Here is a 72,089-nt window from a genome sequence, read left to right as displayed (position 1 = left end):
TTGAACAGAGGAACAGATTTGCTTTACTGTCATCTGACCAGGAAGCTTCGTGGATCACAGCACCTATGAAAGTGGAACCTCCCAGCCACTCAGATCAGCTACTTGGTCACAAACACTAATAATACGTGGCAAAGCCTTATTTGGGGTCAAATGTTGTGTCTATGTAACAGAAAGCACACAAAGATTCTATGTTTTGCTAACGACGTGGTTTCTGATATTTATGAAAAAGTCGAGACCCGCTACTGAGCATTCGATTGTCAGATTGGTTATAATTCATATATTCATTCATTCAGGGGATCAAATTACTACAAAGGCCATGTCTATCCGCACTAACAGATAAGACGAGATTCTGCCTTGACTCCGAAGGATCAACAAGCACACAATGAAGCTCAAGCCCCCCCACACCCTTGCATCCAGAACAGACTGATTTGTCCTCATCGGCCCAACCTACTGGGCCATATCCACTGCTGGATTCAACCAAAACTTTGAAGCCATCTTCACACTGCTGGACTCACCCCTGGACTGTACATCGCCCCCAACGATGACTCAGCTCTAACTGCACAAAATCTATTGTCTAATCTATTGGCTCCCTCCCAGATATCACCTACGAGATGAACAAGCTTGTCCGTATTTTAATTCAACTCGCACCACTTCCGTCTCCCATTTTTTCACCTCTGACTCCTGATCACCATTCGACCACACCCACCCCAAGACTCACCAAACTGCCATCTACCAAACGTTTGACTCCACCAAGACTCAGCAAACAGCCACGTACCTGTCCATCTCCCTCTTTGCTTGTGAAGAGACTTAACTCCAGTCCGGTCTGATATGTTCTGGGTCCAGACTGAATGTATACCCGCTATGTTTGTTTCCAGAATAAATCAGCACCCGATGAAGCTAGCGAAGCCTGTGGTATTCCCGTGATTACCAGTGACAGAAAGTCAGCTAAAGAACTGAGAAGAAATAACCTCATGAGGTCAACCTCTGAAAAAGCGTCTCCCGTTATCACTGCAAGATTAGATCACTGTTCACAAAGCACTATTGTTTAATGACAACATTAAGACCTATGGCCTTGACTTCTTTCTCCTCAACAAAACATGTCTAACAGAAGGTTGTCAAAACACTAGTATGAATGAGGCAACATCATGAAATTTTAATTCTCGGAACAAATTTTACAGTTGCAAAAAACACGGCAGAGTTACTGCCACTTTTAAGCCATTGTTTCAGTGTAAAGACATTTATTTGGGTGATTTTAATTCATTTGAATACAGTGTCTCAGTCTTTTAATAGAAGGTGATCTAAACATTACTATAAACACTAAAACTAAGACCATTTCATGTTGACCTGAAACACCCTGGAGGTGCACTACAAGCGTAATGATTTTGAAATCAAAGTGGAGGAAAGCGGAGCATAAGTGGAGAAAAACGAACTCATTTTGACCAGAACAGACAATGTTTTGTAACTTTAACAAAGAGCTACTAAAAGCGACACAACACTTTTCATTAGTTGAACCTAAACAATACATGCACACTCTTTGCTGTGGTGGACAAACTCATAAATCCCCCAAATCAAATAGTGCCAGAACTCTCAACAGATAAATGCAATACATTTTCCTGCAAATTTAGTGAAAAAGTCCAATGCATCAGGTCAAACATCATCGCAAGCCAGCAAAATTACAAAATGATGCAGCGGATAAAATCACCCAGGAATAATGAAATGACCATGACAGACTTTGATACAGTTGATGAAAAAACTTCAACAGATTTGCTTCACTAGTTGAAACCATCAACTGGCTGTCTTGACTCATTAACATCTGACTTTTTCAAAACTATTGTGAAATCTGTTCTCACTGAGTTAGAGAAAATAATCAATGGCTCATTTTAGACAGGCACGTTTCCTAAACCCTTTAAAGTAGCCGCCATCAAGTCCCTTCTAAAAAAGAGAATGCTTGATGTCTCCTTGTTAGTAATTTATACACCCATCTCAAACCTTCCCTTTTTTATCCAGGTTTGACGATAAAGTGTTTTTTAATCAACTCAGCAAATTCTTTAACTCCAATGGACTTTTGGATAAATTCCAATCAGGATTTCGACCTTATCACAGTATAGAAATAACTCTTATTAAAGTACTAAATGATATAAGGTTGAACACTGACACAGGGATTGTGTAGGTGCTACTCTTACTGGATTTCAATGCAGCATTTGATTCAAGTGATCATAACATATTGTTGCAGGTTGGAAACTTGGGTGAGAATAAAATGAACTGTCATGAAATGGTTTAGGTCTTACTTAGAGAAAATTAGTTACTTTGTGACTATTGGAAGTTTTGAATCAGAAGTGGGATGCCACAAGGGTCAGTCCTTGGACCCCTTCTGTTCTGTATGTGTATGTTATCTTTGTGTCAAATGCTTCAGAAAGTCAATGTTGGCTATCACGGTTATGCAGATGACACACAGCTATATCTAGCATTGTAGATGTGGTGTTTTTGCTCGTGTGAAGCACACTGAGTTGCCTTGTGTATGAAATCAGCTATACAAAAAACTGCCTTGCCTTAACTCTTGGGGAAAATGGAGGAATATAAAAATCAAATAACACCACAATTGGCGCTAAAGACAACCAGCCCTTTAAGACAAATGGCCCGTCCAGCACTGCTCACTTGTATCGCATTTGTATAATATCAATACCAAATGCAGTATTGCACACGACGAACTTCAACAATCTGAATCAAATTGATTGTGTTTAACATACAGTGACGGGGCAATAAAGATGATTCTGTATGAATGAATCAAGGCACTTTTGATGTGACAAAGTGTGAATTTCAAAGATTGTGAAAATATCATTTATTGTTTTCGTAATGTTGCTTTTGTTTTATGATTTCAAAATTGACAATCTTTATGTCTTGTCATTAGTCAAGTTACTGCATTGTTCTATATGTTCATTTATCCTGCTTTTGATTTTCCCCTTTTCATTTCATCTTGTTTTTTTATGCTTATTTCTGTGTTTTAGTCAATCACGGGAAATTTGCCCCACGATCGGTGATTAAAAACAAATAAATTCGCCTCCCTTGCCTGCTGAAGGCTCAGGACGTACTGTGAGAGCCTGCGGGTAGAAGCCGAGTAAGGGCGCGCTCCCGAGGCAAACTTCAACAACCGTGCGCGAGCCCGAGTGGCTGCTCGTTGCTACTATTAGCGCCTGGCGTCTCGGCTCTGCTTCACGAGAATTTGCGAATGTGTGCCCCTGCTGCTAACCAAGGAAAGACGGACTACACCGAGCCACTGTCAAGCTCCTCTCTGCGTATCCGCCGTTTTACCCGCGCTGAAGTCAAGGACATTTCTTTCGAGGTAAGCCGGGCCGTGCCATTAATGGCGAGAGGACGTTTGCAGCGAGTGTGCTGTGGTCAAAACAACAGCGTTAGCTTCCCTTCCATTAGCTCGGGTGGGCTAACATAAGATAGCCGTGTTGCTAACTTGTTTGCGGGTTTCACTAGTTAAAGTACAATTTTAATTGTCGCCTTCAGACGAACTCGTTACTTATAGCAAGTGGACACGTTTTCGTTTGTTGGGTTGGGAGTAGGCTCGCTAAGATAACAATTAATCGATTTCGTGATCGTACATGCTAAGGCTGCTGTTCTCCGTCACGACAAGGCCTGTCCTGTGTGTGTGTGTGACTGTGTGTGTGTGTTTTCCTCGAAAAGCACCTAATTTTCTAGTTGACTCCGTTTGGCTCAACTTAAACCTGTGTTAGTTTTGAGTTTGTTCGATGACCGAGAGAGGAAAAGATGAACAGCGACTTGGTTGTGGTTGCCCGCGAGTGACCTGGCTTCAAGCGGAGGCTTGAATGTCAGCATTGAGCATAAAATGTAATTGAAACGTCTCCGTCCTGGAACATTATCTTGCCTCTTCAATCGGCAACTGTAAGTCGACCTGGTGGTAATGTGTAGTGAACTAGGACGGGCTCGGCATTCTCGGCTGCAGTTTGTCATTAAGCGTCTGTGCTTGTGGGGATTAATGGTCCTGTCTAAGATGAGCTTTATTTCACCGATCAGCGACATTAGGGCAACAAACTGTTTTCCAGGCTGGAGTTGGAACTCACATTCAAGCTAATATGTCGATGAAATGAGCTGAAGTAAACATAATGACATTTGTTATCGCTTTCATTGAATTCGGGAAAGACGATGCGCTCTCACACCGCACCTTTCAGGCTTTCTTCATTGGGCTCACGAATAACAAAGTGATCAGCTGAGTAGCCTGTTGCCATAACAACTCTCACCGAGTCAAGCATCAACAGTGGCGCTCTAACACTGCTTGAAGTGTGGTTTTTGTATGTGTATATACTGATTTGTTGCGGTTGTTATTCTTGTGGTGGCAGTATATGTGCTATACCACATATATATCACCTGCGCAATTTCTTCTTATTGAAAGGCAACCCAGGGTTGTTAATAATGTAGTCACTTTTTGTTGTTGCAGCCTTTTACATTTAAACTGCCAGCCGTTTTCAGACCTTCCTTTTACGCTACCATTTGGGGCAAAAAAAAGGAAATATGTAGCACAGATTCAATTTCTGCATTCTTAAAATACAGAAATATGTCATTGGCAGTGAATGATTTAATCAAAGTTATGGTCAGTTTATAACTGTCAAATGTTTTCGTCTGCTTGTGGAAGTATACATTTGTTTTTGGAGTGTCAAACCCGAATGGATTTTTATAAATAAAGATCTACATCTTTCCAGTGGTTTAGCATATAGGTCTGTTCCTATTGCAACAACAAAACCCAAATTTGATTGTCTTTCAGAATGCACCCCACTCTGCGCAAAAGATGTAGTAAGTCATAATTACATGAAAAAAACACTTTTGGCTGTAAGTATTCTTGTAAACCCTGAAATGTCATAAGGTCAAACAAAAAAGATAGTGTGTTTCCGGTAACATGAAATTTCAGCATAGGGTCGGTAGGTCAGTGTTTTTTTTTTAATCTTTTTTTTTCCATCAAAAATTTAAACAAAATAACCATAAAACGTAAAACAAGAAGACATTGAACCCGCCGCTCCGCAGCCGGCGCCGCCGCCACCTATTTAGTTCTCTCCCCGCTCCGGACTCGGGGGGGCCGGGGTGCGCCGCCGCCTCCACCGACATCCTCCTCCGCCCTCGGTGTTTACTCGGCCCGTAGTGTTCATCAAATAGTTCGCAGATTTTTTTCAATACATCAATGGATGCTATTTTCTTAACATTACGGTGCGAGCATGCGAGCAACTGTAACACAGAAAACGCGGTTTAAACTGTCGTCGCAGATCGCGGCCGCCGCCGTGTTTCAATGTTGTTGACAGATGACAGGGCAAACGATGCACGCGCTCAACTTGAATATCGCAAGAGTTTGCACCGATGTAAACCCTCTACACAAAAATGTAGAGGGTTGTTTGAAAAAAATGCCGACCGTAAAGTTTTTTTTCGACGGGTTACCGGAAACACACTACTTTTTTTTCTACGCCTAACATATTCTTGCACCTGTGCAGCAAGGAGTCTATTGCATAACCTCCATGTTTCAAAAAATGCTATTGTTTGTTTGACAAGTACTGCTTTTGTATTATTAAAGACATCAGTTGGAGTTAACGAGTTGCAACCAAGGAGCAGAATTGGGGATTTTGTCTCTTCTATCTCAACTGTATGCTGCAAACTAAAAGACACAATGACGGTTGTGTAGAATGAAAAGCAACCTGGCCTGCTTAAAAGTCATTGCAGCACACCGCACAACTGCCTTAAAACTTGGGAGGGGGGGGGGGGATAAACCCATCAGGTCATCAGCAAGCTCTGTCGAAGCCTGAAACAATCCTAATCAATTGAATCAGGTGTGTTGGAGTAGGGAGAGGTCTAAAACAGGCAGCATATGGCTCTCGAGGAACCGCAGTTGAATCCACTGCAGATAAATATTTTTGCTATCAAAAGCCCTTTTGTGGCGGTGTTTCTGTTGTTTTGTCGAAGGAAAGTCTTAATTGCTAATAAATGGAAAAAGATAGGAACGAACTTTTGTTCACCTGAAAGAAGAGAGTCTCATCTTTCTTTTGGTAGTCTGCATGTTTATATCGCAAGAGAACACAATAATCCGAGGGCCTTGCAAATCAGTCCAAATCCAGTAAAACGGGCTGGGATCGAAGGGTTTGCTCCCGTGAAAAAGCCTGTGATTGAATGAATTAATTGAATTTTTAAAGTTACGTAACGGCACCATAAATGCCTTAAAAGAAACAGGCATATATTTGCATGTAGTTACCAATTAATATTGCTGATGGATCGATTTGTTTGATTACTAAAATGTACATAAAATTCTCAATGTCTGACTGCTATTGCTGCTTTTTACAAAGCATTTTTTGTCATCATTATGTATAGCAACACTTGCTGCCTTCAGCATGGGCATGTTTGACGTTAATGTGGCAAATGAGGATATCGCACACTGACAGAAAGTTCATCACCTCACCTGCACTCACTCTTGAGGTAGATCGTTGTCAATATTTAGCTACGAATTGCTTTCACTGCTGGTCTTCAAGTTTTGCACAACTGTTGCCATGTTCTGCTTCTTCATATTGCAAACTAGTTGAGACAGAATCTCCAGCCCCTGTGCTCGTTTCACAGCAAACCAATTTTGCCTCAATTGCTGCGACTAATCGCACAATTCTTCGTTTTAACACGCCCAAGAAGTTGTTGTCACGCACAAACTACGAGATCACACAGGTTCAGGTACAGTAAGGAGGCAATTAGGTTGAGGACTTCCAATTCTTAATTCCTGGCAGTTCTGCTCAGAGAATCAGCATCTTTTAAAGTTACAGGAAAAGATTATTACACGCTACTGCTGGGTACAGACGTTCTGACTGAGTCAATGGATTGCATTTATGTTGAAATGCGTCCAGGGCAAATCATCCTATGCATGATGGTATTTCTCTCCGCTTTAGCAAATGACAACATTCTGAAGTGCATGACAGCGACTTCAAGCTTTTGTGGCCAACCTCACTCGAGTTGTCGGTGAGCCATCACATACATAAGTGAGCAAGGGAAACTTGGAGTACATGTGTAGGGAAAACCCTGAGATCATGTTTCACAGCTAGTGGGTGAAACCAAAGATTCTCCGCGAAATGTTTTACGTTCAAAACCGTAACCCAATCGTACACAGCCGTGTAGGAGGACATTGTGGAAATGACGTTCTGTGAATGAAAGATCATGTGCCTGTGTGTACACTCGGTACGCAGATGTCCCAACAGAGCCTATTTAATGACCTTTCTGCCCTATTGATGGCCGGCATTGTTCTCATTCTTCTCTATTCATCCATTTATCTTCTCTCTCTAAATGGGATCAAGCTCATGGCTGAACGTGTCTTGAAACGTGATTGTCGCTGCTTGTCAAACGCTTTGGTTTGATGACGCGTGCATGATTGGTGTCAACTGTGACATATGCTCAATAAGTTTATGCCAAGTAAACGTCACTTCAGCGTAGAAATGGCCAACGCTCTGTGATGCCAGGGTCGGGTCTCGGTTACAACACTGATGCAAAGCCGATGGACATTCAACCACGTTCGTTTTTATGTGCGTTAAAGCAGCGGTCCCTGAACTTTTTTCTACCACAAAACGGTTCAAACAGTAACATGCTTTTCATGGACTGGCAATTTCCTTGGGGGTGGGGGTGGGTGATTAAAAGGTGACTTAATTGATCGCTGCTTTGGTCAGGTAGCTGCACGGCTACTTAGTAGCCGCTAAATGATGCGTCGGCAGCCTGTGCAAACTCCTCTGGCATTATCATGCTTTCCATATCATCAATTGAGTTCTACTTGTTCAAATGATTCGACAGGATTGCTGTGTTGTCTGTTTTTGAGGGCCCACCTCGCACAACAATTTCGTTGACTCCATTTCGCTGAACGCCACACAAGCGAGGATGAGGAATAATCTTGTCGGAATAGTTCATTCTTGGAAGATAAGCCAAGGCATGGCTCCACCTCAGCTGCGTATTCAGTTGTGAGCTGTTCAGTCAAACTCTTTATTCATAAAGGATTATGGTATTTGGAAGGGGGACTAAGCTATTAGGATCATTTGGATGTCACTGTGACCTTTTGGGATGGGCAAGTACCGATACAAGGCATCAGTATCTGGCTTATACTGAGCCTTATTTTAAGAGATCGCTACCTGCAGCGGAAGCCGCGAAATGTGGCTGTTGTACGATATAAGACGTTTATAAATGTATAAACAGTGCACGAAAATATATGTCATGTGATTGTCAAATGATTCGGTATCGGGCGATAAAGATCAACTTGATTCATTTTCTAAACATTTAAAGATCAACAAAATAATCCAAATGTGCAAATTTTTTGCCATGGCATAAAGGCTATTACACAATGTGTGTGTGTGTGTGTGTGTGTGTGTGTGTGTGTGTGTGTGTGTGTGTGTGTGTGTGTGTGTGTGTGTGTGTGTGTGTGTGTGTGTGTGTGTGTGTGTGTGTGTATTTAATTATTATTATTGTTAGCCGGTGTAGTTAGTGATGCTAACAGAGTGGCAGGGATGGACACACACACACACAAGGATCCCCTGCGCTCAGCTCCCTAAGAGGCAGCGGCAGAGCGGTGGGTTTGAATTTGAAGATTGTTTGAAGTGAAAGGCAAACCAAGAGATACTTGTGTTTTGCCTGATCAAAAAGAAGCCTCGCTAGATGGCATCACCAAAGACTCAAGAGAGCAACAGACAGGTTCGTGACAGGTTTGACACTTCCAAACGACTTAACTTGAAACAGAAGTTTAACAAGTGTAAATTATTTGGTGACAAGCAAGCTTGTTCCCTATGGGTTGCATTTAACAAGGTCATAAATAATGTTTTTTTTTTAAATGGGAGAACAACTGTATAGCTGCTTAGACTCTTCATTTTAGCCTCTACAAGCCTGTTAATTTAAAAAAATGATGTAGATGTATTGTTTGAACAAATTAAATGCACTCTCACAGAGGATGTCCCCATTCTATGTTAAAGCTTATATGGGCGATTCCACCAAATCGGTGGTATTTGCGTCCGCAGGCAATTACATGAAAATACATTTTGATAAAGCATCCTCCACATTGATATGTATTAGGTTTAAAGTTAACATTTAATTAGCGCAAACGCCAGGGCTATAGTTCCTGTATTTAATAATATAAATGCTGCAAACGCACAACGATTTTCAGTACAATAACAGTGACATTTTTTGTTGTTTTTGTTTGTTTTGTCACTTTGTGTTTGTTGTTACGTCGTGTGGACCTGATGTGGACTTTTTTCAGCATTTTTTGGCCACGACATTCATCAAGGAGGAGACTCTGTGCTTGGTGGTTGCGCCTTCTCGGCAGCATGAGTATACCAGCACTGTTTTTGACTGGGAGGAATGTCGGCGCCATTTGACTGTCGTTGCTGGACAGTCCCGGGGCGCTTGTGTCTTGCGCCTGTAATGGGCAGCATTTTTCACAGCCCCGCTTTGTTCAGCGGAGAGATCGGTGCTGTTGAACCGTCTGCGGCTGGATGGATGTAAGGCTTGAGGAGCCGACGATGAGAAGAAAGGAGCGTTAGCGCGGAGCGCCGATGCGGATTTGGAACTGGGAGTCGCGGCTTGGAGTTTGAAGCGGATTACGTGGGACAGGAGAAGTGAACTAATCTCTTTTCGTCAATGGATGCTACAGCTTCGTGTTTGCTTTCAAAACTTAGCTTGTAGCAGACGTGTGCACATTTTCAGCATGACGTCTCTGACCCACTGGTGAAAGGACACTTTGATCCTCTCCTCTTTCATCTATAACTGCTTCAGACAACAAAGTGTATGCAGAAAAGTGGTGAAGATTGCACGACTGGCTGTGTCCTATGTGTTGTGTTGTGTTGTGTTGTGTTATTTTGACTTCAAAATGGCGCCGCGAGAGTGGCTGCCTTTCCAGCAGCTCCTATATTTTGTTGTTCTACTTCTTCCTTTCATAACTTTGCTGCTGTGAATTGGGAATTTCTCCATTGCGAGACTAATAAAGGTTTTCTTAAATCTTAATGATGAGCATTGTTCTGAAAGACCACATATGTACTGTCTATTCTAACAGTGGTAAAGCCACGCACAGTCCAGGTTGATTTGAGTCGACCGGTGCATAGAAGAGGGACGGTGCGTAAGCAGAAACAGGCCATGCGGCAGGTGGCGTCCTCATTTCTGTTGAATTCAGCAGTCGCAATGATGAGCTTCTTTGTCAAGCCTTTTCAATTTGAAACGGGGCGTGGTCAATGACATGAGGAAGAAGCCAGCGATGAAAATGTCACGTCGATGTCATGTTTACCTCGGAGGTTGAGGTCTGTGATTCGGTCATGCATGTCTCTGTATGAGTGGATGCATCTGTCTCAAGAGGTGACCATTGTAGACTTACAAATGTCTGTATTCTTGACTGGCATTTACTGTTGCATGTTTCCTCCGTTGCGACTTCGGTGGCCCGTGGGTTGTCCATAGGTGTAGCTACTGAAGACTAAGCATTGTCTACGTACACCTCCTGTCTTTCACGTCTTTTAGGGTTGGGTTTCACTATGGGAGGCCCTGCATTTTGTTTTAACTCTCGTTTACAGCCAGACACATGAGTGAGCTCTCCTCAGCTGAGGGCGATGAAAGGCCTTGAATGCGTCTGGCGTCTGGGCTAAAATGATGAGAGCACAGCTGCGGGTCTTTGGGCAGATGGACTCTTCCAACCGCATCCTCCCACTGTTTTCTTAAAAGGGAAGTCATTAAAAAAAAAAAAAACGTCACATTTTCTATGCAGCCGCACACGGCATTTGAATGAATATTGCCTTTGTGGAATTTCTACTGTGAGACCTGTTTGATGTTCTGGTTAGGGTTCCTTCTAAACGATGGCTACATGTGTTTGTCCAAATATGTCTAACATTCTGACTTTTAAGTATTCAACGAGCAGAAGCTTTAACGTTTCGTATCAGATATAAGCTTTTTTTTTTTAAATGCAATTGCTGTATTTTTCAGAGTGTCACACTGTTTAATAATTTGGTTGGTCCTGTGATTTATACTAGGATGAAACTTATACGTATTAAAATCGAAGCTGGCACTGGCACCCAAAATCCCACTTCACCAACCATGTTGACTTTCTTTTTGCGGTTGGAGAATGCTTTTGTTGCGTCCCCGCTGGTCGCCAGAAGGTGGCGGCAATGCACTAAAAGCGTGCACCAACCCCCCCAAAAAAGTAGAAGAAATGGAAGAAGTTGCATACCTGTCAACTTTTCGGAGCGCCAACCTGTATAAACTACCAAAAAAATCCTTATAAAGAGCAAAAAATCCTTATAACATACCAAAGCATTTTATATGTCAAAATAACGGCAGAAAAAAACCCCACGAAATTTTCAATGATATTTATTGTAGATCTCCATAATACAATGTCTGGTTAATGTCTAATCATCATTCTACTTAGTGGCATTACTGTGTTCAGAGTTGTATTCCTGCGTTACTTTTTTCACCAACTCCAAATGCTGACCCATCGGCTCGAAGTTACAGCATCCATTCATATTTACTTTCGAAATGAAAGCATTCGAGTAGACTATCACCATTCTGGGCAAAAGCAAACGGAACTACCTGTTGGGGGATCGGGGGGGACGGAAATTTTCAGAATCCGTATGATTTGTGCGATACGGCCATATACGTAAGATTCACCACAAAATCCGTATGAACTATGGCTAAACCGTATGAGTTGACAGGTATGAAGTTGTCGTAGTCATGCATTACCACCCGTGGGCATCCTTCTTTGTAGCATGCTAAAGAAGTTAACGGTAATGCACCAAGAGTACTTGCCACCATGAAACGAACAAAGAAATGGAAGCTTCAGAAATAACAGTCGTCATGGTAATGATTGTATGACATACCACTTGTTAAGATTGCAGCTTCCTTATGCTACAAAAAATATTTACAGCACTAGGCGGCGCGATAGCCAACCTTTGTCCACAATGGGACGTAGGAGTTGAGTAAGGTAAGCCATTTTAAACTAAAAAGAAAATGTTTTCCCATTATTTAAATGCGGAAGTTTCATCCATCCTAAACTTGTTTGCTGCTGTCAGTACAGGGTGCGTTTTGGAGAGGCAGAAGTCAAATAGGCAGCTCATGTTTGAATTGTTTACATCTGTACTGCCTGACACACTGGTCATCAGCTTTCCTCTTTTGAGGCACTCTGAAAAACAGACTGGCACATTTGAACAACGCTCTGAGATTCCGAATGGTCGCAGTCAAGCAGTATGCGCTTGAAATATAATTCCCAATCTGCCATGACGAGGGAATGGGTCCCCCTGGGCGAGAGTCCAAACTCCGCTTTTCTCCGCCTTGGCTTTAGCAAAACAAATTTCCCCTCCAAAATGCGACTTATACTCTCTGAGTGTTTTATAGTCCTAAAAATATGCTATACATACATTTGGGCGGGAATTAGTTTGAATGGCCATGCTGTCTTTCAAAGCTGGAGGCCATATGTTCAGGCTGTTTGCAATAAGCAGTACATTGTGAAAAGAAAATGGGGTATGGTGTCAGAGACGGCAGCTCGTGGTAGAGCTTGCAGACAGACAAGTTTGAAATCTGAGCCTTTCCACGTTCAGTTGGGCAGAGGGAGTGGTGGTGGGTGGGGGTGGCAGAGGGAAAGATTCAGTGAGAGAATGTCCACGGTGGCAACAGAATTAACAGTTCTGCCAACACAGCACTGACATGAGTAGGTGCATGAAGAAAAGAGAAGCAAGTGGGGATGCAGTTATTAATTTGGCTAGCGTATACAGTATATGGGGGACGGGCGGGTGGAGAGGTGGTGGTGAGTGAGTCAGTGTGAGCATACTTTGTTGTTAGTGCTGACATTGGACACTGTCCACACCCCAAAGTGACACCTACCGCACTCTAGGAGTGGGAGACTGTGGAAGTCAAACAGTTCGGGAATTTCCCTCCTCATTCTCTTACCAACTACCTTTTTCCCCCAGTGGAACACCATCTGGCCAAAGCTGTGTTTTGCAGCAGCCCTTCTGCACAACGGCAGCGTTTTGCTTTGGGATTGCATTTTTCCATTGAAGGCTGTAGCCCTGAAAGATTACAGCGTAACTGCTGTTATGTTTTTATTTGACCCATGCATGCTTCGAAAAGTGTTGGTGATTTGTCATTATTCATGTGACATTGGTTGGGTTGAACACGCATTGACAGACTTAATATTAAGCTTCAAACTTCATTTGCAGAATGATTTGGAGCAGAAAGCAGTCTGTCCATTATCTGCAGTAGGGTGGTTATTGAAGTGAAAGTGGGGTGGGGGGGGGAGAAATCTATGGCGATATAGATCATTTTATATCAGTGGATGCCAAGTTGAGCAACTCAAAACTGAAGGAACACTCCTTGAATCATATTTTTATGTTTCACTAATGAAGGGTTCAGTGAATGTGCATATGAACTGGTTGGGTTTGGTACCTCCAACAAGGTTAAGAACCACTGTTTTATAACGATCTACCACAATATTTTTTCAATTATTCTCTTTATACAGTATATATATATATATATAATAGAGCTGTCAAACGATTAAAATATTTAATCTAATTAAAAATGCAACTGTCATAATTAACTCAAATTCACTAAAAGTTTATTGTGATTACTCACGCATTTTTGATCATTTCTGAATTTCCTTTGATAATTTTTTGTCCTATTTTTCCCCGTTTTAATGCTCTCATCAACATGGAATCATGAATCAGTTTCCTATGTGCAAAATGCAAATATTTACTGAAATAACAATTTCGATTTTCAATTTTACATTTTTCACTTGGAGCAGTTATTCAGACATAATCTCTCACACAATATTACTGTCCATCAACAACAGTGAAAAAAAATGTTGATTCTGTTGGTCCTTCTTGCGCGGAAGGAAGTCTCTCTACGGTTTTGTGTAGACATAATTTCGGATGACTACACTTGGTTCGATGACAACACTGGAGACGTTTTATTTTCGCTAGGTCGCTACCATTGCAGCGCACAGTCACTGTCAGACGAACACAGAGAAGCTCCACCCGCTCTATTTATATGGACACTGAACACTGTAACCTTCCACACAAAATAGTTCCAAACAAGTAACAATCGCGTCAGTGGCATACATCGTATACCTGTATGATACAGGTAACTTTGGTCTTGTCAGTGGAGCAACCTGGCAACTTTTTAAAAGTAAACTTTCCATTCATAAACTCTTTATGTATCCGTTTTCGGTGTCTCGCGCTGCCGTGGCTGGCAAAACAAAGTGCGTGGACCAATGCAGCGCGCTTGTTGTTTTGTTTCTGGTTTATTTATAGAACAACGTAACATCCGCTGTGACGTGCTCCGCGTTAATCTCGCGAGAAAAAATGTAATCCCGTTAAAATTCATTTAAATTAATGCCAATAAAACCGCGCTAAACTGACAGCTCTAATATATAATATACACACACACAGGTAAGGAATCATATTTGCGTTGTCCAATCTTTCCTGAAAACAGAATTTCTTTATGTGGGAAACGACTAACAACACAAGCACTAAAATGCAAAAATATATGGTCCTAAAACTGTTTATAACACAAAAACTGCAGCCTACACCGCAGGTATATGAACAAAATACAGTATAACAAGACGCGTCACTAAATTAAGACTATTTGCTACAAAATGAGACGAGTAACAGTATTTTTTTTTTCTCCTGATCCGCTTATCCTCACAAGGGTCGCAGCGGGTGCTGGAGCCTATCCCAGATGTCTTCGAGCAGCAGGGGGTGACACCCTGAACCAGTTGCCAGCCAATCGCAGGGCACACATAGACGAACAACCATCCGTACTCGCACTCATACCTAGAGACCATTTAGAGAGTTCGATTAACCTGCCACTTATGTTTTTTAATGTGGGAGGAAACCGCAGTTCCCGGAGAAAACCCACGCAGGCACGGGGGATCGAATACTGCACCGCTGCACTCTGAGGCTGGCGCGCTAACCAGTCGACCACTGGGCCGCCCATATATGAATCTTGTGGATATACTGTAGGTTGTCACACATTTGTCCATTTATTTGTAACCAACAAATTTAGTGTGTTTTGTCAGTCAATGCACCAATTCTTCATGGGTGTTTTTTCTTTCTTTACAGAGCTCCCTACATTTCAAGAGAAGACGAAAGCCTTATTTGCAAATCTTATGGACGAAGGTGAGTTGTTTTAAAGAGCGCATTTGATACACAAGGTAACTCGGATGTGCTTCACATATTCAACATACGATATTTAAAAGTATTGAATTTGTAAACAAAAGGATTCAAGATATTTAAAAGTGGCTTTGACTCTCAACTTGACTCTCCTTTAAAAATGGATGATTTCTAATAGAGAACAACGAAACACAGTTACGAATGGATTGTTGAGTCTCGTTAGCACAGCAAAACAGACCAAACCAGAAAGGCTGATTTATTATTGCAATATTGCATGCTGGTACGGGTTGATTTGTGACATGAGGAAAATCTGTTTTGTACGACAGGAATAGATGGGTGATTTTTATTTTATTTTTTTGTGTAATACGATCAGAAACTTTTGCAGATATCTTTTCAAAGCATGCACAGCGAGAGAATGCCCTGGTTTAGAAAAGTAGCTGAAATCTTAAAAGGAGTTTAAGGACTCGAAGGTAAGTCCGATGGAGCAAAACGCCTCACCTCGGTTCTCCTGTCCCCTCCCGGCTGCACTGCCGCCCAAATGTGTTGCCAGTCACCACTTGAAGTGTCCAAATCCCCATCGGAAAATGTTGCTCTGCCATGTCATGTTTTTCCATGCTCTTTTTCACACTTCTCCCATCCACTCTTAAAACCCATGCAGCACTTCATACACAATGCACCCTTTTAAGACCCATTTTTTCCTCTCCATATAGGGGCATTTATGTTACAGAGCTGAGTACAGAACTTTGGTTCTTTTATGGCATAGACAAAAACGCTTTATGTAGCACCCAGTATCACAATATTGTTTTTGGTGCCAAATTTAGGTATGCAGAGATCAATCGGGTGGTCATGCAGGAAGAAAATATAGTGGGTATGCCCAGAGACAGGGTTCATGACATGTTTCGAACTGTACCAGTAGTTGCTTGTCACCAGGAAAAAAAATGCCACGCAGCACAGACTAAAGCAACATTTGACATGGCTGTTTCATTTGCCTGCATTGCACTGAGCGGCAAGGCCGGAGAACAGAAATTAATGTCTCACTTCCTTGTTTTCGACCAGTCAGTCATCATTCCATCGTGCCACCAGCCACCCCAAAATTCAGAAAAATCATTGTATAAAAATGAAATATAGCTTCACAAACAGTATGTTTCACAAGACTGACATTTTTGGTTTAGTATTAAATAAACAAGCAGTCCTTGCGTCCTTTTTTTTTGCTCCATGTCCAGCACTTTGTATGCAGCGATGGCTGTTTGAAAGTGCTCTATAAATACAGTTGACTTGACTTGACTTTGATTTTTGTTTTTATTTTTAGTTCCTCCCCATATGTGGCACTTCAGTTTGCACACCCCTGATTTAAATGGAGATGCTAACCGCTTATTTTTTTTAACTTTATTGGATTAAATTACTATATCATCGCAGTCCATTTAGTATTTACCATATTGTCTTTGCCTTGTGAAAAAAACGCCCATTTTTGGCATTAAAAAAATAATAAATAAAAAACCGCTTGAAGCGCAGACACCTCATATATATACAATTGGGGAGCAATTTGGTTAACCCATTCAGTCGCGCGCAGTCGACTGAACTGAGGCTTGGTGTTGGTAGAACCACCAAGCTTCTCATACTTGTCATGACACCGTTGCGCTTTTATTTGAAGTCTTTCACTGAGGCGACCCTTCATTTTATTTGGACCAAGTTTAGACAAACGTTTGACCGGCGCCGGGTGTAGCTGCGAGGTGTGTGCACGTTCACTCATTAAGGTAACGCTATAATATACACTTCTCTATTACGTTTTATGAATTGACTCCGATGTTTGTCAGACTACCCACTGATCAGGCAAAGGTTCCCTTTCACAAACATCTAACCAATCAGGCCTTCGAATTTGCTCTTCTTTAGTGTAAATGTGCTGAAATGAATACCCATAATATCCATCCATCCATTTTCCGAACCGCTTGATCCTCACTAGGGTCGCGGGGGGTGCTGGAGCCTATCCCAGCTGTCTTCGGGCAGTAGGCGGGGGACACCCTGAATCGGTCGCCAGCCAATCGCAGGGCACACAGAGACGAACAACCATCCACGCTCACATTCACACCTAGGGACAATTTAGAGCATTCAATCAGCCTGCCATGCATGTTTTTTTTGGAATGTGGGAGGAAACCGGAGTACCCGGAGAAAACCCACGCAGGCCCGGGGAGAACATGCAAACTCCACACAGGGAGGCCGGAGCTGGAATTGAACCCGGTACCTCTGCACTGTGAAGTCGACGTGCTAACCACTGGACTACCGGGCCGCATACCCATAATAATCCTTTTAAATATTTATACCGTATTTGTAATGCATCACCGTCACTCTTCTTCTTTATGCAGTCATAGTGTTGCCCTTAAAACGGATTAGGCAACTGAGTCATTGCCTACATGGACCTGCCTTGCCTGGTTATGTCGTTTGGGCATGACCCTGACCTTGGACTATCTCAGTGTCCTGTGCTAATTTAGTCCCTCTGCTCTGTCTTATGTCACTACTGCTGCTGGTATGCTCGCCAGCTAAAAAGCGCTATTAATAGTCACTAAAGAATCATCCCCATCGCAGCAGATGTGCGAACAAATGGGCAAACATGATGTAGCAGCATTAACCTTGAAAATACAGATGTTGTGACCAACCCAGAAGTAAAAAAAAAAAAAAACAAAGCTACAGAGGAGATAAATTCTGTACAGCTGTGGTCCCATGACACGTTTTTGTGCTGTAAACACACACACACAAATACAAATCACCCTGAAAAAAATTCAATAATGCAACCTATAAACTGTCCAACTTGATTTAAAACAAAAAAGAGAGAGAAATCCTTAAGGGGGCGGAGTATATAACCTGGTCATATTAACACACACACACACGTAAAACTAATAGTCAGTGTGGCACTTTTATCAAAATTCGCCTTTTTTTTGCTCCTCCACTTTTTGGTTATTGTCTTTTTTCACCTTTCTATTTAAAAAAAAAAAAGAAAGGATTGTTATTATTAGCTCGCATGGCAAGTAAATTTATGAGCCCAATACTGGTCAGTTCGATTGCTCTGCTGCTGCTATATGGATCTCCATGTTGTTGAGCCATAATTCTATCCCTTAATACTTTTCGGTGTTCACTTCCCACGCCTTATCGTCAGTTTGATCCTTTGCAGTTGGGATCGGTGTTGTCAGAGTGTGGGCATGTCGATATAAGGCTGAATTATGCAGGGTCGTTGTCGTGACCCATCCCCCCCCTGTAATCGTCTCTTTCGCTAATTGGACATTTTTCACTCCTTTCTGTCCTCTGAAATTCTGTTCATTTAATTCGTCAGTGTTAGTCATAGCACCTTGCACTTCTTTGCTTTCCGAGCAGAGCAGGCTTTTTGGGAGAGCTTGTTTCTGATTTGCAAATGGTCACATTTAATTAATACCACTTTTGCTCTCGAAAAGTAGGGGGGGGAAAACCTACGTTGGTGCACTCATAGGTCACAATATTGTAAGAAATGAAATGAGGTGAGATGACATCATGACATTCTTTATAAATTCAAGGCAAAGACAAAAACAAAACACAAGCCATAGTCTTGCTGTTGTGGTCTTGAGTTTAGACGTTGATGTCATAAACAAAACGCGGCCTGCATTCATGGCCCTTTTTCCCCCCCGTCTGTGTTTGTTTGGTTTTCCTCCCAAATCAGAAATGAGTCGCCAGACTGCCACCGCGCTGCCCACAGGAACATCCAAGTGCCCTGCCTCCCAGCGCGTGCCCACCCTGTCAGGGACCACCGCCTCCAACAGTGACCTGGCCAGCCTGTTTGAGTGCCCGGTGTGCTTCGACTATGTCCTGCCCCCCATTCTTCAGTGCCAGTCGGGCCACCTGGTATGGAATCTCCTGCTTGGACATTTCTTGTTGGACACAGATCACAATGGGTGCCAAAATGCACCTTCCATATCATTTTGCTGTATTGTTTGGGGGCATTCCAGCCCAATTGACCAACTGCCAGATTTGGTTTTTATTCATCACCAAATAGCATGAAAATCACCTCAAATCAAATCGATGCCCTTTGACATCTGCATTATGTATCATATATGACATACGGTATATTGTCGTTCTGTGCGCGTTCAAAGTTTTGGTCTTGACAAGCGCTCAAAATTTCGCAGTCCAAATGACCCTTAAAACGGCACTATTGTGCTCTGGGTTCAAAACTGCTGCGTTATAAACAGCATCTGGGGCGATTGTGATCGAGGCTATTCAAACCAAATGAAAATATTGTCAGAGAAATGGAAAGCTGCTGCTTCAACAGACTGTCACTCTGTGAGGTGTGAGGGCTCACTGAAATGCTGTTTTTAATAGAGAACAAGTGGAAACACAAGAAATAAAATCCAACAATACTTACTTCCCGTTGGCCTGTCAGGCGGCGGGAAAAAAACAATTCACAGTGACTGCCAAGTGAAATGAGCTGTTGCTGGCAAGACGATGAAACATTTTTCTTTTCACGATCCAAGATGTTGCACAAAGCAGAGGAAAGTACCGTTTGATGGCCAGTGTCCGTCAAGACGTGTTCATTATTGGGCTCGCAAATAGTTTTTGGATGGAGCTTCCAAATGGCATGATTGCTATGCGCATAGGACTGTTATTCTCACTCTGGCGGCGATCGACTTTGGTCTAGGTGTTCAAAGTCTTCTCGCCTCCAAAGTCATTTTGTGTCCGTGTGCCCGCCTTTCTCAGGTATGCTCCAATTGTCGGCCCAAGCTCACCTGCTGCCCTACATGTCGAGGGCCGCTGGGCTCCATCAGGAACCTGGCTATGGAGAAGGTGGCCAACTCGGTGCTCTTCCCGTGCAAATACGCCTCGTCGGGCTGCGAAGTCACACTGCCGCACACCGACAAGACGGAGCACGAGGAGCTGTGCGAGTTCCGGCCGTACTCGTGCCCGTGCCCCGGCGCCTCCTGCAAGTGGCAGGGCTCCCTGGATGCCGTCATGCCTCACTTGATGCACCAGCACAAGTCCATCACCACACTGCAGGTCAGCCTTCGCCTCGCCACTGAGCAGATTGTCCACATGGTGGCGCTTTTGTCAAAGTTTTCATGCCATGCTTCCAGCATGATCAAAGTAGAGGCAGCTATTGTTTTGTTTCTTTCATTCAAATATACAAATTCAAAGCACCCCCCCCCCCCCACACACACACACACCAAATATTGCGATTGGGATTTGGAATGTAGTTGACATTTTTTTCCCAGACTTTGTTTTGCATTGGGCTCTGAGTTTTTGTTGTTTTGTGTTTATTTTATTTTATTTTATTTTTTTCCAAATCAGCATTGCTGCTGATGCGCTCTGCTTACACTGACATTGCTTCCACCAGAGAGGAGCACAGTCAGGGTTGCTAATTTGGTCGCTACATCTGCTTACCCTATAGTGACTATTTTTCCCAAAAGTGAGGCATAAGTTTAATTCCCTCTAAGAAACAGACTTTGTGACACAACAACTACGAATGACATTTCCACCTTAAACGGCGCCACCCCCGAGCTCGAGAAAACCCCTTACAAAAACTCACGTTAACACAAATTTTTAAAAAAATGAGGTTATTTTTCCTCCACACGGCATCCCGGTAACTTGGAATAATACAGTACATGGAAATCGAAGCTCTGCATCTTTCCACCAGAAATATACAATGAGCTGTGTCATGCATAGAGGCTGTTTCTGGAACTAGCAGACTTGGACAGCTACTGCACAAAGGGGCATTTTGGGTGGACTGTTCTCTGTCCGTTACAGCTGGAGTCCATTGGTTCCGGATCTTTTAAATCGAGGTTCCTCTGTACGATACTACGCATGTTTTGACTCAAGGGGTGTTTTTACAAGAGGAAGCATTTATTTTCGTGTGTGCGTGTGCGTGCACACAGCCTGAACTGGTTGTCAGCCACTTCCTAACCCTAGATTTAAATCCCAATTTGAAACCCTGACCCTACAGCTTGAAACCTGAACACTTATTTCCATCCGTAGGTCCAGCCATTATCCGAACCGCTTATCCTCACAAAGGTCGCGGGGGTACTGGAGCCTATCCCAGCTGTCTTCGGGCAGTTGGCGGGTCATACCCTGAACCGGTTGCCAGCCAATTACAGGGCACACATAAACGAACAACCATTCGCGCTCTCACTCGCACCTAGGGACAATTTAGAGTGTTCCATTAACCTGCCATGCATGTTTTTTGGAATGTGGGAGGAAACCGCAGTACCCGGAGAAAACCCACGCAGCACGGGGAGAACATGGACACTCCACACTGGAATGCCGGAGTCGGAATCGAACCTTGCACTTCTGCACTGTGAGGCGGATGTGCTAACCACTGTGCTGCTATGTATCTAGCTATCCTGAAAGGGAAATAATGTATAGCGAAAGCCGAGACAATTAATAATGGTCTAAATATGTTCACACAGGTGACAGTCAAGGGTTGTGGCCAATGTAGTAACAGTGGATGCAATTATTTGTTCAACCCATCGAGTAAACTTGGCTGATCTTCAGAGTTGTGCTTGATATAAAGCTTCTTACCGGCTTGTAGCTGAACTGAGCGTCCCCATTGTCTTTTCCAGGGGGAGGACATCGTGTTTTTGGCCACGGACATCAACCTGCCCGGCGCAGTGGACTGGGTGATGATGCAGTCGTGTTTCGGCTTCCACTTCATGCTGGTGCTGGAGAAGCAGGAGAAATACGACGGCCACCAACAGTTCTTTGCCATCGTGCAGCTCATTGGGACTCGCAAGCAAGCGGAGAACTTTGCGTATCGGCTGGAGCTCAACGGCCACCGGCGCCGCCTGACCTGGGAGGCCACGCCACGCTCCATCCACGAGGGCATCGCCACCGCCATCATGAACAGCGACTGTCTGGTTTTCGACACGTCCATCGCGCAGCTCTTTGCCGAGAACGGCAACCTAGGCATCAACGTGACCATCTCCATGTGCTAAGAACTCACTGATGAAGCCAAAGGGGGTGGGGGGAGGGGTCTGGTGACTGGGGTGTCGGTTGGTCAACCACTCGACAGGCATTTGGATAGGGTCGAAACAGCTCGGCTCGGTCTCCGTCGGACTATTTGAAGACACTATGGATGTGGTATCGGACTGTCTTGTCGGGCAGCCGCGAGGAACTGAGGCGGGTGTGGAGGTGGCCGCAGCCTTATAAACACGCAAAACAAACGTACGTGTGAGATTCACACTCGCAGTCTCACCCGGTTACTCGTCTAGGCGTTATCTGTCAGTGTCTTCGCCATTTTTGTTTTAGTGTCCGCTCGTCCAGTCGCTCACCTCCACACACACACACACACACACACACACACACACACACATTACCTGTTCACACGGACCCCACGCTAGGCAGTTGACAAGCCATCTAGCGTCATGTGAACAGGACCCCCCCGATCCCTCAGTGCCCCATCTTCCGACTGACAGCTGTGGTTTTGCAGCTGCCTGTGAATCCCCGGACAAGACAGCCAAATCTGTCGTCAACGGATGTGCCACCAAGTTATGTAGCTCCGGGTTCTGTCGAGGACTCCCAAGCCCCGGAATTTGGGACATCCTACAGTCCCCCCCGCCACCGCCAACACGGATTCCTGACGACTGTGCAACAGACACATGTTTCATCACATGAGTTGATTGTTTTTTTATTGATGTTTCAACAAGCTCCCCTCGCAGCCTTGTGAAGACTCTCAGATGGATTTTTTTCCCCACCCCCAAAAATGACCGTGGATGACCGTGCGCGTGTGCGACCGAGGGGGGAAAAAAAGGTCAGTCTTGTTTGTTTTGAAGAATAGCAGAAGGGGCGGGGGGGTGAATTAACAGCAATTCAGTTCAGTCAAATGTTCTTTGGGGGATTTCTTCAATATATTGAGAGAGGTGAACCAATTGGCCAGCGTATCTGCACCACCTCTCTTCCTCAGTGACCAGGATGCTACTGATATTACATGGAGATCATCCTTATTGTTTGTCGAATTGCTTCCCAAAAACAACAGGTGGTTGTCAAACTTGTGGCAAGGCGGTGTCTTTGTAGATTCAAACAAGTCTTCTCTCCTCCTCCTCCTGGTCGGATTGTTTTTCTTTCTCCTGTCATGTTTGTCCGTATGTCCTCTTGTGGTAAGTCGTCTTTCCTCTTTTTTTTGTTAATAAACGTGAGCATTTTCTTCATGTGGAGTTGCCGTCATCTTGCTGCTCTCCCTCAACTGGACCCCCCTTTACCTTTTCTGTTTTAACATGTCATGAAATAAATTTATCTTTTTCATACCAGGTCTCTGCCTTTTTAAAAAATGTTTTCCTACAAAACCAATGTGGGATCCATCCATTTTTTGGATCCGCTTATCCTCACAAGGCCTTGCTGGAGCCTATCTCGGGCAGTAGGCGGGGGACACCCTGAACCAATTGCCAGCCAATCGCAGGGCACACAGACGAACAACTATCTGCGCTCACACCTCGGGACAATTTACAGTGTTCCATTAACCTGCGATGCATGTTTTTGAAATTTGGGAGGAGACCCACCCAGGCCCGGGGAGAACATGCAAACTCCACACAGGAAAGGCCAGAGCCCAAATCGAACCCTGCACCTCTGCACTGTGACGTCGACCCACTAACCACTCGACTACAGGGCCGACCCCAATGTGGGCTCACAACTGTCAATTTTCATTTATAAATGCAGGAATTATTGTGATCTAGTAGCATGTCCACCTCAAAGTTGTGAAATTCGAGCGTCAATTCTCAGTAGGAGTTTTCATCCATCCATTTTCCGAACCGCTTGATCCTCACTAGGGTCGCGGGGGGTGCTGGAGCCTATCCCAGCTGTCTTCGGGCAGTAGGCGGGGGACACCCTGAATCGGTTGCCAGCCAATCGCAGAGGAGTTTTCATATTCTCTCTAGTCATGTATGCCGCCTTCCTCCTGAATTCCCCAAAACATGCTGGATACTCTAAATTGTCTGTCGTTGTGACTAGGATGTTTTTTGTCCTGCAATTGCAACCAAAGTCAGCTGACCATCACAGCGAGCGCCATGAAAACATCCTTACTGTTGCCCCACAACCCTTAATGATGCTTAAGCTTAGTCGTTGTATCCTACTCGATATCCTTTTCAATGAGTTTTTTCCCCGAATTTCACCCACTTGAGGACAATCTCGGAGTTTATTCTCCGTTTCAGTCTGCTGACAACAAATGTTGAAAAGTGGAGCTTTGTACTTGTTCCAATCCACACAGTGAAGTCATTACTGAATTGTCACAATCCCAACACACTCGTGCTGCTGAGTGAACTCGAGTAAAATAGAAAGCCTTTCTTGATTATATGTTGCAATAAAACGATATTGGGGACAGATGGACAAATTAACTGGGTCGCATGATTCAACGTGTCTATCATGAACAGTAGGGATACATTAATCGATCAAACTCTTTCTATATCGCTTTTCATACAAAGGATACAACTTAAATGTTCTTGATGAGAATGAAATGCAACCACCTCCTGCCTCGCACACATGAGTGCATAGACACAGGTTAAAAAATATCCCATTATTACATGAGGCACTTATTTTTATTATCACAGGCACTTATCCTCACGAGGGTCACAGGCAATGGCATGCAGTAGTGATGGGATTTTCGTCTCTCTTCGGTGATCCGGTTCATTTGGATCGGCTCAGTGAAAAGAGCCGTCTCTTTTTGGCTCTCAAACGGCTCTTTTAACTTTAGCTTTTCTTTTAAATATTTATGACAAATTTAGCATACATTTTGATAAATGACTTGGTGAACAAAATATTGCACTCTATTGACTGCAAATCGCAACAATTATCAAGCAAAGAAATGGCTTTTTACTTATTTTATTGAACATTAAAAAGGCTCCAAACAATAAACAATAGCAACAAAATTAAACTTCAACAACAATCAAACAAAAATAGTGAGTATTAACTGCAACAGCAGCACTGAACAAAACAAATATAAGCTACTCCTTGCTTTATTTTAAATTTGCAGTCAACAAAACGAAATACTTCAACTTGGAATAGTTCAATTTATCCAGTCTTTGAGAACACCCTCTCTGACGGGACAGATGTTGCTACAATGCACAATCTACTCTCCATTACTTTGATCAACGGGGGTAGACGGAAGCTCGGTATTTCCACCAGCTCAGTGGATCAGCTGCTCTTGAAATCTGTGGTTCTTCAAGATATGCCCTAATTTAGTGCTTTGTGTTTTTGCACGCTTGGCTAATACTGTAAATTAGATTCAGAATGCTCGCCAAAAGCCTTTGTGGTTTCCCGGACAGTAGGGGGCGATATGAACTAAAGACATCCAATTCACCAAGAAGAAGAATAAGTACAAGCACAAGAACGTTCCCACATCCGGGTTTTCCGCTGTCCACAAGCCCTGTTCTCAGTGAGTAATTTTAACATTTTAAACTGACTTCGCAGTTTATCCCTGAGTATATAGCTGTAGACAATTGGGGAGAGTTATTACGACACGTTGCTCCTTTAATTTTGTTGTTGTGACTCAACCTTAAAAAAAGGTCAGCAAAAGGGGCAGTGAGCGAGCACGCCGCCGACAAGTAGACTTCAGCTGTCAATCAAAAAGCAATCGCAAACAGCGTTTGACTTGAATACTATTCTGTATGTTTTCCACACCAAAGCTGCTATCAGCAGTGGAAGTGTGATGGCTTCACATCAAGGGTGGGAGGCAGATTTGTTTCAAAACTATTTCCACAAATGCACTCGTGACTTTGTTCATTTGTTTTTCGAAAGGAGGTTGCTCATTGTACTTTAGGTGTGGGGAGGGAGCCGCCAGTGGATCTCTCAAACAGATGCTTTGCGAGTGCGGGCACGTTTGGAAATGGACTAGTTGAAAGTAAAAGTCTGCCACTTTACGAATAATGACTCAAAGAAAAAAGAAACAACTTTTTTGTGGACTACAGTGTGTGACTTTCCACTTTGTTTTTTTTCTTCTGCCTGACCAGATTAGTCAGATGACTGAGCCAAAGGCGCAGCCGCCAGACTCGGAGGACATGCGGAAGGGACACCAACCTTCATTTGGACACGCGTGAGTACTGAGCTCCACATAGACAACCCGAGCATCATCATGCACTTCTGAAATATGGTTTATGACTAATTTGGCCCACTTCAATGTCATTTAAAAACTTGACCAGAAGAGTGATCATGTTGTTGTGGAGTACACGGCAGTTAGTTTTTGTCTCAGTGAGAGAAGTCGGACGTGCTCATGTCCCCCTTGGTGTGTCATGAGATGTCAGTGACACCATGCATGAGCTGGTCAAGCATATGCTCCCATCTCGGGCTTGTCGTCGGTGTTTGTGTGCGTGCAACTTGAACTGGCCCACACATTTGACAATAAAGTTGTATCCAATCCAAAGATTGACTGGTCAAATGCTTTTACACTCTCATGTTCGCTTTTCTGTCCAATAAATTGTTCAAGTTGAATTTGAGTCTTTGCCTTTCATGACCAAATCCATCCTCAACTCACTCGAAGCCTTTTCAAAGACTGAAGTCTTGAGCTCAGACTTGCGCTTCAGTCACATCAGACGGTCTTTTCACTGTTCCCGTTGGTCTCCACATGACTCGAAACTCCAGGAATCGAACTTTTAGGTCATGTGAAAAGACTGCCTGATGTGACCCAAGTGCAAGTCGGAAGTCAAGACTCAGGTGGGACTTTGAAAAAGTGCTGCAATGCCCGCCCCAAACCACACCCAATTTGACATCCACCAATCGCAGTGAGGCCCCTCATTCGCATAATCACAACCCTAATTTGCATAATCCAGCCCACCTTCCAAGTTCTGACCAATCAGAGGTCTAAATTTGCATTACCACGCCCCTAAAGAGCCCACCAATCAGAGAACACATATGTATCCCCCCCCCTTTCCACCAATCACAGCATGTTATCGTCATGCTCCACCCACTTTCACAGCAATCAACGAATCATCAGCCATCATTCCAGCCAGGCAACACCCACTTTACTGGATTTTTCTGCCTGGAAAAAAAAAATCCAGGAAAATTTTTTTCGGAACAAAATGTTTGAAAAAAATTCAGAAAAAAGTTTAGAAAAAAAATGAAAATAATTTTGTTCTTTAATATATATATATATATATATATATATATATATATATATATTTAAAGTTAGATTGTGGTGATGTGTTTAAAAATGAAGTTGAGTTGAAGTGTTCTTTGAAATCAAGCTTTATTTCTTTTGCAGAGTAGACAATCACAAAAGCAGAGGAAAAAGTTGCAAGTTGGATGGCAGTCTGCTTGTTGCTGGGCGGTGAAGTGGTGAAATTTCCTGTAGAGACAAAGATGTGTTGGGCATGAAACTTACCAGGGAGATATAAACTGTTGGGTCATTCGAGAGCAGGAAGCAGATCATGTTTACTGCTGCCTGGGGGAGAAAAAAAAAGTCAAAAAAGTAGTCATGATGGTTCATTGAACGAGTGTAAATGTCTCCTCCTTTCATGCTGGCCCAAAGTTTGACTTCAGCACCTTGCGAATAACAGGAAGAAGAACAAAAAGTGTTGCCTGCAGGTCTGTTCTCGGAGGTGGACTCTTGTGGCACGGAGGACCCAAGAACAATTTTCCTTCAACTCTGAATAATGAAATGAGGCTTGTTGAAATGAGACTTCTTACCAGCTCGGTTCGCCTGATCACCACACAAGGTATTTTACCATTTGGCTATTCTGCTGCGATTTTTTATTTTTTGACGGTTGAAAAAAAGAACATAATTGGTGAGACGGTTGGCGTCTCTCGTGGGCGATGTGACGGCACTCCACCTCACACATAACCCATTGACCACGCCAGTATTTCCGACTGCCTGCCTTCAGAATGCCATCCTGAGATCAGGAGATAGTCTGCAAAGCCAACGTCGTTTCCGATTGAAGACGAGTTGCACAAAGAGATCGTGTCGTTTTGTCATTTTGCTTTCTTGGCCAGGAGTGTCAAACTCATTTCACATTGTGGGCCACATACAGCCTCGGTAGATGTCAAGTGGGCCGGACCATTAAAAATTATACCATACTCTGTTATAAATAACCAAAATAACATGTCTTTCCTTTGTTTTGGTCTAAATAAGCACAAGAACTCAAGGAAAATGTTGAAATTTAATGAACATATCTTTTATTAAACATTTCATGAAGCACCTAAGATTTCCTGGCACAAATGAGCAATTTACTTTTATCATTCACATATATGCATTGCAACTGATCCCACTGACTGTACAAAGGCACAAAACTTAACATGTAATTGGTCTTGAAAAATATAGTAATGCACTTTTAAGATTAAACGAGATTTATAAAGAAAGGAATTTTTAAACCATTTACACAAGCATATAAAATCTAAATGTAATCCCGGCCTACACCTTACAAAAGAGGGAGAGTGCTATAATATGTGTAAAGAATAAAGAATTCACATGTCCTTGATAGCGCCTGCTGTGTTGGGTCTGTCTGAGTGACAGACTGAAGCTGCTGTTGTCTTCTCTGATAAAAACAGTGGATATTCCATGAATTGCACCTTATTAAAAATATTCATTCCATGTCTTGTGCATTTTTTTCACTTTTACATTATCCTGCAGGCCTGATCAAACCTCCTTGCGGGCCGATTCTGGCGGTATGTTATACTGTACACCCCGGATGTAGAGTAAGGCGTTTTCAGCCGAAAATAACGACCATGTATAGAAGGGCGTTTTCGCCGAAAAAAACGACCATGTATATATAGTCAGGCGTTTTTAGCCGAAAAAAACATCTATGGAATTGAAGGCGTTTTTAGCAGAAAAAAAACGACCATGTATCGTAAGGTGTTTTTAGCCGAAAAAAACGACCATGTATAGCGAGGCGTTTTTAGTCGAAAATAACGACCATGTATAGTAAGGCATTTTTAGCCGAAAAAAAGACCATGTATAGTAAATAACGACCATGTATAGTCAGGCATTTTTAGCCGAAAATAACGACCATGTGGAGTAAGGCATTTTTAGCCAAAAAAAGACCATGTATAGTAAGGCGTTATTACCCGAAAAAAAACAACTATGTATATATAGTAAGGCGTTTTAGCTGGAAAAAATGACCATGTATATAGTAAGGCGTTTTTACCTGAAAAAAAACGACCAAATTTAGTAAGGCGTTTTTAGCTGAAAAAAACGACCATGTGGAGTAAGGCGTTTTTAGCCGAAAATAACGACCATGTATTGTAAGGCGTTTTTACCCGAAAAAAACAACCATGTATAGCGAGGCGTTTTTAGTCGAAAATAACGACCATGTAAAGTTAGGCGTTTTTACCCGAAAAAAACGACCATGTATAGTAAGGCATTTTGAGCCGAAAAAAAAGACCATTTATAGTAAATAACGACCATGTATAGTCAGGCGTTTTTAGACGAAAATAACAACCATGTATAGTAAAGCGTTTTTAGCTGAAAAAAATGACCATGTACAGTAAGGCCTTTTTAGCCGAAAAAAACGACCATGTATAGGAAGGCGTTTTAACCCGAAAAAAACGACCATGTATAGTAAGGCGTTTTTACCCGAAAAAAAACGACCATGTATAGTAAGGCGTTTTTAGCGGGAAAAAAACAACCATGTATAGTAAGTCGTTTTTACCCGAAAAAGAACAACCATGTATAGTCAGGCGTTTTTACCCGAAAAAGAACAACCATGTATAGTCAGGCGTTTTAGCGGGGGAAAAAAAACATGTAAAGTAAGGCGTTTTTCGCTGAAAAAAAACAACCATGAAAAAGAAGGGGTTTTAACCCGAAAAAAACGGCCATGTATCGTAAGCCGTTTTTAGCTGGAAAAAAACAACCATGTATATAGTAAGGCGTTTTTAGCTGGAAAAAACGACCATGTGTAGTAAGGCGTTTTTAGCCGAAAAATAACGACCATGAATAAATAGTAAGGCGTTTTTACCCGAAAAAAAAACAACCATGTATATAGTAAGGCGTTTTTAGCCGGAAAAAACGACCATGTATAGTAAGGCGTTTTTAGCCGAAAAAAAGACCATGTATAGTAAATAACGACCATGTATAGTCAAGCGTTTTTAGACGAAAATAACAACCATGTAAATTAAGGCGTTTTTAGCTGGAAAAAATGACGATGAATAGTAAGGCGTTTTTACCCGAAAAAAAGACCATGTAAAGTAAGGCGTTTTTACCCGAAAAAAAACAACAACCATGTATATAGTAAGGCGTTTTTAGCCGAAAAAAAAGACCATGTTTCGGAAGGCGTTTTTAGCTGGAAAAAATGACCATGTATAGTAAATAACGACCATGTATAGTCAGGCGTTTTTAGCCGAAAATAACAACCATGTATAGTAAGGCGTTTTTAGCTGGAAAAAATGACCATGAATAGTAAGGCGTTTTTACGCGAAAAAAACCAACCGTGTATGGTCAGGCGTTTTTAGCGGGAAAAAAACAACCATGTATAGTAAGGCGTTTTTAGCCGAAAATAACGACCATGTATTGTAAGGCATTTTTACCCGAAATAAATGACCATGTATAGCAAGGCGTTTTTAGCCGAAAATAACGACCATGTATAGTCAGGCGGTTTTAGCCGAAAATAACAACCATGTATAGTAAAGCGTTTTTAGCTGGAGAAAATGACCATGTATAGTAAGGCGTTTTTAGCCGAAAATAACGACCATGTATTGTAAGCCATTTTTACCCGAAAATAACGACCATGTATAGTCAAGCGTTTTTAGCTGGAAAAAACGACCATGTATAGTAAGGCGTTTTTACCCGAAAAAAACGACCATGTATAGGAAGTCGTTTTTAGCTGGAAAACATGACCATGTATAGTAAGGCGTTTTTAGCCGATAAAAAGACCATGTACAGTAAGCCGTTTTTCGCTGAAAAAAAATGACCAAGTATATATAGTAAGGCGTTTTTGCCCAAAAAAACGACCATGTACATACTCTGCTCTAAATAACCAAAATAATATGTCTTTCCTTTGTTTTGGTCTGAAGATGCACAAGAACACTCGGAAAATGTTGAAATTTAATGAACATATCTTTTACAAAACATTTCATGAAGCACCGAAGATTTCCTTACATAAATGTGCAATTTACTTTTATGATTCACATACAGTCAAACCTCGGTTTTCGAACGTCTCGGTTCTCGACCAATTCGGTTTTCGACCAAAATTTTGAGTTTTTTATTCCTCGGTTCTCGAACAAACTGAGCGCACTTACACAAGTGACGCTTCCTCGACTAGACGAGGTAGTGACGCTTCCTTGTGTTGCTTTCGATTGTGAGCAGACGTGTTCAGTAGACATTTTTATTTTAAAAAGAGTGTGGTTTCGGTTTTCGAACAATTCGGTTTTCGAACAGCCTTCTGGAACCGATTATGGATGAAAACCGAGGTTTGACTGGTTCTGCATTGCAACTGATTCCACTGACTGTAGAAAGGCACAAAACCTTAACAAGTAATTGGTCTTGAAAAATATAGTCATGCACTTTTAAGATTAAACGTTCAGATTCATAAAGAAAGGAATTTTTAAACCATTTACACGAGCATATAAAATCTAAATGTAATCCCTGCCTACATCTTACAAACTAAGGAGAGTGCTATAATATGTGTAAAGAATAAAGTACTGAACTCACGTGTCCTTGATAGCATCTGCTGTGTTGGGTCTGTCTCAGTGACAGACTGAGGCTGCTGTTGTCTCCTTCTATGATCAAAACAATGTTGTGTTTTCCTCTGATCAAAACAGTGTGTCCCGTAGCGGATATTCCATGGATTGCACCTTATTAAAATATTAATTCCGTGTCTTTTGTGCATTTCTTTCACTTTTAAATTATTCTGCGGGCCTGATCAAACCTCCTTGCAGGCCGGCTCTGGCCCGCGGGCCGTGTGTTTGACACCCCTGTTCTTGGCGATCGTAAATAAACTGCAAATAAAACACCCATTACGCACACTACCAAAACGTGCAAGCCAACTTTATTCATTGTTTCAAGATGCTTTGTTGATCAAGGCAACTCCGCTGGAATAATTGAGACGTAAGTCTCGTCTGGATGCTTGCGGGGTGCTCTCTGCTGGTTCCAACGGGGCCGGGGGCTGAAGAACCTGCAAAACCCAAAGGATCGTGGGAAATCAAACTTTGTCTTAGATTGGGGAGGAAACATCGGATGACTTTCTGAGGGCCTGGATAACTCCCCCTCAAAGTATTCACTGTATATCGATCAACATGTCAGAAACATTTCGGTCTCAAACTCCAGCAGAGGGCCCGACATTGGCAAGGGGAACCAATAAACCCGATTTCGCTTTCCAATGTCAGCTAACAGCAGTAAGAATCATTGTAAAATTTGAACGCAAACTCGCAAGAGGCTCGCACCTGTCGTCGACGGTGTTGACAAGGCCTTTACGAAACGTACTGGTGACCAATAGGAATGACAAACCTTCGACTGAAGTGGCTCTCAATTTTACAAGTACAGTCCCACCGAAAAAATTCAACTCTCTGGGTACCTTTATCAGGTGCTGTTTCACCATGTTGGTCTTTGTCGTTTTGATCCTCTGGACGAGTTGGAACTGGGAAAGTCAATTCCTTAGTCTGTCTGTGGCTGCGCCGACGCGTCGGAGCATGTGCTCAGCGTGCAGTCCCTACCAAGCCCCTCGCCCCTCCCCTTTCTCTTTTGGTCTTCTCTGAGCACGGCAGTTGAGCCACTGCCAAACCGCGCTTCAGACACGTGAAAAAGAGAGAGCGACATAGAGAGAGAGAGAGAGAGAGAGAAGGAAAATGACAGCCGGGTCTCGAGGGAGGGTGCCGGCACTCATCGTTCACTTCAAAGAGCCAGCTCTTTGTACCGGCTCGTTCGCGACCGACACATCACTAGCGTGCAGTATGCCTATTCCAGCAGACTTCAGGCAGCATGTGGGGTACACTCTGAACTGGTTGCCAGCCAATCGCAGGGCACACATAGACAAACGACTATTCACACTCACACTCACAGCCAAGGCACCATTTAGAGCAGGGGTGGGCAATTATTTTCCCCCGGGGGGGGGGGGGGGGGGCAAATGAGAAGCAGAAAATATTGTGGGGGGCCGGGCCAAAAGTTAGAAATAGAAAATAAAGAAGATAGCACAATGTCTTTGTATGCCAGTAATAATGTAACATTCTCCTCCACCATCACACTCAGCACCGGTTCTCCTCAAGGATGTGTACTGAGCCCCCTGTTGTTCACGCTCTACACATTTGACTGCTCTCCGACTCTTATCGGCGGTCCAGTTTGCGGAAAGTTTTTAACATGATAACAATCAAACCATTCTAGGAAATGTTCATTTACTCAAGCCACAAGCAATTCACTCTGAGCATGGAAATTGCCAGAATCGGACTGAGTAAGAATCGCTTCCTTGTTTTTCAAAGTCTCGTAGATTTGAGTCTTTCCGACTCCAGGCGTCTCCTGAATGTTTCGTACTTTGTTACCCGCTTCGTTTAATCAGATACATATCACTTTCCCTTCCATGGTCATTACTTTCTCCCTCTTTCTTCGTCTTGCCCTCCCTCCCTGTGCTCTGCAACTTGAAGTAACTGCGCCACCTGGTGTTGAAATACCTGTCATTACAAGTCCAAACGAAATGAATGCAATCAAACCTTAATTGTGCACCAATCTTCGGCAGGCCGGATTAAAAAGACCAACGGGCCGGATCCGACCCGTAGTTTGCCCACCCCTGATTTAGAGTGTTACATGTTTTTGGAATGTGGGAGGAAATCGGAGTACCTGGAGAAAATCCACACAGATGCCAGCGGGTAGAAGTTTGCTGGGTGTTGGATATTCGGCTAACATTTCATTAAGGCACAAACCAAAGTGCAGATTACAACAATAATGGAAACATATCGGTCGCGTTACCACCTCCTTCATGTCACTTTGTTTCATGACACATGATATGTAAATGCTGACTGCACTTCTCACTCAGCTTGTTATATAAACGGATAAATAAACATTTATAAAGCTTATTGATCTCCAGTTAGTAACGTCACACACGCTAACGGGTAGGAAAGGCCAGATAATGCCTGCTTCTGACCTAGCATCTTTCTAACAGGCATTACAACTCTTTGGCATCTCATTGATGAAATGTGGAGTAACATATTTTCGTCAATCTATGGGCTCATTCATGCAACATACGGGAGAATTTATCCTCTTAATATCTGACCGCTGGACAACTTTCCAAGGATCGCCTTTTAATTTGTCACGGCTCAAGTTGCTGCACACTGTCTCCGTGTGTGTGCTCAACATGAGAGACACGTTAATTGAAGGCAACCCTTTTCTTGTACATGGGCGAATTACAGAAAATGAATTACAATACCAAATACAGCCATCGGACATGACTTCCCCACACATGCTGTTTATTATTATTATTATTATTTTGTGGCATTTTTTAAAATAGTTTCATACAATAATAACATGCTGAGCTGTCGCATGTACGGATGTCCAAATTTGAGTGAAAAGGGGTCTTGTCAATTTCAAGAGAAAACAGTCCATGTCAAAAACATCGGAGGAGCCAGTGGCTGCAAGCTATGATACACAGATTGAACCAAGGACAGAATGGCATTTGCCGTGCTCATTTTCCTATCTGCTAAGTGATTGTGGCCATTTGGTTTAACTTTACTTCAACATCTTGAAATGTTGAGTAAGTGGTCAAGAACTGTCAAACAAACTGTTTGCTACTAGCGATAACTAGTAACTGGTGCACACAAGCTCCGTGCAATGTAAGCTGTTCATTTGTTAGCATTATGGATTGGGATGTTTACCTTCGCCGTTTTCCCCTTTTTTATCGCTTGCAAAGGGTGAATTTCTTTGCCCAGCTTAAGTGATGATTTTACGGTCGGAAAAACTCACCCACCTTGAGAGGTCGTGATGTACAATTCAGAAACATTTGCGCGCGGACACATTTTCAGGAATAGGCAGATGACAAAAAATTTAATTGGTTCTTTAATTACAAAGTACATGCGGGCGATCCCGAGCCCCAACTACATGTGAGCAAGACCTTTAAAAAGCCAATTTTCCATAATATGCCCCCTTCAAAGAGGAGGGGAGAACTGTTGTGATAAGCCCAAATCGATCAAATAATACACTCTTTCTGTCACTGACAACAATGACTGCACGTTAGCGCTGAGCTACAATGCTAATATTGCATTTTATTGTTGTTATCAGATCTAGAAGACGAGTTGAAGAGTGAAGTTGAAGAATGTCCACTCGCCTGACTTGCGTGCAGGCAGCGAGGGTTCAGTTCCCACTCAGTGACGCTGAGAACGTGAGTCTGTCTCTATTTGTGCCTTGTGATTGATTGGCAACCAGTTCAGGAGCAAGTCAGCCCTTCTTCACCCTAAACAAGATAAAGGAGTATAGAAAATGGATGGACGGTTGACACGTGCATGTGGCACAAGATTGACAGGATGCGTGCTGGAGGTCCAAACCTGTCCAGTGTGCTGCGTTACAGCTTGCTGCTGAGCTGAGGGCGTTCATGCATCCTGCCTGTCCCGGGAAAGCCTCCGTCGAAAGCGGCGTTCAGCACCTGGTCCAGGTTGGCGGCGGCAACAAAGTCCAGGTCGTCTCGCACGTTCGCCGGCAGCTCCTCCAGGTCCTTCTCGTTACGTTTGGGCACAATGACTCGCTTGACGCCCGCCCTGTGGGCTGCCAGCACCTTGTCTTTAATACCGCCCACCTGAGGAGGACCACAAACATCTGATTGAATATTTGGGTCATTCCAAACATCAACATTAAAAAGGGTCAGATTTGTCATCCTGTATTTGAATTTCAGGCTCGGATTTAAAAGAATGGTAGGTTGTCAGCAGAATGAAAATGTGATGATTTTGCTATTTTTTTGTCTCCCACTCGACAAAAAAAAAAATATATATACTGTATATACAGTATATATATATATATATATATATATATATGTCAAGTCAACTGTATTTATAGAGCACTTTCAAACAGCCATCGCTGCATACAAAGTGCTGTACATGGAGCAATTTAACATGCACAATAAACAGTAAGACAAATCGGTAATAAAGGCGGTAGAAAGCACCAAACAGTAAAACCAAGAACAAATCTAAGTCATGCTGAGTCGAATGCCAAAGAATACAAGTGAGTTTTGAGGAGGGTTTTGAAGATGGGCAGCGAGGAGGCTTGCCGAATGTTCAGTGGGAGGTCATTCCAGAGAGAGGGACCAGCAACAGAAAAGGCTCGATCCCCTCTGAGCCTCAGTTTAGTTCTTGGTACTTCTAATAATGTCTGGTCCACAGACCTGAGGTGCCAGTGAAGGGATGCCAGAGTAGGAGTTATGTGCTCCCTCTTACGAGTACCAGTCAAGAGGCGAGCAGCGGCATTCTGGACCAGCTGAAGGCGCTTAATGGAGGACTGGCTGACTCCAAAGTAAAGGGCATTGCAGTAATCGAGCCGGGATGTGACAAAGGCATGAATTACTGTCTCAAAGTGTTCATGTGAGAGGAGAGGTTTTATTTTGGCCAGCTGTCTAAGGTGAAAGAAGCTGGATTTAACAACGGCACCAATTTGCCGATCGAGTTTGAAATCACTGTCCAGTTTAAGGCCCAAGTTTGAGACTGTTGACTTAAGATAAGGAGACAGGGGGCCCAAGTCTACAGGATGGAATGTACAAGGGCCACTGGGACCAAACAATATCACCTCTGTCTTCTTTTCATTGAATCTCAAGAAATTTTGTGCCATCCAGGTTTTGATTTCTTCCAGACAGGATAGGAGTGGCCTTAATGAGAAGGCGTCTTTCTTGCTCAGTGGGACATAGATCTGGCAGTCATCTGCATAGCAGTGGAAGGGAATACCATGTTTCCTTAAGATGGAACCCAATGGGAGCAGATACAGCGAGAACAGCAGAGGCCCCAGAATTGAGCCCTGTGGAACACCACATGACAGAGGAGCAGTGCGTGACTCAGAGCAGCCAAGGCTGACACAAAAGGTTCTGTCAGCTAAATAGGACCTAAACCACTCAAGAGCACTGCCGCCAATGCCCACCAAGTGCTGCAAACGAGTCAGCAGAATACTGTGATCCACTGTATCAAATGCTGCAGTTAAATCCAATAAAACTAGACACACGTGGTCTCCAGCATCATTTGGCAGGAGGATGTCATTAGAAACCCGTAACAGGGCTGACTCCGTGCTATGCATCGTCTTGAAACCTGACTGGAAGACCTCCAAGATGTTATGTTCATCCAAGAAAAATTTCAACTGCATGTGCACCACTTTTTCCAGAATTTTGGAAATGAAAGGCAGTTTGGAAATGGGCCTGAAACTTGACAGCACATCTGGATCAAGACCAGGTTTCTTGATCAAGGGTTGGACCACAGCATATACTGTATATATATATATACACACACACTGTATATATAAATTAGGCATTGATTAAAAATACCAAATCAAAAACTATTGTATATAGTATGATTTTAACATTTATACTGTATATTGGTCGTGTTTACATGAGCGAGTTCAGTAACAAGCATTAACAAAGACACGTTAGTTTGTAGTGAAAGTAATTGTCACGTCATCGACCTCAAGAGTCACGCGTTTTTATCTCTTTACGATAAAAAATAAATAAATAAAAATAGCCACATTTGTCTGTCTGACCGCATTGTTTTCAAATGATTCAGGTCCATATGGAACACCACTTGTGGACTCGTGACTTGGGGCAAATCACTTCAATGACACCATTATTTTACATTCGTCTGTCAACCATTATGCTATGACACGTGTTGAACTCTGAGTCTCTGACTCGGACTGACCGTGATGGCTAACAAGTATCTTTACTCAAGCATTTTACCAGGTCTTGACATTTAGAAATGTGGGTGAACTCCAGTGAGCCACTTCGGCGGGTTCAACGGATCCTCTTTGATCCGTATGGATAACTCAGGACGCATGCGCAAGTGGTTGATGGATTGGTGAAATAAAGTTGTGAATGTTCACGTGAAGGCTGCATGTTAATCCAGGACCGGATATCACTGCCATGCCCTCTCAAATTAAATCCGCGCAAACTTCCTTAATTCGAAAGCGGAGGCAAGAAGCATGCTCTGTGCAGGCTGTCTGTGATCTACCGTTTGCAGCAAGACAGAAAATAGGTCACAAAGTTATGGATTGTTGATGGAAATCTGTTAACCATTATTATCATTTGTGTCCCTTAAAAGGGGAAGTCAACTCAAAAATGTCTGATGAAGACTGCGTTTGCAGACTACGAATTAAGACAGGGAGACCAGATTTTCAAAATTAAAAACCAGGACACTATAATTTCGCTGAAAATCAAATATTCTGATCAGGAAGTATTATACATATACAGTATATATACATATACAGTATATATATATATACAGTATATATATATTTTAAAAATCCCCATATCTCCCTGTTTCTAATGGAAAATACATATTGATTGTTTATCAGTGCGAATAGTGGGTGGGGGTCAACCATACTGTATAAATAGTTTCTTCCTGTACTTCATTATACTTTTCAAATATTGGTATATAACCTGAGTATTTATTTTTCTGCCAAAGTCAGATTTTTACTCCCAACATTTGAAAGCAGATACCTGGACTTTCTACTCGTTACTTTGTCACAACAGGCTCTCAACCTTTTTCAATCTCAGAAGATGGTAACATGACCTGAAAAAAATAATCACTGACATTGAGATTTTAAATTGAGATCTCGGGGTCCTGTAAAGGTAGAAAATAGAGGCGCAAGACGAACCAGGAAGCTTTCATGATGACTGCAATAGATTTGCCGAAGCAAGATATTCCACATCCGTCCTTCTTTAGGAGATGTGTTTGGGATTGATTTCATAGAGTGAATGTGTCCGTGTCTTGTGCAAGCCTCAAAACCACCAGCTTTTGGCTTTCAAAAATTCTGTATAATCTGAAAATTTGTGCAATTTGTTGTGTGTGCCAAGTTATGAATCGGGGTGGCACGGCTCAGTGGTGGAGTTTTTTTTTCTTCTACATTGACCAGTGTTTTAAAAAAATTTTTTTTTAAGAGTCTTTAGTCTGTGTTCGTCTTTGTGAAGTAAAGTGTGAATGCGTTTTTATGTGCATGATCCAACCATTTTCGATGCCGCTCAAGGTCACTATCATGGCGGGTGATCTGGTGTCAGTCCGAGATTAGAGATATCAAGGATAATAATAAAATGGCATGAAACTTCAAATGACTTACCGGTAGTCATTTTTATGATTCTGTGCTCATTTGTGACGCAGATAAACTTATCTTGTGGCAATGAATGACCTATCGGGTGATCAGGACATAACGAGACAATTGCTACACTTTTTTGCCAGAGGAAATTCTCTGGTCAGGCAATTTATATGATGCTCTTATGTAATGCTTCAATAATTTAAGGCTTGTCGCACATAACTCTATTCTTCACAATTCTAGTCATGTTTTAATCCTTGTGCCCTCTTCAAATGCATTCAACTTTGAAGGCCTTTGTGGCCAAAAATGTACACGCACAAAAATCTGGCCTAAAATCCTCACAAATCACTATGATTCAGCTTTGTGACTTGCACAAAACAACCAAATGTTAAATAATGGTTGTGAGTGAAGTACTGATTGCGTGGGGTTGACATACCGGAAGAACCAGGCCTCTCAGCGTGATCTCTCCGGTCATGGCGACGTCTGATCGAACCAGTCTTCCACTGAACAGCGAGGCCAGGCAAGTTACTATGGTAACGCCAGCAGAGGGGCCATCCTTGGTCACAGCTCCGGCAGGGAAATGAAGATGTATATCTGTCCCTTCTAAAGGATCCGGACCTCCCACCACTGTTTCCAAAACAATTTCACATGGTACAAGTCCTATACGGAGTAGGTACGATTTGATACGTGTCGATGGACATACTGTTTGTTAGCCGGTAGCGTTTAGCGTTAGCTCTAAGCCAGCTGATGGACAGATGTGCCGATTCCTTCATGACATCACCCAGCTGGCCCGTAAGAGTCAGCTGACCTTCGCCCTCTGTTTGACTGGCCTCCACGAACATGATCTCGCCACCCAGAGGGGTCCAGGCCAGCCCCAGGGCAACGCCGGGTAGGGTAAGCCGCTCTGACACCTCGACACACATCCACGCACCGCAACACTGATAAGACACACTGGATTTGGCGGAGTAAAATTTGACAGAGGAAAAGTCGTCGTCTCAAAATGAAGTAATGGATTTCACGTGGACGATGAGTTGACAGAGGGTGCAGAGGAAATGAGCATGTGATTGACAGCAGATGTAGAGGCTGAAAGACCCACGGAAACAACTACTTATGAGAGACAACAACATTTGGAGGCCAGTTGAGGACTGGTTTTCGATCATGCACAACACGCCGAGAGCATCAGCGCTATTGTAATGATCCGCATGTGCTCTTCCTCCTGCTTACCTCCATGTCGAAGGGCGGAGTGCCGAGAATGTCTTTTAGGGCCCCGTGGTCGATCACGATTGGCATCGCTGGGGGGGCTGCCCTCTCTGCTAAGTACAAAACAGTTGACCACAAAAATAACCGTCAAGTCTCTGATATGGGACAATATGGAATTCAACCAAATTTGTCAAATATGTCATCATATAATTTCAGGGAGTAAGAAAGGATTAAGTCAACTGCATTTTATTTTTCTTTGACTTTGCTGAGGGCTTTTGGGTCCACACATTAACTCCACCCACCTCAAATTTATGACCGAGAAGCCATCAGAAAAAAAAAGAAAATTCTTTCCAGATAATGAGTAAAGAGCAAGCTGAGAGAACCCGCAAATTGGGACCTTGGAGAGAGAACTAAATGATTTGATCTTGCTGAGTGTGTACAGAGTACAGTGGTGTCTACTTAAAAAATTAATTAGTTCTAGAAGAAATTTCTTAACGAGAAGATTTTGTAAGTGGAAAAGCGTTTTCCATGTAAATGCCTTAATCTGTTCCAAGCCCCCCAAAATTCAGACATAAATCTTTTCTAAAGCATAAAAATGCTTCAAAATATGTAACTAATTACAATTAGATTATTGCAAAATAAACGAGAGTTGTGCATAATGTAAAAAACAAAGAATAAAGAATATAAATGATGGTCATTTAACTTTTAACTCCGTCCTCATCTTTTTTTGCCCTGTTTAGTCCATGTTCTCTCTCAGAAGTGGTTTTAGCCTGGTGTTTGGTAAAGAACTGATCCAAGGACATTTGCTTTTTTTCAGCTTTTAACAGTCCTTTGAAAATGTCCAAGGCAAACACAACAGCATCGTGAGCGATCGCCGGACTGGTGAACATTTTTTCTAGGTGATTCACATTTACGTAAAACTATCCGAACACCTCAAGGGTTGAATGATGAGGACGCTGCATAGACACATACCTATCAATCTTCACACATAGACACATACGGTAGAGGTCCCTCTTAGCCAATGGGATGTCAGGAAGATGCTAGGTAATAGCCAATGGCAAAGCAGCTGTAAGTATGTTGCGTTCAGGAAACTCAGAGCTGCGAGTAGCAGACCATACTGTATTTTTGCCCTTCGTATCTTGAAATTTCTTTCGCAACAAAAGGCAATATTTTCCTGTTTAGGCATTTCGTAACTTGAAAATTTCGTATGAAGAGACGTTCGTAAGTAGAGGCACCACTGTATACAAATATTGAAAATTGGGTCGCGTTTAAGGGGGGGGGGGGTTGTTGAATTCGGGTATGTGTGCATTCCGCTTTAGATGACAGGATTTTGTTTTCTCTTGTAGGTTATCAATCTAAAAACAAATTATGCTCTCAATTCTTTCTCCAGAAGAAAGGAACAGCATGGAGTTGACCAGTGTCCTCTATGCCAGGTCAAGTTTTAAGGGCGGCATTGAATCAGAAAACGAAAACAACCTCAACATTGGGATTTGCTGATTTGAAAAGCACTTTTTCTGGTCAGACAGGATTGCACTTCCAAGCGACATTACGAGCAACACGTCCTGCAGATGTGCCTTTGGACTAAGATGTGGCGCATATGAAGGCCAAGTCGACACACTGAACTCATTCGTGTGCTCCTCAATCATCCAGGCCATTATGTGCCTCCATCCTTTGATTGCTCTGTCAGCTGTCAGGACGAAATATTTACTTTCCCTTCCAAGTTCAAATAAACTTCAGGAGGCCCTTTATTGGCCTGACCACCAGTAAGGCATAGATTGAGAGCACATCTGCCTCTTTGCCAACCTGTAAATGTCAATGAGCAGCCAGTTTTAGCTGTCAATTCGTCAAAATAATTAGCATCATGATCGCCTCAAAGGATTTCAGCGCAGATAGAAGTCAAGTTCGGAAATCTATAATGTGAACTCAATCAGCCAGACAAATGCTGTCACATGCACATTTAGGAGACGACTTAAACGATTTGGCATTGGGCAGGAATCAAAACAGTCCTTAAAAAGAACCCAATTTAAAAACAACAGATGTTTCAAAGAGGCACACTGTGCTTGAAGCCGGCTCCACCACTCATGTGTCAACAGTTCACATGATCATGACTTTCGCAACCCAAAAGAGTTGGCTTTGAATATTTCCAAGTTAATGCTGACAATGTATTTACAGCATTCTCAGAGCTCACGTGAGAATCATTTGTTGGCCCATGTGAGGGTCAATGCAAATCGACCAAAGTCAACAATGCCTCTCCTTACAATAAAGCGTTGTCATCTTAATGTTGACAGTCTCCTCTAGTTTTCTCCACTTTTGATCAGATCTCCCAAAGGCAAATGCAATGAACTGGTAGGAGCAGTGGTCCAGTAACATTCTGTTTAGTCGTAACACATAAGGGTGTCTGCAAAGCAGAGAACAAAAGTCCATCTTTCAAGCCGGCGCACACAAACAAAAACTTGGGAAAATGTCCAAAGGAAAACACATGCAACACTTGAATCCAATTTAAACAGATTTGGAGCATGCACGGCTTGGGGAATCATGAACAAGAATACTCAACAAAATGTGTTAACGTGATGAATTAAAAAGGGGCTTCATAAAACTATGATGAACCTGTTAGAAGAAAAGATGCTGCCAACTGATTCATTTTGAATCTATGGACAAATGAAGCAATCCCGTTTCCATGACATCCTGTTCATGGTTACTGATGAACTAGAGCCAAGCCCAAACGACATTGACCGAGAGGCCCGGTGCATCCTGGACTGCATTACAATCAAACAGTCAAGAATTACAGACAACCAACACACCCGAATAAATATGGCTGGAAACGGCAATGGTTGGAATGAGACAACGCTGACAAACAACAACTAGTTATTTGTCAGCATGAATTTTGGCTCATATTGCAAACAAAAAAAATAAACACATCCTGGGAGTAAAAAAGAAAAATAATGTTTTGGCCCCTGCAAAAGGAGCCTCCTGCATAAAAATTCCCATTCAAAGATGGCAGAAAAGCGCTGAACGGCAAACTACTGTGGGAACACGGCAGGAAAGTCACAGATATCAAAATTTTCCTCTCGATGTGGGGGTGGCCAGAGAGTGGGCAGGGGTAGCCCCAGCCTGGCCTGTCTCTCTGGGTTTTGTAATGAAGTTCGGCATCGTCGCTATTTTGTTTTCATTCTGAGTTGCAAACCATCTTCGGAGATGCTCCCATCGTTGTTGGTGTATAGGGAATCACTTCATATCAGCAAGTGTGCAAGACGAATGACACAATAAAGCTTCTTTTTTGTTGTCTTTTTTCCTTTCTTCCTTGACATTTACTTTCCATCTTTTCTTCTTTCATTCCTTCTTCTGGCAAACTGGGATACAGTTCATGACTCGACATTGCAGATTTAAAACTATAAACAAGATGACTTGTCAAGTAATCCAATTCAAGTCAAAGTCTTTGTTTTTGCCGAGCAAGTCACAAGTAATAAAAATGGCAACTTGAGTCTGACTCGAGCCCCAAGTCATATGACTTAAGTCCCGCGCATCTCGAACAAGCACTGCCAGTCCCAAGGCTGGACAAAATAAGGTGAGTGTCGTGTCAGAAAGGGCTGAGGCGATATCTGATGGGACAAGCTCAAAGTCACAACAAGTAGTAGTAACAGCCGCGATTGCCAATTGAAAAGAACCAGTACAGAGTGTTGAGTGACATACAGTCTTATGTACAGAGGAACAGCAGTATTTGACAAAAGAATCGTTTGGGAGATCAGCAGATGCTAAAGTCCTAAGCTGCTTTGCCTTCTTTTGTTTTCGATTGGACAGCAAATGAGGTTTCCGAATCCTCAAAATCATATTTCCCTTGACATTTTCACTCCAAGTTGTTCTTTTAAACTGTTCAAGTTTCAAAGGTCAGCAGTATTGAAGCAAAACATGAAACAGTTTCATTTTCCCTGTCACAGAATATTAGAGGGTTGGAACTGTATTTTGTACAAATTATACAAGTACATTTCAAACCTCACTTTATAAGCGGCAGGAGTGTTTCAAAGAACAGTCAAACTCATGTCAACACGCTAGCACGAATGCGCGCGCACGCATGCACACACACACACACACACACACACACACACACACACACACACACACACACACACACACACACACATTCTTGATTATACATTACTCAACATGACATTTGGCAGTCTTTTGGGCTCAATACTCTTTTTGTGTAGAGATTAAAAATGCACGCTAACATGCTAAAGAACAACATCTGCTCTTCCACTTAATATTCTCCCTCAGGCTAAAAGGCCGAGCATTCTTGCTGTGTCCCACATTTACCAAGTTTAAAAACTCAGAATAGAAAATGATTTGTTGCAGTATGTGGGCTAATTGAAACGCTTATTATTCGCATATGGTGTTCTGACTTTTCTTAGAGTTGTGTCCTTTTTCTGTAAAAGCGACATTTGCGTGTGTCATCATCAGCATCTTACCTCCCTGCTGCGTGTGACCCTCAGCAGTCACCTCTTTAGTCTTTGAATCGGTTCGGACTTCGGCGATTTTCACAGCAACAGCTCGACAGATGGCTCCAATCTTCCTCTCCAGCGAGCGCACACCAGCCTCACGCGTGTACCTGTCGCAATAAAAGCAATGGCAACAATAACGCTTTGACTTTTGTCAAGGAATAAAAATAAAAAAAAGTAACCTGGAAATAAAATATGGCTTCAAAATGGGATGTTAAAACTTCATCTGGGAGAACAATTACCATATTTTCTGCACAAAAAGGGACTTCGGCGTATAAGGCGCACCTTCAACGAATGGTCTATTTTAAAACTGTTTTCATATGTAGTTTCCTTATCGTATACTTGAATAAACTACTTTTTTGCTCAGGGTAATGTGACTATATTAGGGGTGTTCACACGGCACATTTGCTCCGGCGCTGAACCGATGTATTTTGTTGCGATATATTTTGCACCGCAACAAATTGTGTGGAGCGTTCACACGTACAAAGCCGCTGAGCGTGTCTGCGTCGGTGCAGCCCCACTTGCGTTCACACGGCAGTTTCTGCAGCGGAGCAAAACGACAGAAAACAAATGAGCTGTCGTGTTGGTTCTTTTTAAAACGTATACACAACTCAAGCGACCACTGGACAGGCACGTCCTTCTCCTTCTCGGTCTCCGTGCCTTCTGCGCGAAAGCAACGCATTCTCGCCGTACGTAAAGTCTTTACAAGCATTTGCTCTGGAGCAAATTTAACCCAGTTGCGTTCACACGTGCAAATTTACATCGGTGCTGCTTCGCTAACAAGCATTTAAGATAAGAAAACCTTTATTAGTCTCGCAACGGAGAAATTCCCAATTCACAGCAGCAAAGTTATGAAAGGAAGAAGTAGAACAACAAAATATAGGAGCTGCTGGAAAGGCAGCCACTCTCGCGGCGCCATTTTGAAGTCAAAATAACAAAAATAACACAACACATAGGACACAGACAGTCGTGCAATCTTCACCAATTTTCTGCATACACTTTGTTGTCTGAAGCAGTTATAGATGAAAGAGGAGAGGATGAAAGTGTCCTTTCTCCAGTGGATCAGAGACGTCATGCTGAAAATGTGCACACGTCTGCTACAAGCTAAGTTTTGAAAGCAAACACGAAGCTGTAGCGTCCATTGACGAAAAGAGATTAGTTCCGGAGCAAATTTTTAAACCACCTCCCTGAGGTGGATCAAATTTGGTCCGGTGTAAGCTGTTTTCCGGGGCTACGCCGGAGCTAATTTGCACGTGTGAACGCTCTACTGGGGCAGCCCCGGCGTAGCACCGGACCAAATCTTGCCGTGTGAACACCCCTATTATATCTTGGTAAAATAAATAAAAGTCACTCAGGGACCAAACATTTTGTCGCCATTCTCCTCAGGGAAGGGTGCACAAATTATTTAGCTGATTAACTGGAAGAATTCTATTGCTTACGTGGAGTACATTTTTGAAGCGTCAATGTACCAAAGTTCTTTTAATTCTGGAATTTATTCAGGAGACAAACGTAGGAAAAAAACAATTAGACACAAAAGGATGTGAATATTAGCTAAGGACTGACACCTTCTGTTGAGGTGTATTTACTGTGAGTGTCTCATTGAGCGGTGAGTGCATCAAGAATGTGCACAAATCCTAACACTTTGGCCTGTCACAAGTTGTCTGGTTTGGCAGCTTACTGTTCCAACTACAGCACCTGATTCATAATGATGATGAACGACTGTCTGATGGTGTGTGTGGAGACACAGGTATGGGCTATGCGTTTGCGAAGTTCCAAATCTACTCTTTCTTGCAAGAAATAAACTCCCAGTGACAGAATTTAGACAGTGGCAAAATTTCAGAAAAGTAGAAAATATTCCCACAAGAATTAGCTTTAGAGTCAGCACAATTTTATTTAGAGTTGGGCTTTTCAGCCTTATTCGGCCTAAAACAAGTCTCTTAAATTAATACGGGCCTCTAAAATTGCTCGTTGGTGTGAATAGTTCTCTGTTTCTATGTTTGACTGACTGGTGGGCTCACCAGATGCACCCACTGTACAAGTTGAGGCTAATACATCATGAATGGTTACAGACTATATGATGACAATTAGTGATTCTTAGGAGGCTGTTCTGGAGTGCAAGAAGCAAAGTGCACATTATGTCATTAGAATCTATCCACACCTTCTAATCGGTCTGCTTTCTACCACAATGTGTACCGAATGCGGTATTTTGAAGGATGTTCTCTGTCATCAAAAGGTTGCAGTGCTGCTGCAAACCACTCAAGCACTTGACAACTTAATGACAGCTTCCTATAACAAGTAGTGGAATTCAGAGTTTGCCACAGATGAGTGTGCAACAGGGGGCTCCGTTCGTCTGCCCACTGATGCACTTTCAAGCATAACGTCATTTGTACAGGTTGTTGGTTCTTCTGTGCACCTGTTTATGATATCCTTAGTGGTGTCTGGCGGTATATGCAGCTGTTTAGGTGATAGTCCATGCTGCTCCATTTGGTTTGGGATCAAGTGCCGGAGACTTATCTCCACCTTCTCCTCCTGCGTGTAGCCTGAAACACTCATTGGGTGACGTAGTCAGTTTTTTGGATGAATGTCAATAATATGTCTTCCAAACTACTGCATTCATGATACTGCATACTGTCAAATGCACATCCACACCAAGAAAAATGCGGACAATATACAGGACTATTTTATGAAGACAATGTTTATTTATGGGTAACTAATGGTTGAGATGTTCACATGCAGGCAGTGTGGGTGTAATTTAAACTCAGTGACAATGTGGGTGTGCCTCTGAAAGTTTGTGTCTCGATATGTTTCCCCTTGGATGGAGATACGATGGGCAGTCAAAAAGTAATGAGCCCGATTTAATTTAACCGACTGCACGGTAAATTTCATCCTGTATATTTTACTCTCATCGGGTTAAAAATATTTAATCATCATTCCTATCAACAGGAAGTTGTCCTGAGTAAGATTTTATGACTTAACAATTTTGACTTGCTTGAACAAATAATGACTTGACTTGCTTTTTGGGTGACGTGATTTGACTCCAACAGCAACTTCATTGAGATTTGCTTGAAACTTGAAGGCTGCGACTTCAGATTTACTTGTGACTTGCACATATGTGACGTGCTCCAATTACTGGCGGGGTATGCGAGTATTGTCCCTTTTGCCGTCTAATGGAAGACCATTTAATTTTTCTGCCTATCACTCAAGGCAGCTGTCATAAATAGACAAACAAAGATATATTTCTGATTAATACAAATTAGTCATTAATAACACAATAGCAACAACAATAATGATTAATAATAAGTGAGTGAAAAGACTTCATGTGTTCATTCTTTCACTTTTTCACAAGACATAATTGATTTTCCCAGAGGCTCCAAGTGTACCGAACCGAAAACTGTGACCACAAAATTGAGATATGAACCAAATGGGGGATGTGGTGAACCATTCCACCACTGATAAATTTGTATCATTAGCCATTAAATATCAGATCGAAATGAAAGAACACCCTGTTCCCTACCCCTAAGTACCGGTAAGCGTATATACAATATGACAAATTTTGCCGCAAACTATGTATAACAAATTTGGATGTTTTCTTTTCTTTTTTATTTTGTGTGTGAGCAAAAAAAAAATGTCAATTGTGAGTTAGTAGGTTAAATTAAATCGGGCTTGTTACTTTTTGACTGCCACTCACATTTTTTTTATTTAAACAGCAGCCGCCTGTTGATGAAGCTTTCAGTGATTGAGCAGCATTTAACGAGAAATGCTACATTGGTGGGAATTGTTGTACCTCAAAAATCACCACTCTTCAGGAGACCGTATTCAACCATGAACATTACATTGTCAAATAAAGGCAAACAATTTTCAACACTTTTAGTTGGTCAAAAAATGTGTAAAAATAACACCCACACATGAGGAGTGACCAATAGCATAGATTTGTGAAAAAATATGAAATTGGAAGGAGCCTAAATTCAAACCCTGGACCTCTGTACTATGAGGGGGACATGTTAACTTACTCAGCCACCGTGACACCATCAGCAACAATATATAGCCAAGCCTTTCTTCACACACTGATTTCAAACATTCCTGACTAAAAACAAATGCATTAAATGCCTGAACTTTGACCTCCATATGTTTTCTATATGAAGCAGAGAGCTATATAAAATGGTTTTAAGATGCTTGGTTTTCGAGAGAAGGATCAAATTACTACAATATAATTTTAAAGTTGTAGGGTCACTCAATGCTCTGCAGTGCTGTAGCATGTGTAGCATGTATGAGTTGTATAATTGATGCATCTAATTCTGATTGGGCACACAGTTGGACGTATGTTCATCTTATGTGTCGTGTGGACTCACATTTGTACAATGCACTCTGCTTGATATTAGTTATGAGCCCAATACCAAGACAGCCATCAACATTTAATGTGAAGTGTTCAAAGGGTTCCCAAGAGAAACTAAACTCACCAGGCACCTGCAGCACCTCCATTCGGTCCAGCAGGGCCGGAGGGATAGTCGCAGTGGTGTTGGCCGTGGCGATGAAGAGCACTTGAGAGAGATCAAAAGCCACGTTGAGATAGTGGTCTGTGAAGCTGTGGTTTTGCTCTGGATCGAGCACCTAAGGGAGCAAACATCAAGAGTCAGCTGATGTTTGCAAAAAGGAACCCATGGAAGGCTGATTAAGCCTTTCTCGGGAAGATGTATCATTGTGTTAGATCGTATACAAAGATGGACAATTTACAACATTTTGCCAGTCCATCATCATCATTCTTTCCAAGCCGAACCAAACTGGAATTGTCAGTCAGTCAGTCTGTCATGTTATATTACCCATGCTTCCTTCAGCAAATATCTCTGGTCCACCAGAAGGTCAAAAAATCGAAACAACAACAACAAAAAAAACCCCCCACACACGATAGTCCAACAGATGAAAAATCCAATTTGATTAAATGGTAAATGGAGTACACTATCAGTGTACCTACTGCACATCATACGGTGGCTGCCCATAAGGCTTTACACGCGTACCCCCATGTACATTTCACACAGACTTATTTGTCAATCTATCTGAGCCGTTAAGTAGTCAAGTCAAGTCAACAGTATTTATAGAGCACTTTCAAACAGCCATCGCTGCATACAAAGTGCTGTACATGGAGCAATTTAACATGCACAATAAACAGTAAGACAAATCGGTAATAAAGGCGGTAGAAAGCACCAAACAGTAAAACCAAGAACAAATCTAAGTCATGCTGAGTCGAATGCCAAAGAATACAAGTGCGTTTTGAGGAGGGTTTTGAAGATGGGCAGCGAGGAGGCTTGCCGAATGTTCAGTGGGAGGTCATTCCAGAGAGAGGGACCAGCAACAGAAAAGGCTCGATCCCCTCTGAGCCTCAGTTTAGTTCTTGGTACTTCTAATAAAGTCTGGTCCACAGACCTGAGGCGCCAGGCAGGTGTGTTGGGGCGGATGAGCTCAGAGAGGTAAGGTGGCGCGAGATTATTCAGAGATTTGAAAACAAATAAGAGGATCTTGAAAATAACTCTAAAATGAATGGGGAGCCAGTGAAGGGATGCCAGAGTAGGAGTTATGTGCTCCCTCTTACGAGTACCAGTCAAGAGGTGAGCAGCGGCATTCTGGACCAGCTGAAGGCGCTTAATGGAGGACTGGCTGACTCCAAAGTAAAGGGCATTGCAGTAATCGAGCCGGGATGTGACAAAGGCATGAATTACTGTCTCAAAGTGTTCATGTGAGAGGAGAGGTTTTATTTTGGCCAGCTGTCTAAGGTGAAAGAAGCTGGATTTAACAATGGCACCAATTTGCCGATCGAGTTTGAAATCACTGTCCAGTTTAAGGCCCAAGTTTGAGACTGTTGACTTAAGATAAGGAGACAGGGGGCCCAAGTCTACAGGATGGAATGTACAAGGGCCACTGGGACCAAACAATATCACCTCTGTCTTCTTTTCATTGAATCTCAAGAAATTTTGTGCCATCCAGGTTTTGATTTCTTCCAGACAGGATAGGAGTGGCCTTAATGAGAAGGCGTCTTTCTTGCTCAGTGGGACATAGATCTGGCAGTCATCTGCATAGCAGTGGAAGGGAATACCATGTTTCCTTAAGATGGAACCCAATGGGAACAGATACAGCGAGAACAGCAGAGGCCCCAGAATTGAGCCCTGTGGAACACCACATGACAGGGGAGCAGTGCGTGACTCAGAGCAGCCAAGGCTGACACAGAAGGTTCTGTCAGCTAAATAGGACCTAAACCACTCAAGAGCACTGCCGCCAATGCCCACCAAGTGCTTCAAACGAGACAGCAGAATACTGTGATCCACTGTATCAAATGCTGCAGTTAAGTCCAATAAAACTAGACACACGTGGTCTCCAGAGTCATTTGCCAGGAGGATGTCATTAGAAACGCGTAACAGGGCTGACTCCGTGCTATGCATCGTCTTGAAACCTGACTGGAAGACCTCCAAGATGTTATGTTCATCCAAGAAAAAATTCAACTGCATGTGCACCACTTTTTCCAGAATTTTGGAAATGAAAGGCAGTTTGGAAATGGGCCTGAAACTTGACAGCACATCTGGATCAAGGCCAGGTTTCTTGATCAAGGGTTGGACCACAGCATGTTTAAATTGTTGGGGAACTACACCAGAAGAGAGGCTGCTGTTGATGATATCCAAGACTGATGCGCCAACACTCGGTACAGCGAGAGCATGCTGCAGCTGTTTTAACTCCTAAAATAACAACAAGCTTTCAGTTAAAGTTTGACAGGGGAAAAGTCATTCTCCATATGATGATTGCCACATGATGAAAAGGGCAAACCTCAAGCAATGCAGCTGCAGGGTCTCCTTGCAGGCTCTTCCCTAGTTTGTCCACTTCATCCAGGAGGAAAACTGGATTGTTGACGCCCACTGTCTTCAAACCGTTGATGATGCGGCCCGGCATGCTGCCTACATAAGTACGTCTAGAGTCAGATGTAAACATAAAGGCAAGGGTTTAAGTGTCATCCATTTAAATTGCTTCTTTATTTCAAGATCAATTATACTGGTCAACATTCATTTTGGTACCAAGAAAGTTTGAACAGTTTTAGTGTGTTTGGATGTTGCCGAATATGAAAATGATATTGGGTTTTTTTTTCTTCAGAATTAGAGCTAGTTTTTGAGATAGTCCAGGTTATTGCCTTAAAAGAGTGCGAAAATAGTCACTTCAAACGGTCTGCACAGCCTATAAAACCACTATATCATGTAAGGAAATTATTAGTCTTACAGTCTAATTTTTGACTGATTACAATCTCTTTGCAAAGCAGTTAAAGCGAGAACAGCTCTGAACACCACAGCAAGTCCTCTGGTTACAGCTACAGCAAGGGTGTCAAACTAATTTTGGTCGCGGGCCACTTTGGCGTTAACATCAACAATGAAACCGAATTAATTTTAATCATCACATCGTATTATTTATTCATTCATTCATCTTCTGAACCGCTTCATCCTCACTAGGGTCGCGGGGGTGCTGGAGCCTATCCCAGCTGTCTTCGGGCAGTAGGCGGGGGACACCCCGAATTGGTAGCCAGCCAATCGCAGGGCACACAGAGACGAACAACCATGCACGCCCTCACTCACACCTAGGGACAATTTAGAGTGACCAATCAGCCTGCCATGCATGTTTTTGGAATGTGGGAGGAAACCGGAGTACCCATACGGAAAAAAAAACGATGGATGACTATTTTTGAAATTAGTCAACTATATTTGTTTATTAAATGCTTGTTCAAGTGAATGTAAACAGGGGAACAAAATTATTGCAAAATCTCAGAGTTGGTTACACATGCCAATTTGACATTTTGGTACAGATTTTAGCAAGGATCATGGAAGTTGACACACATGATTTGCTTTCATAGGCGACATAAAATGATGTGGCGGGCCGAATCTGGCCCCCAGGCATTGAGTGTGACACCACTGAGTTACAATTACTTCATTTGAGGGCTGTTGCTATTGGATATTACTACAGACCATTGAATGCTGCTATAATGTACCTTGACCAAAGATGTAAAATGCTTGACTAAATCTTATTGGAATTAAGATGTATTCCCCTGGCAGGGTCACCCATGGCAAACAAGTCATAGGTGAGGGACCAAACCAAAGACGGTTCAGAGACCCCTGGCGTGAGGTCAAAAGCAAAGGGTGTAGCTCAGTTCCAACAGTCATTCTTCCCGGCTTGTCACATACTGTATGCTGGCGTGAGGATGCGTATTGCCCAATCGATTGCGAAGCCACGCTCGTACAAAGGTACCCCAATGAGGGACCCGGAGGCCACGAAGAGCATTCAAAGTGGAATCAACGTGCCCTTGAATTAACATGCTGACATGCTGAATAAAACGATATTCTAAGCAGAACAGTTCATTGTTTTGTACCGACACAAGACCACAACAATATAATTATAGGCAATTTTATCACTGTGAATATTGTGACATCCCTAATTAGCATTTTTTCCCATTAACATTATCTGATATAATCACCAGTTATAATTTGCGGCGGGCCAGTTTTGGACCTCAGGTCACACACATTGATGACCAGTGATTAAAAATATTAATATTGTCAATTGTTACGACTTTGAGGAGATTGTAGTCATGGTTTGCAGTCAAGCTCAGTCCCTAGCTCTTGCGAATAGCTCGGGCCCACTGTACCTGTGTCCTCGGATGTCCGACTGGTCACAAACACCCCCAAGAGCGATGCGATGGAATTCTCTGCCCAGGGTCTTGCCGATAGAGCGCCCCACACTGGTCTTGCCGACTCCTGGAGGTCCGACAAAGCACAGGATCGGGCCCTGATGGCAAGTCCAAAGTCGTGTCAATTTATTGTCTAAACAAACGGTATCATGTATCGAGTCATCCACAAGAGGAACCTTCAATGAAGCTTTTAGCTGTCTAACAGCCAGGTACTCCAGCACTCGTCTCTTTAGCTTGTCCATTGCATAGTGGTCATTATCCAACAATGTCCGGGCAGCTTGGATATCCAAGCAGTCTGTGGAAATGTTTAGAAGGAAGCCACAAAAAGTTAGTGATAAAGTCGGGATTTTTTTCACATAAAGATCAAGAGAGTTTTACACATTTAAATCAACAATAATGTTCTAGTAATACAGCCAAGTAGCACACCTTTGTCCCATTTACTTCAAGACAGGATTAATCACCATTCAGTTCCACACAAGTGACCAAATGTTTGTGTCAGAGCATTTGCAGAATTATGTGAAACAATTGAAAAATGTTTTTTCTCCGGGTACTCCAGTTCTCTCCCACGTTCCAAAAACATGTATGGCAGGTTAATGGAACACTCTAAATTGTCCCTAAGTGTGAGTGTGTGCGCGATTTGTTGTTTTTCTATGTGTACCCTGTGATTGGCTGGCAACCAGTTCAGGGTGTACCCCACCTACTGCCCGAAGACAGAAAATGAATGGATAAAATAACTGATTGTATGACTAGCAATCCCTTACTGGGCAGTCGAATTTATTCTTGATGGCATATTTTTGTTGGACACCGCTCAGAGAAGCAGACTACACACATGGGCATGCAAGGAAGAAGTCGGTGTGATGAAGCACGCAAAAAGGTGCTGCAAAAGTGGCTAAGTGCACTTTCAAAAAATTTTGTCCTTGACAGAGATATATGCTCCATTAAGTGTAATTGTAGTTAGCAATGGGTGTCCCTCAAGCATAACTGTTGAATGATAGGGGGCGAAGATCAGAGATTTGGGGAACACCGTAGGTCACAGGCTCTTATTGCAAAGAATGTCATTAATGTCGGATTAAACAGTGTCTTGAGCCTTAATGAAACTCCAAATAATTTTGAGGAAACTACAGTAACAGCAGAACTGAAACGGTCAATGACTTTTAACTTGCTTTTTTACATTTCTTGTTTTTGAATGACAGCAATTGCGGTTGTCTCTTGTCAAGCACACAGCATTCTGTTATCAATTCAGGGAATGTGTTATCAGTCAATCAATCAATCAATCAAACTTTATTTATATAGCACTTTTCATACATAAAAATGCAACTCAAAGTGCTGTACAATGCTTAAAAACATCAAACTTACATAAAAAAATACACACACACAAAGATACATACATACATATACTGTACACCTACCACATATATCAAGTCTATAAATGTTATTTAAAAGCCAAGCTAAAAAGATGTGCCTTAAGCCTCCTCTTAAGAACGTCAACAGTCTCTGCAGACTTGATGTTCTCTGGCAGGCTATTCGATAGCTGGGGACCAAAATGGGTGAATGTAGCCTCACCATGTGTTCTTGCCCTCACCCTGGGAATCATTAAAAGGCCAGTGCCAGAGGACCTCAAGATCCACCACGGCTGATATGATAAAAGCAGGTCAGATAAGTAAGATGGCCCAAGACCGTTAAGACATTTAACAACTAATAAAAGCACTTTAAACTCAATCCTAAAACACACAGAGAGCCAATGCAGCGATTTTGACACTGGTGTAATGTGTAATGTTTTCAGTACAAGCCAAGTATACTTAAGCATACTTCTGTGAAGTTTATAAAAGTATAGGACTTAAAAAGCGCACTAAAAGCCTCCAGTTTAGTATAAAAAAAGGTTTACTTCCGGTGTACTTGAATAAGATAATTTTTGCAAAGTGTTTGGAAATCTTTTTCAGTCTACAGTCACTGAAATACACTTCAAAGAAAAGATATTCAATATGCAAAGGGTTTAGCACGAGGCAAAAATAACGCTGAATGGTAAAAAAATGGGTGGAAAGTACAAATAATGGAGAGTTTAGCCAAGCATTTGCAAAGTGGCTCCAACTCACACGTACATCCTTGATCTTTCTAATACAGTACTGCTTGTTTTAAAGTTATTTTCAAACGCAATTTTTTGGGGGGAGAATCAAGCAATAACTGTAATTAAAATGTAATTACCTTTGGTGCTTTTGCTCCATGGAAGCTCTACCATCAAGTCCAAGTAGTTTCGAGTGAGGGCATATTCAGGCATAGACTGCGGCATCTTCTTCAATCTAGATAAAAGATGAAAATTTTGAACTTTTTTTTTTTTTTTTGAACAAGGACTCACTCAACAGTGGCATAACCAGGTTTTGCAGTAAGGAGTTACAAATAAATCGTTTTTAGTCAGTTACAATTTCGGTGACATACCTTGTCTGATTAGTGACTCGATGTTTTTCCCTCTAAACAGGCCCACTCTTAGCACTCTTTTAAATAATCTCTGATTCAAATAAAGTCATCACGATGAGTGAGAGCCCACTCTGCTGCGTGATCCAAATGTACTGTCATAGGCTGGTCTTTCAGTGACCGCTGATTGCCAAAGTAAAGGGGTAAAAAGTTTTCCAAACGACCGGTCCTACCTTTTTAATTATTATACCAATCTGTGACTCTTTGGCGTGGATATAGAAAGTAGGCCTATTAGATTACCAGATTATCAATTGCTTATTAAATTTCATAAATGTCATAGTACAAGTCCTAACGCAGTGAATTTTGTGAAAGTAATACAAAAGCATTACGAGTACCACGTGGTATGTTTATTCAATGACTCATTGAGTTTCATTTTTATTTTTTAATTGCCCAACGGAAGCTTGGAGAACAGCATACCAGTAAGAAAAAGGCAGGGCTAGATTGTCTCGGTGAATGGCTAAGGAGGAAGCTAACTGTATTTGATTGGAGTCAAAAATTACTTAGAGTTGTGTGTCAATCGGTGATCATGTTTTTCTTTGAGTTGAATAGAGAGGAAGGCACACAAAGTTAAGCGAAGCACAGTGATTTGTTCTCAAAGGCCACCAGGCCCCTTGAGGTTAATTGTTGTTTTTCACCCTTTTTACTACCCCCAGTTACTGAAATACAATCATCTTGTTTTATCATTTCATTAAACATCTGAATCAACTCTACTTTAAAAGAAAAACGGAGCGCACCAACTGCCTCTGGCTGGAAGCTGGAAGTTAAAGGCTCAGACGCAATTTTGTTCCCAGGAATATTGCTATCGGGTGTAACATCCACAGTCGAACAGTCTGTTAGGAACTCAGATTTGGTCGACTGCCAACACAAAATTCCTCCCTGATATCAATTTTATTTGGAATATGTACTCCGTTTTCCCACCCAAAGACAGCTGGGATAGGCTCCAGCACGCCTGTGACCTTGGAGGTGAGAATAAGTGTTTCAGAGAATGGACGGATGGATAGTTCCAGAGGCAGGCTGCATGGGCGAGAGGCAGCTACATGCTGGAAATTCGGCCCGAGAAATGTGTTCGACGGCTGAAGGTAGGGCTGGTTTTAGCCACCGGCTGTCACGCACGAGAAGTATTCGTCAACTGGGAGAGGGGGTGGGCTTGATGGACGGCGGCCGTCACGTGACAACACGTAATCGGCTGCGGAAGTGGCAGGAGCGGATGCGAACTGTTTGACGTACGGCTCATCGGCAAGCTCTGAAGGAACCTGATAATGAACCTGCTCATTTGAATCAGATGTGTTGCAGCAGGGAGAGATGGAAAACATGCAGGAATGTGGACCTTGAGGACCGGAGTTTGAGACCCCTCGTGAACAGGATCCCATGTGTAGAGCAAGTGTGTCAAGCTCATTTTTGTCAGGGGCCACATTGTCGTTAAGGTTTGCCTTGGAGGGCTGTTTTGACTGTGAAACCATATTAGTGGTGCGCCAGTATGCAAGTGCACTGAAAACATCTGTGGTGTGGATGAGATTCAACTGTCAGTGCACTTTTACGCATCGTGGAATTTGATGTTTGATTTGCTTTCACGGACCACATAAAATAAATGTCGTGGTCCAGATGTGGCCCCTGGGACTTAGGTTAGACACATGTAGTGTCGAGAATGCATTAGATGAATGGATAAAATGCAATAAATTATGTTAGATTTTTAAGTCCTAGACGTATTTTCAATTGAATTTGTAAAAGAACTAAATTAGTTAATGTCAGGCGGCCCGGTAGTCCAGTGGTTAGCACGTCGGCTTCACAGTGCGGAGGTACCGGGTTCGATTCCAGCTACGGCCTCCCTGTGTGGAGTTTGCATGTTCTCCCCGGGCCTGCGTGGGTTTTCTCCGGGTGCTCCGGTTTCCTCCCACATTCCAAAAACATGCATGGCAGGCTGATTGGACGCTCTAAAATTGTCCCTAGGTGTGAGTGTGGGCGTGGATGGTTGTTCGTCTCTGTGTGCCCTGCGATTGGCTGGCAACTGATTCAGGGTGTCCCCCGCCTACTGCCCGGAGACGGCTGGGATAGGCTCCAGCACCCCCCGCGACCCTAGTGAGGATCAAGCGGTTCGGAAAATGGATGGATGGATAGTTCATGTCAGTAACTGATATGATATGGTGACGCAATGGAGCTAACTTAATAATAAGCAACGATAATATGACACATTCAAGAACAAACTGAATAAAAGTAAGCCTCAGCAGGGATGACTCGAGGAACACAATATTTCAAGAGTTCAAAACCTGTTCACTTGCATTCAATCCAATGAATACGTTTGATCTCATAATGAATGAACACGTTGCTGTGTTGGGGATTATTTGAAGCTTCCAAAAACAACATATTCACCTTTTGAGCTCCTTTAAGCAAACTCGGAGAGCTGCATCTGGCATGTTGGCCGCATGCGCCTTCCTCTCCAGTGAGGCTGTATCATCACTATCGTCCTCATCATCTTCCTCGTTCAGATTGAAGTGTCGCCCCGGAGACACTCCACCTTTGCGCACGGATAGCACCTTAACAAGACAGTAGACCAGCGGTTGATAATAATACTCAGACTCCAGATGCTGATATGCTTTCTACCTTCTTTTCCGGGTCAGGCATCATTCTCCTAGTTTGCTGCAGCAGTTTAAGTCCTTCTATCTGTCTGGTCAGCATGGGCAATGTTTTCCTAAAACGCTCCTCCAAGCTAACGGCATCCAGTACCTTTATGACAAAGTTCAATTGTTCAATCAATTACGTTTTCAACACGGAACCAATAACTGCATCAGAGTACGCTTTAAATGCAAGTGTCGCGCTGCCCGTTCGCTAATTTCTCCGTCAAAGTTTCCCCCGCAAAACCCGTGTCAAAAGACATGGCTACAATACAAAGTGCAAATGTCCGTATGCAAATAATCCCCAAATTTTCGTCGCAGGCAGTTATGGGCATGATTGGTTACAGTAACACAACATTGCTTGCACTAGCACAAAGTATGTCTGTTATAATCAACTTAAACAATACAACTCATTCAACTTCAAACTTTTTACAGCAAGCACCACCAAAAAAATGAATAGTTTTACAAGTACGGGTACCAGCATTGGAGTACAGTAATATAGCGGGCCTAGCTAAGTTTTCATAAAATGAGGTTTTAGACCTAAAATATACCTTTAATCATTATCGTAGGCATTTCAGCATTATGCAAAGTTGAAATAGTAACAGTGTTTGAATATAAAAAAATAAAAATGTAGTCATGATTACATTTAAATGTGTTGAAAAAAAAACGTTGAATGAAAGTCATAAACCAATAAATCTTAAAAACAAACACTTCTTAAACATTAAAGACAGTGTTAAAGATATTTCTCTGCTTTTTGGGTTTTTAAAACTCTTTTAAGATTTTTGGGGCGGGGCTGAACCGCAGGCAAGCAGACAACCAAGGAAAAACGTTCTTATTGATGATTACTTGGCCTGTTTCTCTCACTACATCGTGCAATCGGCCGTCAAGCTAGGCCAACAAACCAGAAGAAAAATCTTCCCTGAGGTTTGAATGTGTTTTGTCTTATTCGGGCAGCAATATCTCTGCCATGTGCACGAATGCACGACACATGTAACAAAACAGCGGCAAAACACCATGTCATGGAGAACTACACTTACGTGTGGCTAGGAGATTTAGATTGTGTTTAGCCACATTTGCTCAGAGGTTTCATGACCCAGCGCTTTTACGTCGTAAAAGTAACTCTCCCAACCCCGTCCACGAGTCACCTCACCTGTAATTTTTCCTTGTTTGAAGTGCGGATCATGGCGGCTACCACATCAGGCAGAGTTTCCTTGGGAAGGCTGTCCAAAAGACGTCTGAATTTGGCCACGACTGGAACAGACATGTCCAGCATCCCTAACAACTACACACACCCACACACATGCACACACACTGACAATTGCAATTATGTATGCATGATTCATCAATAATCCAATCCATCAAAACGTGTTGTTGCAGTCAATACACAGTTGAGGCTTTTCATGTGGTCGAATGACCACATGAATGACAAATGAGCTGATAAATGATCAGATAAGGGGCAAAAATCAAAAATCAAAGGTGACGCAGAAATGTAGCGAGTACTTTTTCTGCTTAAGCGCAATCCAAATCTTTTTATTTATTTTTTTGCTTGCATTTGTGTTGTAGTATGCATCTCTGGAGTGAGACATGCATTTTTTTTTGACTTTTTGAAAGAATTGTTGACAGTAAAATTAACCTGTTTTATAAGCAACATATTCCTTAAGAACAATCAATGGGAAAACTGAACACAGAATTGCACTGAGAGCAGGATTCAGGCTCATACTCAAAGGATATTGGTTAATCTAAATTCTGTGAATTTCCTCAAGACAACTCTTATAAATAGGCTCAGATGTGTGTATGACCTTCAGACTATCCCTTTGCTCCCAGACAATCTGTGGCGCAGCAAGGAATGATGAAAGAATACATAAAAGTCCCAGAGGCGCTCGATTCATTTTGGCATTCGATACGAGCAATTTATTTGTCATCCATGAACTGTTGACACACTCTTGTCACGTGATGCTGAGCAGTTTGACATGATTTAGAGGACTACTGCACCAGCACATGGTTTAGACAATTAGTCATCATGGTCTGTGCTATATGAACCTCATTTCCTTCCACCTGTATTTAAGTGTTATCTTATTTAAATATGCTGACACCTAACCATCTGGAATCTCTCAATTATCATTTCAGGGGGGCTGGGGGGGGGGTTAAGGAATCCTTCTCCCCTTATTCATCAATGCGGAGGCTTCCACTCAGTATGTTCTGCAACATACTTAACATATGGCAAATATTTGATCAAACTCTTTGGAAAGAGAAAAAAAAAAGACAACCGCAGGTTTTTGGAAGGAATATATTGCCACCACCCTGGATAGCGGCAGCAGGTCAAAAGTACCGTATATCCGGAGTTGCATTATCTTGGAACGATGCATGAAAACTCAGAGCTCATCTTTTTTTTAAATGCGGTTCACACGCCTTTTAATAGCACATTAAGTTCAGTGCTCTCTCTATTTATACAAAAGTGGAACCATGAAATTAAGAACATATTGGAGGCCTGTTTCGACAGCTGGCTTGAGGTTTGGCCCAAAGGTGCAAATTTGTAACAAGTGATGCGATTGTGTGATAGAAAATGATCCCTTTGACATTCTAAAATCCATTCATCCATTTTCCGATCCGCTTTATCCTCACAAGGGCCCTCCGGTGGGTGCTGGAGCCTATCCCAGCTGTCTTCGGGCAGTAGGCAGGAGACACCCTCAACCGGTTGCCTGCCAATCGCAGGGCCCACAGAGACGAACAACCATCCGCACTCACACTCACACCAAGGGACAATTTAGAGTGTTCCATTAACCTATGGTGCATGCTTTTGGAATGTGGGAGGAAACCGGAGTACCCGGAGAAAACCCACGCAGGCACGGGGAGAACATGCAAACTCCACAGAGGGAGGCCAGAGCCAGAATCAATCCCTGCACCTCTGCAGAGTGAGGTCGACGCGCTAACCACTGGATCACCGGGCTGCCCGACATTCTATAATGCTGTCTTTTATTAGGGAAGGAATTAAAAACAGTGATCACGGACGGATGAAAACCTAACATAAACCCTGTCAACCCCACGTAGAATAGCGACTCTTTCTGCCTCCCCGACATAACAGTTCTTCCAACGCTGATGTCCTGGAGCCTCATTTGCAAAAACTAAAGGCTTTCATACTAAAACATACATACTTCCAAATGCAGAAAACATTGGACGTTCAAAAAAAAAAAACAATCAAGACGTATGCTCGTCTTCCTCCATTCACCATACAAAATGAACTTTTCAAAATGGTTAGATCTTCTCATGTCCTTTTGGGAGGGGATGATTAATCCCACAGAACAGACTTCAGATCTTTGAATGGATTAACTCAGAGAGCAGGAGAGAGTGCCGAAATGTTCAAAATAAAACTTTTTTAATCTTCACAAATGATTCACCTTTCATGTTAAAATAACATGAACTGCTTATTATGCAATCTGATCCAATTTGCAAAGGAAAATGTGCAAATGTTATTCTTAGTGGCTTTCCAAGTATCCCGGATAACACCCAACAGCAAGATTTCTGAACAGAAACAATGACAACAGAACAAATGCTTTGTTGCCCTTTCGAATAATCCAATTGAAGTGCCCACCCTAAAACACAATCCCCTAACAAAATTTTAATACGCTGATATCATAAAACACTCATGGAGCTACAACTTGCTGATGCACCTCATGTCTCTCATATTTTCTGACACACAAGTAGATACTAATGCTCATAATACATCGCATGAAGAAAAGGAACCATCAAATTTCTTGACAATCGAGACAGATATCACCGATTAAAGAACAACACTGTTACATTACCTTAGCATTGTGGTTAACAAATTAAAAACAGCCATAATTATTTTACAGATAAGGCCCCCGCCCTTTTTTGTTTTTTTTCTACTCGATAAAGGTGGACTTTTTGACAGATGAAATTGCGGACAGCCACATAGCTTTGACCGGAGGACGCATTCAAAGGGGTTGCGTGAACAGTTAAAGTGATGTCCTAAACACAACACAGACCTGTAGAGCTGTCTGGTAGAATTTTTGGGACAATTCCTGCAGCTCTCCATCTTCTGCTGAGACACCCTCTGCTGGGGTGGTGTACTGTTCCAGTTTATCCAACTGCTCGACCTGCAAATTTGAGATAAGATTGACATACAGTGCCATGAAAACGTGTTTGTACCCTTCGAAAATTAATGTCATAATAATCTAAATGTTTTTGCAGTTTCCCCACTTGAATGTTCAAGATCATCAAACAAAAGTGAAAAGCAGATCAGCAGAGAGAAGTGTGATTTGGACCTGAGAGTTGACACTTGGAATTGAGGCGGCTCTGAATGTGAACTGAAACGCATTCTTCAATGGACGCTGCGGCTTCATGTTTACTTTCAAATTTATCTTGGAGCAGACGTGTGTGACGTCGTGCATGCTGGGATCAAAAGATAAGAAAAGCTTTATTTGTCTCACAATGGAGAAATTCCCTTGACGTCCGTGATCCTCTGGTGAAAGGAGACTTTGACTCTCTCCTCTTTCATCTATAACCACTTCAAACGACATGCCGTATGTAAGAATAGTTGTTACGATTGTATTATTGTCAATGTTTCATGGTATGTGTTAAATGATCTGTAAAGTGCTTTGTTACAGCTGCAGCTGTTGTGAAAGCGCCATATAAAAAAAAGATGTAATGTATTGTATACCAGACAAAAATAAGACAGGTAAACATCAAATGCAACTTTTAAATGGTGATTTGACTTCAGAAAAAATCAATCAATCAATCAAAGCTACCTGACTGTGCGAAAAAGGGCTTTTGCCCTTGTTAAATCATGACCACACCTAAGCCTGATTAACGAAAGACTTCAATCAAGAAATCCCCGAAATAGAAAATGTTGGAAACAATTGAAGCCAAGAGCTACAACAAAATTGAAATCTATCAGTATAGAAAGGGTTACAAAGTCAGTCCAAAAGCTTTAGTACACTGCAGTGAATCACGGAGAGAGCAAGGGTGATATGCGAGATGGGTGTTGAAAAATAGCCATAACAATCCGATTGCAATATTTAACTCAGATCTAAACACATTTGCCCATTGATATTGTTCTCCTATTGGATGTCACTGCACATTTGAGGTTGCGTCTGGCGGCTGGTCAACGTCAAACAAAAGCATACAATTAAGTATCGTTGTTGTTTTGTGAAAAACACACACCCGTATGCCCTTTTTTATTTTATTTTATTTATTAAATGTTTCAAGTTAATGGGATGTTCTGCAACGCAGGTACCAGAAAAGCTCAGCTTCAGGAAACAGCTGAGCCGCGAGTGGTCGTTACTTGAGCCCTGAGCGACTTGGCGTCATTTTCAGTTGACAGGAAGTGGCAAAATGGCTAAAAATAGGTGGATTTTGATGCTTAACCCATTTTCCGCAGACGCAACACGAATCAGAATGCAGTGTTTAACTAGTGAAGGTGGACAGAACATCTTGTTCAGAAAATGTTGGGGTAGACTTCTCTTTTGAAAAGCCTGTTCATGGTCAAAAACCCTGCAGCGTTGATGAATTAAAGCAATTCAACAAGGAAGAGTGGGACAAACTATCTTCACAGAGTTCTGAAAGACTCATTGCCAGTTATAGAAAATGCTTGATTTTGGTTTGTGTTGCTGCAGGTGGTCCAACCAGTTATTAGGTTTAGGGGGCAATCAGTTTTTCAGACAGGTAGGTTTGGATTTTTTTTTCTCCCCGAGTAAAAAGACAAACAAAGAAAAGAAAAACTTAATTTAATTAAAAAAAGCTTTTTGTGTTTACTTGAGTTGTTTTTGACAAAGATACAGACAAAACACTTATCTGAATGTATGCTATCGCGTATGGCTCTCGATGAGCAGTCTCCTCTACCGTGTCCCACACAGTTAAATAAACTGAATTTTTCATCAATATTTAACTCGGTGCTACTCAGGACACTTTTGTTTGCGTTTTGAAAAAATCCGGGACATGAAAAAAAATTCCATATTATGCCATGAATATCTTTTCACCTCAGCCAGAACAAAAGGTCGCTCCGTCAGCAGGCTTGACACACTAAAACGGCATAATCCAGTGATGAGAAGGGTATAGTGGGGCTTTGGCCAGTTACTGCCCACTACCTGCACTGCAATCCCAGCGGTACCAATCCTGTCCACGAAAAGAGAGGTGACATGAATCAGAGGAGGTCAGCAATAACAATAAAGAAATCAGAAATGATATTAAAAAAATTAAAAATACAAATATGAAGTCCTCTTTAGGCATTGCTACTGTTTTGTTCACTTTTTGTTGAGGACAGAGGCAAGAATGAGGCTACTGAAACCTTTCAAGCAGGAAAAAAAAATGATAATCAAACCTAATTTGAGCATTTTGATCAGTAAGTACCTTTGCTAACTGATTACCAATTATCAGATATCTCTTAAAGAGTATCCTGACCAATTATATTGTGGTGTGGGGATCGGTTAAGAGTTTCTTTTGGCCTCCCAGTTTAGGGTTGAGCCTAATTCTCTGGCGCCGTCGTTGGCAGCTGTCTGCAAGAGCTCTTCAAGAGCTCTTTTGTTTGTTGTTGTTGATGTTTTTGTCTTTAGTTTTTCTCATATGGTGTTTGTTGTCCTTCATGTGGACCCATTGTGGACTGTTTTCAGCGTTTTGGCTTCGACATTCGTCGAACGAGAAGAATCTGCGCTTGATGGTTGCGCCTTCTCTGCAGCATGCGTGTACCAGCGATGATTTTGATGGGTCGAATGTAGACACTATTTGTTGCGCCTGCAACGGGCACCATTTTTCACAGCCCAGTTTTATTCAGCGGAGATGTCGGCGCTATTGGACAGTCTGTGTTGCTGAGGCTGGATGGGTGGCTGGTGGAGCTGAGGATGACAAGAGAGGAGCGTTGGCGTGCAGCGCGAATGTGTCTTTGTAACTAAGAATAAGCGCTTCAAGTTGAAGCGGATCTAAATGGGACTGGATTTGGAGGAGTGAACCAATATCTTTTTTTTTTTTTTTTTTTTGGTCAATGAACACTACAGCTTCTTGTTTACTTTCAAACTTAGCTTGGAGCAGATGTGTCGGAAGTTATGGACATTTTGAAAATGACGTCTCTGATCCACTGGTGAAAGGAGACTTTGATTCTCTCCTCTTTCATATGGAACTGCTCCAGACAAAAAGGTGAATCCAGGAATGGCAGTTACAATCGTATGACTGTCCATATTTTACTTATTATTTTACGTGAACTGTTCTGTAAAGCTCTTTGTTACAGATGCAACTGTTGTGAAAACGCCATACGAATAAAGATGGATTATATTATTTTAATATTGTAGTGTTCTGCTTAGTCTCGAATCTGATTTTGGGTATTATGAGAATTGTTGTTTATTTAGAGCAGTGGTTCTCAACGTGGGTTCGATCGAACCCTCGGGGTTCGGTGAATCAGTCTCAGGGGTTCGACAGAGCCTCTGCCATGGAGGTTAAGACCACTGGACTTAACATGTCAATTACCGGTAGTTATGACACACCCGCTTGGCCATCACTGGCTGGTTTATTTTGTGCACAATTAAAAAAATTGTACTTTATACTTCTACTAATTGTGTTTACTTTTTTTCCATTTTTTAAAATAAATGTGTTTGTAAAAAAAAATGATATTTTTATTTTTCATTCATGAAGGGTTCGGTGAATGTGCATGTGAACTCGTTGGGTTCGGTACATCTAACAAGGTTAAGAAGCACTGATGTAGAGTAAAACCCCTATGTATATCATTGTACTCATGACATACATTAGCAAATATATGGGATAGCAGCTTTTTTTTTGTTATTTTTTTTAATACAGTATTGGCATTGTATCCAAGAACTCATATTGGTTGGCTCCACTCCAAATTAATGTAATCTTAGGTAAACGTTAGGAATTGCTGCAACCAGCAGCGTATTCGTTATAAATGGCAACAGTTCAAAGAGCCTCTCCTAATTTGTGTAAATCTCATTTATTCTCTCAGATCTTTGCGGAGCTCAATTGAATTTCAAATTGGTGTCCATGTAGAGCTTGTTAACTGTTGGCAGAGAGATACTGGACACTGCAAGGCCTCAAAGTTAAGGTACCAGTATATTTCTCAACTCTTGGTATCTTCCACAAATAACTTAAAAGTTTAATTCAACCACCAAAGTTTTTTTTTTATGGACTGGATGCATACAAAAATCTGAAACTCCTGAACAAGGTAGTTTTAGTGAATATTCTGTCATAATACCCACATTTGCTCACAACTACTAATATAACCATGCGCTTGGAGAAGAGTGTGAGTTATTATTGGTGACCAGACGGTCACTGCATAGATGTATAAAAACACACAACCACAATTCATTCTGCCCAATTTTTAAAAATCCAGATTTTACCTCGCATCCAGGTGAACATAAATAGTCCGAGGCAGTCGGTGGTGTCTATTTTTCCTTTGAAGTACAGTATAATTGATTCACGTTATTTACAAGCAAGCAGAAACAATTCAGTGCTCTGGACACCAGCTCTATAAAGGTTCCCCTTTCCAAAACAGCATGCTTCTCATTAACATAAATTGGTACACATTAGCTGTTTACACACAAGATAAGCCAAGAGGTTTTTGTTTGTTTTTCCCCTCACAGCGTTAATGAGGACAACTTGTACCTGTATACTGTACAACGTGGATCAATGATTGTTCAGGCCAGGGGAAAAAGAGGGGGGAAACTGAGTGTCCTAGTGACCGGTTAAAGTCCATCTCTGTGTGCTTCGATGTGTTGATCTACTCAGCACTAGGTTCCACCATAACAAAAAAGTTATGAACTTGAATATAATAATATAATTAACTTTTTATTTAAGGTACGAAGATATGAAGACTGTAATTTAAAACTTAGCTAAATTTCAGAGGTCAAGAGGAATGGGCCGAAGTAACCACCATCTGTAGTGAGAAGAAGAGAAGGGAGGGTAGCCAAATAGTTTGACTCACACAGTTGAAAGCAGGGGTATTATCCTGTTCCTTGAGGGGTGCTGTCCTACATGTTTTCAATCTCTCCCTGCTGCAGCACACTTGATTCAAATGATCAGAAGGAACAGGATTGAAGACCCCTGGTTTATAGGCAACGTTACCACATACTAATGAAATACATGTGAACTTATGATTGTGACAAAAGTCATTAAAAAGTTCCCCCGCCCAAAAGTATACTTTTCTCATTATTGTAGTGGTTTATGTATTTTACATACTTTGAACTGGTGTCCTCCCTAAAACATTAAAATTCCGTCTTACTGTTATAGTATTTTATTCTACCACCGATCACTTTAGCTCTACTTGATACTTTGCACATTGTCTCACAGTTGTCACTGGGTGGTACCACCGCACTACGGTTCACTTACACTACGGAATGTGACTTCCATACTTATTTAACCATACTTATTTGTCACGTCCTTGTTTATGATGATACTAATGCAGCGTGTTCTACTGGAGACAAATTCCTTGTGTGTTCTACATACTTGGCCAATAAAGATGATTCTGATTCTGATGTGAGTATCAACTTTACTTATGCAAAGTGGGGAGGTCGTCGGCATCATTCGCGGGGTCTCTGGTGTTGGGAATCACTCCAATAAAGGTGCTTTTGAGCGAAGTCCCCTTGAGCAGACGGTTCTTGATCAGGTGCATGTTCCGAGGAGTATCTACGTTGAAGCGGACGGTCGAGCCAGGAAGGAGGACCCGTTCGTGGGTCAAAAGCAACGGAAGGCGGCCTGGCATCTTAATTCCGTCCAAGGATGACATTTTTAGTAGATATTGGATACTAGAACACTTGCAGTTGAACCTAAACAACACAAAGCAACTAATATTGGTGAGTAGCAAACCTCAGGCTAATTTGTACACATACTCTGGAAGAAAAACGAATCCCTTCCTTTCTTATTTTCAAAATAAAACGGTCTCTTTCGAAGCAAGAGGAAAAACATGCCATTATCATAAGTGTTCACTATGTTTTAAAAATCAATCTAAAATACATCTTACGTGAGACTGACTCGACATTACTTTAAAAATGTTTTGCTTTTCGTTTCCTAATTAAAACAAAATGACTTCCTGTGTAATTTGCAATAGCAAACTGTTAGGGTCAAAAAGAAATTCAGCTAACAATCGTTTACTTTAGCATGTACGTATTATAGGTACGAATGCATGTGTGTGCGCGTATGCGTGCTTGTGTTCGTGCGTGCACGTGTGTGTGCGCGTAGTGAGTACGCGTGCGTGCGTGCGTACGTGCGTGCGCGTGTGCGTGTGTGTGTGCGTGTATTCACGTTCAAGTAGTTTGTTTTATTCAGATATAAAATTACTTAAATTCTATGAACCATATTATCCATCCATCCATTCTGCCATCCATTTTCTTATCCTCACAAGGATCGTGAGTGAACTATATTATGAAAATTTTTAATTTAATTGGTAATGGATAGATATAAAATTATATACAATGTAAAATACATACGATGCAGTATTTAAAACTGCTTTCCTGTTTCTATGCCCAAAAAACTCATTTAAACTTTTCAACCGATTGAAAAATGCATCTTGTCAATATCAAATAAATTGTGACAGGTAACACATATGTACCGTACTGAAAGGAAACAATACTCTGCGTTAGCATTAATCATCATGCGTCTCTAAAATTTGGGTAAATGGTTCTGTCATCTAATTGAAGTATAAAGCACCGAATTACATACTTTATATGCATTTCCTAGCTAAGTAGCCATTATGTCATGAAGGACAATAAAGTACTCAAAAGTGGAGAGATGTTTTATTCCATGCTGAAATATTCCTGACACAATGAAATTACTTCAGAGCACTACAGTCACATATTTACTTGGTAAAAATAGCTATTTAATATAGTTCTTTCATAAAAGCAATGTCACATACAATATCGCATTATACATTTTTCAAAAATAAATAAATTCATTATCCTGTGTATAAAAATGTGCTCTATGTTTAAAAAACAAGCAAACAACAATAATATATATTTGCAGACATCTTTCTGTTGCCCGTTGTCATCCAGAGGTGGCAGATAGCACTTAATGATAACAAACCATTTGATACACCCATATTGTTTCAAACATCTATCATTACATTTGATTGGCGTGATGGATAGTGTCAGCAAAATACATGCTGCAATACTCATAGTTGCAGCAATTATTGTACACATTTCTTTGCAAAATCAATCCCCATAAAAGGTATGAAAAACATCACTGAGTTGATTTCAGATCCAAAATATGATCAATGATCATAATAACCTCATCTTAATGTAATGACTGACACATACGACGTGTGTCTGAAAATTTCCAGGACTGGTGTGACAAAAGATATATTCGAAATCCAAACTACAAGTTTTCCCCTTCAAAGTAATCCCCCTTCAGTGTCATGCCCTCATGCACTCCTGGAAGGATTATTTTCCAGGATTCTCTGCAGCTCTTGCATCCGTGCCATCTTGATGTCATTCAAAAATGTACACAGGGCCAGGTTGGGTGAGAAGGGACATTACTCAAGCACTGCAATGTTCTCGAGCTGGGTACTCAGGGCATTGAGTGGGTGAATGATGATGGTGAAGTAGCAATAAGGTGTCACAGCCCAAATCTCACCTAAAAGTAGCAAATGCCACAGGATATTTTTCTAGAGGTGCCGGTCAATAGTCTGACCCACAATTAATAATACTCGTAGTTTGGGTTTGATATATATGTTTTGTGAACGGTCCCCTGGAATTCTTCTGACTTAATTATATAGATGGGCTCGGAATACTAACTGGAAACAACAGACTTCCAGTAAGCCTTCACAAATAAAAGTGTGTTCTTTTGACACGCATGACACAAGTACCTGAAACTTACACACACTTGTGTAATACGTACCACATTGCATTTTCAGTGCTTTTTCAGTAACTGCCAATTCTGAAATGTTCAATCACGTGGGCCTTTTTGTTCAGCAACAAATCAAAGAATGATTTCAAAATTCATTCAACCTTTCACAGTGCTTGTTTTTGCAGCCAATTATAGACAAAGTAGGACAACCACAAACTGACTAAACCATCCATCCATCCATCCATTTTCCGAACCGCTTGATCCTCACTAGGGTCGCGGGGGGTGCTGGAGCCTATCCCAGCCGTCTTCGGGCAGTAGGCGGGGACACCCTGAATCCGTTGCCAGCCAATCGCAGGGCACACAGAGACGAACAACCATTCACGCCCACACTTACACCAGGGACAATTTGGAGCGTCCAATCAGCCTGCCATGCATGTTTTTGGAATGTGGGAGGAAACCGGAGCACCCGGAGAAAACCCACGCAGGCCCAGGGAGAACATGCAAACTCCACACAGGGAGGCCGGAGCTGGAATTGAACCCGGTACCTCTGCACTGTGAAGCCGACGTGCTACCCACTGGACTACCGGGCCGCCCTACTGACTAAACCAGCAAGTCAAAATAAAAGTAGATCAAAAGTATATCTTGTTATTGCTGTAAGGGACTTAAAACCTCACCATAACTGTGACGTGTGCTGCAAATTTCCACAGAGAACCTGAAATAAGTACATATGTGGGTTATCTTTGGATTCTAGCCTGCTTCCCCTGGCCTAGCCCTAATGATGATTTACATTATTAGGACCCTTGACCTTCCCCTGTAAAGATTTACAATAAATGTTTTTTTTTCCAGACATGTTTGCACTGTCAGTAAATCTTACTACACTTAAGTGCAGAACGTTATCTAGCAAAGGGCACCCTTTCCAAAAGGAATAACAATAAAATCATGTCATTTTATAACTATATACACAAGTGCTGAACATTTTAATTTGTTCACTTTCACCACTCACTGTTCTGACTGTATCACAGCTGCCTTAAATCGGCATTGAGATTATGTCATTATTCAAGTATAATAGTAGCTCCTTATCCAAAATGGTATTTGTAATGGTAAATTAATAGCACGAGAATTAGGTCCTAAAGTTCTGAGAATTTTGACATAAAGTTACAAGAAAAAAAATAGTCATGTCATGACAAATAGTTTAAGCTTTTCACAGTTAACTAAAGGCATACGTTATACAGTATATGATGATATATTACCTTGACACAATGGCGATCTAATTTCTTATGAAATATTAGCTATTTTGGTGGCTATTTTTCTGACGCCTGGTTCACTAATCCCCCCGCCCCCTCCCATGTAGCTGCTGAGCTGCTTTCATGAAGTCGTCCTAAAGCCAGCTGCTGCACCCACCACCGACAAAATAGTGATTAGTAATCAAGTCGGCGTGGACGGGGAAGGCCAGTCATAGCAGCTCTTTTTTGGAAACAGTCGGTGAGCGAGACACCGGCAGGCCAACGAGCGCCTGGGCCAGGGAGGCCACTAGTAGTGCGCCTTCACTCCCCGGCACAGCTT

The 72,089-nt window shown here is 42.1% G+C and overlaps 2 protein-coding genes and 1 long non-coding RNA gene across 9 annotated transcripts; 2 read left to right on the top strand and 1 right to left on the bottom strand.

The window, feature by feature from the left end:
- Positions 1 to 3,135: 3,135 nt before the first annotated feature.
- On the top strand, positions 3,136 to 23,398 carry siah1 (siah E3 ubiquitin protein ligase 1). Of its 2 annotated transcripts, XM_086108848.1 has the most exons (6): positions 3,136 to 3,340; positions 14,868 to 14,995; positions 15,099 to 15,155; positions 18,832 to 19,013; positions 19,863 to 20,159; positions 21,719 to 23,398. In XM_086108848.1, the coding sequence occupies exons 3-6, from the start codon at positions 15,146 to 15,148 to the stop codon at positions 22,088 to 22,090; spliced, it is 861 nt and encodes a 286-aa protein (XP_085964974.1). In that variant the 5' UTR covers positions 3,136 to 3,340; positions 14,868 to 14,995; positions 15,099 to 15,145; the 3' UTR covers positions 22,091 to 23,398. The 2 variants fall into 2 exon arrangements, with proteins under 2 accessions (XP_085964974.1, XP_085964975.1); XM_086108849.1 differs by lacking the exon at positions 14,868 to 14,995.
- A 2,055-nt stretch (positions 23,399 to 25,453) lies between these two features.
- On the top strand, positions 25,454 to 28,665 carry LOC147206022 (uncharacterized). Its single transcript, XR_015100625.1, has 3 exons — positions 25,454 to 25,518; positions 26,093 to 26,175; positions 27,340 to 28,665. It is a non-coding gene; the product is annotated as an uncharacterized LOC147206022 (long non-coding RNA).
- Positions 28,666 to 32,038: 3,373 nt separating this feature from the next.
- Positions 32,039 to 68,583, bottom strand: lonp2 (lon peptidase 2, peroxisomal). 6 transcript variants are annotated; one of them, XR_015100624.1, is made up of 19 exons: positions 68,240 to 68,583; positions 64,727 to 64,862; positions 62,735 to 62,845; positions 59,881 to 60,012; positions 58,720 to 58,842; positions 58,489 to 58,652; positions 55,855 to 55,949; positions 53,829 to 53,947; positions 53,611 to 53,750; positions 51,756 to 51,897; positions 49,406 to 49,556; positions 47,362 to 47,488; positions 44,919 to 45,058; positions 40,480 to 40,568; positions 39,959 to 40,166; positions 39,692 to 39,882; positions 35,532 to 35,779; positions 35,315 to 35,440; positions 32,039 to 32,182 (listed from the first exon to the last, which is right to left on the bottom strand). XR_015100624.1 is itself a non-coding variant. In XM_086108417.1 (18 exons), exons 1-17 carry the CDS (start codon positions 68,470 to 68,472, stop codon positions 35,549 to 35,551), a joined length of 2,532 nt encoding a protein of 843 aa, XP_085964543.1. In that variant the 5' UTR covers positions 68,473 to 68,583; the 3' UTR covers positions 35,006 to 35,440; positions 35,532 to 35,548. The 6 variants fall into 6 exon arrangements, 5 of the variants coding, with proteins under 5 accessions (XP_085964543.1, XP_085964544.1, XP_085964541.1 ...); XM_086108417.1 differs by lacking the exon at positions 32,039 to 32,182 and having other exon boundaries at positions 35,006 to 35,440; XM_086108418.1 differs by lacking the exon at positions 32,039 to 32,182 and having other exon boundaries at positions 35,006 to 35,440; positions 40,480 to 40,565.
- Positions 68,584 to 72,089: the final 3,506 nt, after the last annotated feature.

This window comes from Hippocampus guttulatus, chromosome 4 (genome assembly GCF_054856545.1).
Source record: "Hippocampus guttulatus isolate MCC_2025c chromosome 4, RoL_Hgut_1.0, whole genome shotgun sequence".
Taxonomy (NCBI): Eukaryota; Metazoa; Chordata; class Actinopteri; order Syngnathiformes; family Syngnathidae; genus Hippocampus; species Hippocampus guttulatus.
Note: the sequence above shows the minus strand (reverse complement) of the source record. Positions and strands in the feature narration are given on the sequence as shown.

What these genes read in the sequence shown, in the direction of transcription:
- siah1 (XM_086108849.1), top strand. An exon ending in AGTGCCAGTCGGGCCACCTG is followed by an intron (nt 19,014 to 19,862) that starts GTATGGAATCTC and finishes CGCCTTTCTCAG; the next exon opens with GTATGCTCCAATTGTCGGCC. An exon ending in AGTCCATCACCACACTGCAG is followed by an intron (nt 20,160 to 21,718) that starts GTCAGCCTTCGC and finishes TGTCTTTTCCAG; the next exon opens with GGGGAGGACATCGTGTTTTT.
- lonp2 (XM_086108415.1), bottom strand. Translation starts at nt 68,472, where the DNA reads ATGTCATCCTTGGACGGAATTAAGATGCCAGGCCGCCTTCCGTTGCTT. An exon ending in GACCTTTTGTTCTGGCTGAG is followed by an intron (nt 62,846 to 64,726) that starts GTGAAAAGATAT and finishes TCAAATTTGCAG; the next exon opens with GTCGAGCAGTTGGATAAACT. An exon ending in TCTACCAGACAGCTCTACAG is followed by an intron (nt 60,013 to 62,734) that starts GTCTGTGTTGTG and finishes GGGTGTGTGTAG; the next exon opens with TTGTTAGGGATGCTGGACAT.